The 72,089-nt window shown below is 39.2% G+C and overlaps 4 protein-coding genes across 5 annotated transcripts; 1 reads left to right on the plus strand and 3 right to left on the minus strand.

Moving 5' to 3' along the window:
* Positions 1 to 8,322: 8,322 nt before the first annotated feature.
* On the minus strand, positions 8,323 to 14,075 carry LOC141616885 (protein VTE6, chloroplastic-like). 2 transcript variants are annotated; one of them, XM_074434042.1, is made up of 6 exons: positions 13,497 to 14,075; positions 11,894 to 12,147; positions 11,080 to 11,203; positions 10,669 to 10,773; positions 10,176 to 10,264; positions 8,323 to 8,575 (listed from the first exon to the last, which is right to left on the minus strand). In XM_074434042.1, exons 1-6 carry the CDS (start codon positions 13,938 to 13,940, stop codon positions 8,569 to 8,571), a joined length of 1,023 nt encoding a protein of 340 aa, XP_074290143.1. In that variant the 5' UTR covers positions 13,941 to 14,075; the 3' UTR covers positions 8,323 to 8,568. The 2 variants fall into 2 exon arrangements, with proteins under 2 accessions (XP_074290143.1, XP_074290142.1); XM_074434041.1 differs by lacking the exon at positions 8,323 to 8,575 and adding an exon at positions 9,649 to 9,978.
* Positions 14,076 to 15,588: 1,513 nt separating this feature from the next.
* On the minus strand, positions 15,589 to 22,169 carry LOC141620291 (protein trichome birefringence-like 41). The gene is made up of 5 exons (XM_074437204.1): positions 21,919 to 22,169; positions 17,254 to 17,425; positions 16,653 to 16,828; positions 16,021 to 16,179; positions 15,589 to 15,941 (listed from the first exon to the last, which is right to left on the minus strand). The coding sequence occupies exons 1-5, from the start codon at positions 22,167 to 22,169 to the stop codon at positions 15,641 to 15,643; spliced, it is 1,059 nt and encodes a 352-aa protein (XP_074293305.1). The 3' UTR covers positions 15,589 to 15,640.
* A 2,683-nt stretch (positions 22,170 to 24,852) lies between these two features.
* LOC141620292 (uncharacterized) lies at positions 24,853 to 30,595 on the minus strand. Its single transcript, XM_074437205.1, has 2 exons — positions 30,095 to 30,595; positions 24,853 to 24,894 (listed from the first exon to the last, which is right to left on the minus strand). Exons 1-2 carry the CDS (start codon positions 30,593 to 30,595, stop codon positions 24,853 to 24,855), a joined length of 543 nt encoding a protein of 180 aa, XP_074293306.1.
* A 40,368-nt stretch (positions 30,596 to 70,963) lies between these two features.
* Positions 70,964 to 72,076, plus strand: LOC141620293 (uncharacterized). The gene has a single exon (XM_074437206.1). It carries the CDS (start codon positions 70,964 to 70,966, stop codon positions 72,074 to 72,076), a length of 1,113 nt encoding a protein of 370 aa, XP_074293307.1.
* Positions 72,077 to 72,089: the final 13 nt, after the last annotated feature.

The following is a 72,089-nucleotide window of genomic DNA, read 5'->3' on the forward strand; positions in this document are numbered from 1 at the left end:
TCATCAAATCCATAAACACTGCAGGTGTATTGGATAACCCAAACGGCATCACAACATACTCATAGTGACCATACCTCGATGTAAAAGCTGTCTTCGGTATGTCCTCATCCCGAATCTTCACCTGATGGTAACCCGGCCTCAAATAAATCTTAGAAAAGACTGATGCCCCATTCAACTGGTCAAACAAATCATCTATCCTTGGCAAAAGATATTTATTCTTCACTATAACCTGTTCAGCTCTCTGTAGTCGATGCACAGCCTCAAACTCCCATCTTTCTTCTTCACAAACAGAACTGGTGATCCCCACGGTGATACACTAGGTCTAATGTATCCCTTATCAATCAAATCGTCCAGCTGTTTCTTCAGCTCCTCCAACTCCTTAGGACCCATGCGGTACGAGGCCTTAGAGATTGGTCCCGTCCCTGGTTTCTGCTCCACACTGAAATCTATCTCCCTCTTTGGCGGTAAACCTGGTATCTCCTCTGGAAAAATATCTGGAAACTCTCCCACTACTAGTATCTAATCAACTGTCGAACTCACCATACTATGGTCTTTCACATGGCATAGTATCAAAGGACACCCCTTCCTCAGATAAGACTTCAAGGTCACCGCTGCAATCACTTTAACTTTGGGTTTGACAACAAACCCACGATATGGCACACTAACTCCTTTAGGACCCCTCAAAGATACTCTCTTCTGGTGACAGTCTATTCTAGCTTTGTACTTACCCAACCAACCCATGCCAACTATCATCTCAAAACCATCCATGGGAAACTCTAACAAATCTACCGGAAGTTCAACCTGCCCAACTATCATAGACACACCCTTATACTACCTCCCACAAGTTACAGACTCACCCGACGGTATAAAAACCTCCTCTTTTACAGACTCAAACTTCCCCAAACCCAAAAGCTTAGCATGACTCGACGATACAAAATATTGTGAAGCTCCCGAATCAAACAAAACAAAGGTAAAGACACCATTAACAAGAAAAGTACTCGTGATCACATGAGCATCATCTTCAGCTGCTTTCTTCTCCATCATGAAAAGCTTGTCACTGGTCTTTTGTCCACCTCCCTGGACAGTACTAGCAGAAGTAGACGGCTTGGAAGCCGACCCCTGGTTGTTGTTTGTTGCTGGTGTCTGATATGAATTACCGCCATTGCGGTTAGCCCCATCGTTGTTGTTGTTCTGACCACCCTGATTGTTCCATGACACAGCCGGCCTGTTACTAGCATAACTCTGAGACGGACCCTGAGAGAAACTCACCTGTGATGGTCTCTGGAAGCCCCTACCCACAACACTGGTGCACTCATGTCTCTTATGGCTCATACCGCCACAGTTAAAGCAAGATATCCCCCAGCTGCTACTACCACCACCGCGGCCACGCCCATAGGAAGCTCCACCACTGAACCCCGACCCCGATGAGTAAGCCCTCGCCTGGTTATTGTTGCCCCTCTTGTAACTAGACTGACCACCACCCTCGCTCTCAGCCTTCCTCTTCTTAGAACCTCTCTCCTTATTCTCCTTGGCCATCTCGACCAACCTCTCAGCTCTCCCGACTCGCTCATACACTTCCTTAACATCAGTAAGGACTCCCCCAGGCAACTTCTCCATGATCTTAGGTGTCAAACCCTTCTCAAACCTCAACGCTAAGTTCTCCTGGTTCAACCCCATATCCTCGACATATCTATACTTCTCATTGAACTTGTGGTAATACTCAGCCACAGTCATCTCCGGAGTCATTTTGAAATCATCAAACTCCTCTCTTAGCCTACTATGAACATGCTCAGGTACGAACTCTCGGCGCATAGCTCTCTTGAACTCACTCCAAGGTATAGCCAATATCCCCTATTTCACATATAGGTCTAAGGCACTCTCCCTAACCTTATCCCACCATTCTCCGGCCGCATATCTCAAGTAGAACGCAACTTGTTCCACTCTAAAGTCCTCAGGGTAATGAACCACATTAAGTATATTCTTTATCTCCCTATGCCAATTGTCGAGCAAAATTGGCGCTCCGGTGCCCATGTATTCTTTTGGGTTGAAACGGGCTATGATGACACTAATCTTAGCAAAATACACCCCAGCCTCTTTATCTTTCCCAAACTTCTTTAAGCCTCTGTCAGCACCTCTTGATGCTCAAGCATCTTGGCAACCTCATCAACACTCATCATCTCGGACCTAGCATACAACGCAGATCTCTTTGGCGACATCTTTGAACTATATAAGAGAAGAGGTAAAAATAAACACACATCCCACAACTTAAACACGTATATGACCTGTGCAGAACTTACTCGATCGAGCAACATAACCTACTCGATCGAGTTGAGGCCACTCGATCGACTTGCCCACTTACTCGATCGAGTGCCTCGACTCCAGAACCTGACCAGAAAGCCTCACAAACCTCACTCGATCGAGTTTCAAACTTACTCGGTCGAGTTGACGTCGTACTTACTCGATCGATTTCCCAAAAATAGTACACTGTCCAGAAACGACATACACCCCACTCGATCGAGTCACACCCACTCGATCGAGTCCCTCACCTACTCGATTGAGTGCCCCCCACTCGATCGAGTCATGCTGACTCGTATGCTACCCGCATGCTCAACTCAACTACTTTCCAACCAATTATATATATAACTCGATATACATACGCATATATATAACAAACAACATCCTATTTCACATGTTTCTAATATGCCTCATTAGAAATCAATCATCATGCAATTCCGTTATTCAATCAACACATATACTCATGTTACTTACTCACCTTTCACCACATCATTCTCCATCCTCCACATGCATTCATCCCTCAATTCACACAACGCATTTCTATATAGATATGCAACATACTTAGATAAACACATAACGATCCCAAGACACACCCCATAGTGACCGGTTCAAAGTTGTTGGGCGAGATCGCGACTTTAGGACGTCTCCCAAGCCTTTGCATTAGCTCCTAACAACTCCTACTCGGGTTCATTTTATTTTGACTCCCTAAGTTCATTGGGTTCATTAGTTACAGGTTCCAAAATTGTCGCTCTGGTACCACTTTGTAACACCCCCATACTCCAAGTGCCTTACCAGGACCACTTAAGGCATGTGAATGCTACCATCTCAGTTACCCGAGGCAATGTATATCAAATAGACAATAAAGAAACATACTTTATTAATTAAGTTTAAAGTGATACAAATCCAAAACCAAAACTGATAAAGTAAATACAACTGTTTACCAAAAATGCTAATCCAAATAATGTAAAAGAATTTTTAAGACACAGCGGAAGACTTCTAGACATCTCATGGCAACTCAACCCAGCTATCTCATGCGCATCATCTCATACCTGCTCAATAACTACTCACCATCCCCGAATGGATCATCACAGTTTTCAAAATATTTAAACCGGGGTCAGTTACTATTTACATAAAACAAAACAAAAAAAGCAATACAACGATCGTCCAATCTCCATCATAAATCCACACAGCTCACTACACACTAAACTGTGTAGTCCTGCCAGAACCATCGCAACAAGTATTCCACACCGCCAGTGGGGGACCGCGGTCGTTCCCACCTAAGCCTCGCTCATCTCATCCGAGCGATAACCCATGTTCCTAAATGTGCACATTCCCTCTGTGGCGGGTTCCACAGAGGGAGAATCAAGGGCGTGAAGCCACTCCCGCAAGTGACTTCACTCACCCAAGGACGCACCTCGAGAACGACAGACAAACAATCACAACCAACCACATTATAGCACAACAATTACCAATTACCAATTCCAACATGATATAAATCAACAACAATGATCAACCATCAACTATACTATGTAAACAATAACCGAGTAGGGAAACCCTACCTGGAATAAGCAACCACAAGACCGTCACACGCAGCTACTCAGTAATGTTCCTCTACGAATCCTCCTCCTATAACACATATTCATATAATTATCACCCAATCAACATAATACTCCCAAAACCCCCAAATCTACCCAATTAGGGTTTTAAACAAACTCAACGAAACATTATAAAAATTATACAAGAATCTTACCCTTGACGCGACGAACTCAACGGTGTAAAGAACACGACAATCCGACGATCCTAGCCCTTGGGATTTGCTAATAACGCGATGAATGAAAGCTACGTAACTTCTTTTTCTCTTTGAAAGGTTTTTAGAAAAGTTAAAACTGATTAAGAAGGGTGACAGAACCCTTAAATACCAATCACGCGTTATTAACAAAACCCGGCTAAAATAACTCGTAAGACCAACTTACTTGATCGAGTAAGTCACTTACTCGATCGAGTGACCCTTACTCGATCGAGTACCCATCAGGTAGCCTACTGTTTCGTATAAAAACATACTTACTTAACAGAGTAAGCCCGACTCGATAGAGTACCCATAGACATAGAAAACCGTAGTATTACACCGTGTATATCGAGCAGGGCAAATTCAACTTTAGGGCAGTGATTCTCACGCCACGACATCTTTCTCTTCAAATTCTGTAAGTTTTTTTTCTTTTCATTGTTCGTCTAATAGTCATACCGCCTATAGGATGTACCGAGATTCATGAGCAATTCTATCCATTTCTGGAAAGTTTCCTTGAAAAATGCCTCAAACTAAAGAAGTTGAGTATTCACGGGGAGGCTTCTAATGCCAAAACGCCTGATGAATATCAAATATTGGCCGAAAACGAAATTGGGAACTTTATTACAAAAACAATTTTCCAAACTAATGGCTTACACGAACTGTTAATTACAATGGAGTTTTCTCCTTATCTTGCTTCTACAGTGACTGCTTGGCTTGTTTATGTCAGATAAACTCTAAATAGCTTGTGTATCAGTGTACTTCGTTAGCATTCTTCAGGTCGAATGAGGCCATGTTGACTGAATTTATTGATTGAAGAAGATTTTTTGGGGAAATTGAAACTCTATAAATTATGAAGGAGTTGTTGAAAATGGAGGAAAACAAAGAGTTCTGATTTTTTTAAGGGAACAATGTTGTTATCCAATTTAGGAAGGTAGGAAGAATAATACTACCAACCAAAAACAAATCAAATAAATGCTCTACTCGTACGAAGCTAGAGGAGTATATAAGATTCTTTTTTTCTGTTTCAAATTTATTTTAGATGATTTTTATAAACGGATAGTTAACCACTTTATTGCGGAGTTTGAGGGGAAGCACAAGAAAAAAAATGAGTAACAATCTCCTGGATAATGGCAGGTTGCAAGCTACTTGTGAGAGGGCCAAGATCAGATAATCTGTCTTCAACAATGTTTGACCTTGGTGGTGAAACATTTGATATTTCTTTAGTTACAATCGAATCGTATGAGATTGAAAATGTTCTAGGGTTTCCCAAATTTGTTGAATCAGTAATAGAAGTTGTTTATGTTGATTCTGATTTTGACTTGAAGTTCATGCGGTAGTTCAGCTAATACTCCAAATTATTTATATTTTCTAATTTCTCCGTCCCGCTTCCTCCAAATTATTTGTCTGTTCGTATTTATTATTATTGACATTCAATCTACATGGGGAAACTAATAGGTCATAAGAGTCTTCTGGAACCTACGGTTACGAGACCCTGCCATTGCAGCCGGTAACAATGCTTTTCGAGATGTGCCAAAAACAACGGAAGCAAGTTAATATTTCCACAATTTGCAGCATTTATGTTTATGGAAAACTTGTATCAACTAGAACTTCGGATAAAAGGGTTATTGTCAAACTTAATGCAGCAAAGGAGGCATTGGCAAAACTTGATTACTCAAGTACCTCGAATTATAGTTCACAAATAAAAATAAAGAAATTTCTATTTTGAAAAAATTGAAAACAATAATAATAACAATAATTGTGACAAAGCACTAATAAATGTAACAATATTCGTGACAAAATACTAATAATCCGTAGGAAACATTAGATATCAAAAAAGAAAGAAAAGAAAGGTTATCTTAATTTTCATGATTAATGTTAGCCATAAGATGATGTTTCTAAGCACTATCTATACCACCTGATGTGATTATATAGCCAAATTACCGTAATTTTCTTGTATAAATATCCACTTTTCATACAACATATAAATAGGAATTTCATAAATATCCACTTTTTCGATTTCCCATGGAAAAGGAGCGGGAAAAAACGACATTAAATATAAAAAAGACTGCGTGAAATCTCACGGATAATATACTTAATACTCTGAATGATAACAACAATAACCTCTTGAAGGCTCTTTCTGATGAAGCTCAATGACATGTTGGGTAGGATAACACCCTTTCTAGTGGGTATCATCACTCTTAATCAGGGAACAAGTTGCACACAGCTTCTTCCACTCTTTTATTAGTGTCCAAAAAATCATCCACAGTCTCGTTTCTTTTCTTACCTCACTGTGATGAATAATTTTAGCAAGTAATGAACACTAGCTAGAAACATGAAAATAATGAATCAAAAAAAATGTGCAACGGCGTGCGTGACATACCTTAGTCACGAGATCGAATACTATAATCTCAGTCAACACTTCGTCAATTCTCCTCTCACCTCGACAATTCTCCTCTCAATTTCACTAACCTCCTTCTTATCCAACTCAACATTCTTCTCCTTTGTCACCATTAGCGACAATTACTTATAGTTGTCGGTCAGTTTTGATTAATAATTAAAAAGGTTATTTAATAAGAATACTCTAAACTATTGAGGTGCCTCTCAAAATACTACAAACTATAATTTAACTACCAATATATCAAACTATTACACCCATCATCTTTTAACAGAATTGGTCCATTATTGACCTGTAACAGCAGGTAAAATATAGCGTGGATCCCACTATTTTCCTTATAATCTTATCTTCATCATCTTCCCACTGTTAAAAATGGGCATCCTTCTTAAACCCAAAAAAAAAGGCAGAAAAATAAAAAAAAATCCAAAAAATCTAAATTGACATCCTTCTTCTTCATCAACTTTTCTGTACAAAGCATTAAAACCCAGAAAACCCCTCCTCAAATTACCAAAAAAAACTCAATCAAAAACATCCTTATTCGTCCCAAAACCTCCCTTCTTCTTCCCTAAGCCACCCTTCACTTTATAAAACGCCACCCACAAGTTAAAAGTTAAAACACTACAATTCTTGCCCCAGATAATTGATCTTCTACTGTGTGAGTCTTGCTGTAGTTGACGTCACCTCCATTTTCTTCCCCCTAATCAACCATTCACCATTAAAATACTACAATTCTTCTTCCTCAAATTATGGTCTTAAAACAAAATATCTAGATTAAAACTCAGACCATATTCAATTAGCTTCACAAATAACTACATAAACTTGAAATAACCTAACATAAAATAAAGCCTCCTTCATATAAAAACTCAAGATCTGCGAAAATGATTTAAGAATCATCAAAATTAAAGAGTTGAGTACCAAAATCCAGTTCTACAAAAATGCAGAAACAATAAAAAAAAAACTCCTAGGGGTTTAGAGGGAGAAAAAAAGGAGAATCAATGGTGGAGAGTAATGAGCACCGGATGAGGCATGCCTCAGTGAGCAACTGAGCACGAGCACTAGAGGTCGGTGCCTAGCAGTAGTGGTGGTGTCGTGATGATCGAGGTTGGTGGTACTGTTGGTGGTTGAGATTGGCGGTAAGGCTGGTGGATTGAGGCGGTAGTGAGGTTAATGGTTGTGAGGTTTATTCTGGGATGTTAACGGTGATAATCTAGATGATGGGCTGCGAATCCTGTGATGGTTCATATGTTTATGATGGTGGAATAGGTGATAAGTGAAAATGTGAAATATTGTAAATTAGGAAACAATGACCTGGTATGCAGGTAGTCGGTTACCCTAGTCTAATATAAGAGGGAATGGTTAATAGTTTAGTTTATTCTGGAATTAAATTAAGCTGTGAGTATTTTGAAAAGTCCACCCATAGTTTGGAGTATTCATGTTAAATAACCCTAATTAAAAATTATGATAGTTTGTTAATTAAGCTGTGAGTATTTTGAAAAGTCCACCCATAGTTTGGAGTATTCATGTTAAATAACCCTAATTAAAAATTATGATAGTTTGATAGTTTATTAGAACTTACATGTAACTTTTGTACAAGAGAATTGCTTACAGAAATGTAAAGCCATTTAATAGCGGGACAACTTTGGCTAACATTTACTCCTATAATCTAATAAAACTCATCCACATCATTCAGAACACGGGATGATAAGTCGAGGTTTCCCAGTTTATCCAAAGCTGGAGGCAGCAAGGGCTCCGTACAAAATGCCTCTTAACCAAAAAAATCTTTAAATCGTTGAAGTACTAAAATATAAAATAAAGCTGCAAAGTTAAAGCAGCAAACCTCACCGGCTCATCTTACAAATTTGGCCTTTGAAAACAAGTTTTTAAAGTTTACATGAACTTGCCAAAGACTTGATAAGAACTTGCAAGTAGGTCGAATGAGAGGCTTCATGCCAGTAATGCAAACCAAAAACTGCTAAAACTAGATTTTCGGCATTTCTAACATCAAGTGATAAATACATGCTATCAACAATTAGATGACTAGGATTTGGAAAGTCGATCAATATACGCTCCAAATCAACACAGTTTGTTATTCTCAACCTCTGCAAAAGTGAACAATTCTTAATAAGATGACAGAATGACTTCTCAGTAATTGCGATTTTATCAAGCTCGAGATAAGCCATCTTTCTAAAATCCCCAAAATTATGAGGCTATGGGCTAGGATTATTTATCCCCGTATATATCCTAATTAATTAAATGAACATTTGAATGAACAAAACATAGGTATTACTATAACATGTCTCCATAAGCTATATATTATCCACATAAGCTTAGGATCCATAGCTTAAGAGATATCCCCATAGGCTACTAACAAATAGCTAGTGACAAATAGGGTATCGTATCTACAAGGAGGCGGTAATTATCTAGTTTGCTTTTATCTAAGGTCATGTTTGGTAAACAGCATATTAGGTGAAATTAGTAGATTCCAGCTTAAATAGTAGTTTGACCAATCTACTAATTTTACGTGTTTGGTTAATAGCATATTCGAACAAAGATATTGGCTTTTAGGAATCTCATTTTGTTTTTGAATATGCTGCTAATAGCCGCATATTGTAATAGCATATTGAGTTTATACTTGGAAATGGTAGATTTGTCATATAATCTGCTAGTTACCAAACACGCTTTCTAAATTCTGCTAATTTCATATGATGGTCAAACCTATTTACTAAAATCGCTAACATATTATTCGCTAACGCTACCGCTATCATTAATGCCTCGTAGTTTGCCAAACAGGGCCTAAGTTCGTCTTAAGGTAACAATTTCTGGGGTTTTGAATGTGTGATTTCTAAAACTATTTGCAATTAAATAAAAGATGAAATCAATAAGATTTACACTAAAACTTAGGAGAGACGGTCTCTCTTTAAGTTATTGAGAGATCAATCTTTCATACCCATTTATTTGTTTTTCGTGGCCCTTTTAGTGTTGATCATGATATAGTAAATTCGTACCTATTTATATAATAAATGTACCTATTTGTTCTTTAATCATAATTTGTACCTAGTTCCAAATATAAACACCGTGTTTCTGCAGTGCCGGATAGAAACAACTGTCCGATAGAAACAACGTGTTTCTACAAGTAACCATAGGAACACCTAGATTTGATAGAGAAGAGAACGACATCAAAATTCCCATTTTCCGAATCTAAGTGAGCCTATGTATCTTTAAAGTTAGGGCCAAAATGTTAATTTACAACTAAAAAGCAAATTCACAGAGAAAATGAAAGGTACTCATGAGCCGAATTAGGATTTCAGTATGGAGTTCTGTTACTTCTGTACAGCTGATGAAGAAAAACACGTTCAACACATACTGGACGTGCGTTGTCATGCTAAAATCAGTTTGAAACTCAAAGCCGTTAACACGACTGATCCCCAAGATCCTTTTCGTCAACTGATCCACATATGACATATGGATGACTAGTTCTGACGTTCTCCTCTTTCACACAACTCTGATCAGAAATCAATAAATGTACCCATTTTATCTTGAATCATGATTTGACAATAAAGATCAAAAGATGTCAATTCTGATATTTTCCGATACATTTTACAAGTAACATCAATTGATCATAAAGTAAAATGAGAACAATCAGTGTATGAGATGGAGGTGAGTACAAACAACACCACAGCTCAGATATTAAGTATTTACCTCTGCCAGTTTAGAAGGATTTGCTGCAACAAGATGGCCACAATGCTACCTATGGATATATTGATGATGTTGACAATATCATTGTTAAGCTGCACATGATAAGAGATGGATGGTGAGACCCAAAACGTAGTTAGAGCCTATATTAGTTCAACACTTTCACTTTGGTTGCCTTCTGACAAGACACAACATGACACTTTGACTGTTCATTTTAGGCCAAAAGCATGAAACTTTTCCTCAAAATAGCCGTGTCCAACAATCTGAAACCGTGTTGCGTTCAACAGTTGCAGCTATGTCCAAGTAACATAAGTTAGGGCCCATTAATTCCAAACCATCTCCTCCACCAGATAACAATCACAGCTAAGGTGTAGAAAATCGACTAAGGTCAACAGTAAAATATCAGGCACTCCTAATTTAAGTGAAGAAAGCTTGAGAAGGTTACAAGAAGGCGAAAAACGATCAAAATCTTGAAGACACAGAAACATCAGTAGCCTACCCATTGGAATCCGTCCTTCTCTTGAAACGAAGCACCGATAACACTTTCACCAAAATTAGCAATCTGTGAAGCTAATACACATACCGTTGCTTGCGCCGTATTTATCTGCATCAAATTACACACATTTTAACAACAGGACCTAAGTCATCCATCCCGAAGAGACTATTCACATACACCAGTGTCTTAGTAAATGCAGAGAATCCAGATAAACCAAATATTATTGTTTCATACCACAAGATTTGAAATAACACAACTTCACAAGTCATATATTTTTCGCAAATAATGGACTCCAATCACATGGACATTTATCATCTATCGCCATCCCCTTGCACCCTGTCTCATCTCCTAAACCATGTCAAACTAAAATGTGCGGATGGAATGGAAAGAAAGGCAGAAAGGACAGAAGTGAACCTGGCCAGTAAGACAAGCAACACATGCAAGAAGAATAGATGCTAGAAGCCCAGCAAAGGTTCCTTCAACACTAACAGCGCCTTCTGTTCCCCTTGGAACCACTTTCAATGTTGTGACTAGGTACCTGTTCATAACGTCAAAATCAGGAATTCTTCATATGATTGAAGCAGCATATTATGACTGATGACATAATATTATGGAGTATTTTCACCAAAGTACCGTGAGGTTTGGGCTATTTACCGCAGTGCACTAGTGTACAGTGGGGAGATCATTAGGAGTTAGCAAAGGCTAACCATACCCTGAATCCACTCCCTGCCCGCACAGGCAAAGAAAATAATAATGTTTTGGTTTAAATTTTCAAAACAAAAAATTCCGAGTTAGTCTATTGCATTGCTAATTCGCCCACCTAAAATTCTCGATCTATGTTTATCCCCCTAACGTTGAACCCTAGCTCCGCCACTACTTGTATAGTCTGTATAGCTTACCAATTTGTGACTAGCATGTCCAGTATGCCTGAATACGTCTAGCCTCTATCAGTATGATATTAGGAGATATGTAGCCTATGAATCTAATAATGTCATCAGATGAGTCACATTCTCATATCTAAAGAGTGAAGCCTAAGATCTTCAGGATACAAGCCTATGTGAGTGGGAACACCAATTATTCTCTCAAATACTTTTCATCTCCTAAACCAGTGTTCCAAAAGCAAATGAGGGGAGTATAGAGAAAATTTCCTGGCAGCCAGCAGATAAAGAATGTGCTTGATAAAGTAATCAAATCCAATGTATTGATCAAATCAGAATTGAATAATTACGTTGTTTTCCCATATGCCTTCCCAATTTCACTGGAAACGGTATCACTTAGCTTGGTGCAGAAGCTGGCAACAAATCCAAGTTGCCAAAGCTGATAGAATGCCTTCCCTCCAATTCCATAAATAGAAAGGTATGCGCACACACAGCCAGCTGCGCTAGAACCAATGACACTACCTGGTCCTCTTCTTCCTTTTCTTTTCTCAGCAACCCCTTGAGCCTCCTTCTGTGCCATCTTCACCTTCGTAACCGCCGTTCCCTAAAAGATAAAAAACGGGACAATGCAACGTAAGAGCCACAGGACATAATGAACATTCAGCTTAGGATGGAAGAAGTAATGACATGGAACATCGAATTGTAGTAGGGCAGGCATTGAGACATGAGACGGAAGTCACCTAATTGTGACGCCTTCAAGCTAAACAATGTTAGATTTTCTGTTGACCTTAGCAGTGTAGATACAGAAGGTTTTTATGCTGATCATATTGGCACAAAGACAAGCTGGCGGTCTATTATTCTGCTTTCAGTAATGTCTCCATAGGTTTCCTGATTATGCTTTATAGCCACAGAAGCTCTCTATTGTGATCAATACTCCCGGTGATTCATACTTTCATAGTATCTAGGATTGGAGGACTGGTGGATGCAATGATGCACATTATAGACACGAAAATTTTAAACTTTGTGCGCATTTTGCTCACTTTTTGTGCCTACAAATGTTCAAATTTGTGAACTTTGTTTTAGTAATGTCTATAAAAAAATTCAACGGGACAATCACAAAAATTTAAGGGTCCACGAAGTGCCATTTCAGGCACTCAAACAAAGAAACAAATAAAAGATGGTGCCGATTATTAAACCATCGTACCTACTGGCTAAAATCAGAAGAAGAGAATTAACTAGAGTTTAGTTTCAGCCTTGCCAAATACCTCGTACACACGAGATTAATACTCAAGAATATCCAACTTATTCTGCTACAGAAGTCCTATTACTGATATACTCCCTCCATCCTATTTATATTGTCCCCTTTTCCCTTTTTTTTCCCAAATTAATTGACCTCTTTCTAAATTTTGTAAGGTGAACATCCAATATTGCCCCTAATCATCTAAGTATACTAATGTTTCATCCCAATTACATTTCCTCATTTACTCATAGTCAAAGGGTAAACATGTTATTTCGTCACGTTTTCTTAAAACCAAGAGGATGAAGATTAACAAGGCAGGCAAAAGCACAACTACTAGACCATTTTTCATAGCAAAATCACAGAAAAGACAACAAATTATGAACAATTTCAATTACAACATAACTCCAAACAACTGTAATACACAGCCCTAAACAACAGCCTTGACTGTATCAGTTGATCAAATAAAATTCAGAAATAGAAACAACAATTCTGGAGATTCAATGATAAAAATAATATCCAAAAAGGCTTAAACACCAGCACAAAAAAAGATAAACAGCCGCACAAGGGTAATACGTACATCTGACCCCTTACCCCGCAACTTGCGAGAGCCCTTTAAGCATTACCAATAACAACAATTAAACCAAATAAAACAAGAATTATTAAAATGCAATAATATGATCAAAAACAAATTAGAAAAAGGTAGAAACATTTACAAGAACAAAGTAAGTGGCAACAAGAAGAAAACCAGTGGACCCAAAAGCACGCCATGTGAGAGTACCCAACAAAAAGGCAGTGGCAATGCCAGATAGAGAAAGCCCCGCCATTAAAAGAGGAGTACCCAGAACAAAGATCAATGCATTTGAAACAATGGCGGATTGCCACGTGGCAGGGTTTGATTGGACGATATTGACTAGTGTGTCAGTTGGGGATGCCTTGGTTGTTAAGAAAGATGACATCTTTTTGTTGGGTTTGTTGAAAATTGATGTGGGTAATGATGGGTTTTTGTAGTTATAATTGGGGGATAACTTGGGATTGAAGGAATGATACTGGGTGTGTGAGGATTTGGGGATGAAGGTGTGAAGGAATTTGAGGGTGGTTTGTTGAGGAAAGGAGTTTGATGGAAATGAAAAGAGTGTTGGGAATGTTGAGGAAGCCATGGAGTATGAAGGGGGTTGAAGTTGACTTGGGAAGTTTTTACATTATTTTCATGATTTTACTATGGAGTTCTTCAAGTTTTTTTTTTTTTTTTTTTTTTTTTGAGCACCGCGGAATTGGCAAGATAGAAAGAAGGAAGAATGGTACAAGAATGAAGAAGGGAAGTTCTTCAAGTTTTGGTTCACATGATTTTAAAAAAAAATTCTCTTTCGGACAACGAGGAACCCTGTAATCCATATTTTTTGTGTATGTAACGTACCGATTAAACTCCTAGTATACGGGATAAACCTCCACGAGATTGTACTTGGTAAGTTCATGATTAGAGTATACTCTTTATAGGAGTATAAGTTATTGTAATTAATCAAACTTACAATGTAATCTTATTCTTATGTATATAAATAATCTATGTTTTGGGAGTATTCAATTTGTTTATCTTTAATTTTGACACAAAAACTAAGGGGATTATTTGTGGTTGTACTTTATTGAATGACAAATGAACAATGATGGAGGTGGAAGATCAAAATCCATTAGAAATATTCTTAATATAGAAAGATAAACAAGTGAATGAGATATCTAAACGTCATTTACTCATCCATGTACGAGTTTTACTCTTCCATGTACTTTTTGTCATAACTTTTCCTAATACTACCCTTCTCAATAACAAATCCTCTCTTGTCTCTCTAAACCCCAATCAACTCCTAAATCCAATCTGAATTTGAATGGTGTCTACATAAAATTAAAATTCATCTTAGATAACAAGGATTAAAATTTCAAGTTTACTAAAGCCTTAATTCTAAAAACGATCGGGTTCGAGTATCATTTGATCGATGAATTTCGTTCAGGATTTGCAATAATGAATTTCGATACAGATGTTTAAATAGCAGATTATGTAATTAGCATTTAAAAGTTAGAATTTTTTCTTTCAAATCGATTCGATTTCAGTTGAATCTCGCCCTTACTTACCATCCATACAAGGCTACAAGTACATGTTCTTTGATCCCAGAAAAGATTATAATATTGGGCCAATGATGGTACAACAAAATAGATGGAGAAGTACATACATCTACTGGAAATAAGATTCGAGATTTTGCCTGGAAATAAGAAAGGGGGAGCATGAGTGAGAGACATAGACTGAAGAAATAAGTGTGCGAGAAAAAAGCGTGAGTTGCGAGTTATTGCGTGCGATGGTGAGGGTTGCTGATGTGGGTGGCGACTGCCAGTCACATCCGACGGTGGTGGAGGGAGTCACGGCCGGCGTTGGCGGGTCGCTAATTGGTGTTTTTTTTTTGTAAATTGACTTGGATAAAAGAAATGGTTCACAGTGAATGAGATGCAAAAATTAGAGGGGTAAAAAAGTCATTTACGTCTATAAAAGAGTAAAACCAATCCATGAATGAGACCACCCAATCTAAAATTAGAATAGGTAAACAAATAATCGGGACAGAGGGATTATCATTTTCAACATTGGTACACCCTCATAACCTTCTATGACAACTTGCTTGATTTGGTAGAAAGAGTATACGACCAAGTATTATACCACGATAAAACTCCGCATTAAAAGACCGTTTATAAAAGTTTTGTAAGATATCTCATACATTACATATGATTTCTTCAATTTACTAATTCCAATTTTTATATTCGTCTCGAGTTTCTTTCTATGAATAAAATATATAGGTCGTTTCCTTAGATGTAAGTAAATAGTTTAAAATAGCTCGAAAGCAGCATTCATGAGCAAATTCCAAATATCGGGCACACCCGCGATACACCAATGGAGGCAATCTGCACCCGAGTGTTGCGGATTCACAAAAGACTTGGGATGGGCATCGGGTCTTAGTTGGGTTAACAATGAAATGTCTAGAAAATATGAAGGACTCTTCATCTGGCTCAATATATGCTTCATTATCTCTTCTCCTGGGTTTGGTGGTGATGGGCTTCTCGACCCTAATACAGGTGACATCTCTGCTATGCAATTTCTGTCTCCCGACTTCCCAAAATCCGCTCCACTATCATTTTCGAGTGAAAATATTACAAAGTGAGTATATATATGTATCATAAGGTTCATGGACTGCTTAATGAACTTACTGATAATGTGAGGCAGATATGCCTTGGTAGACCACTTTGGTCCTGGTATGATCAACTGCCGAGTCCACCCATTTAGCCCAAGTTTTCATTGCAATCTCGAATGCTTGTGTTCGGTCCATGTCTTTGATAATCTTACCACTCAATTCGATATAATCCCATCTGCAAATTCACTATATCATCTATAAAACCGTCTTTTAAAAGAATATGCATGTACAATAACATTGACTTCAAAGTTATATCCACAATTTTAAACACAAAGATGCGAGAACAACAATATAATCGACTCACAAAGATAATATTTATAAGACATTTATAATCTCGTCATTTAACAAAATAAATGAGAGTAATTTAGATTGTCGAAGGAAAGAATATGGTGATTTCATTAAAATATTGAGTATTTTTCAATATTGTTTCCTAAGTCCTAACCCTTCAACCTCTAGTCCAAACTTTAAACAAACTACCTACAGAAGAAAAATAATTAACTATGAAAATACTTTGTACTACATAATAATAATAATAATAATAATAATAATAATAATAATAATAATAATAAGAAGAAGAAGGAGAAGAAGAAGAAGAAGAAGAAGAAGAAGAAGAAGAAGAAGAAGAAGAAGAAGAAGAAGAAGAAGTACGGTTGTTGAGGTTTCTTGGAAAACCACCAATACCAACTATCGAAGACCAACAAGTCATATTCCTTCCATGCATCACCACCCTTGATGGACTCTAGCTTCAATACTTTTCCTACCTTTGTCTCATCGACGTCCACTAGAAATTGATGCCATTGCATACTAATCGTCAGTTGATACTCCTGTAAGAACATGCATTTTGAAATGTCCCTAATTATTTCTTAATTGTGGTTAATAACAAAATAACTCGTATACGAAACGTCTTAATATGATATGATGATCTAATGTAAGTTATCTGCACGGCTAAATATCATATATCAAATACAATAATAAGTTCTTCACATTGGTGTAAGACATTTGTATGAACATTTAATTTTAAGACAATCTTATTTGACAATCGCCAAATTATATTGAGATTGGAAGGTTAGTCAAGACCAACCTAGTTAATTTAATGCGAAGTCAATGGATTAACACCTGAAACACTCCTATAATTTAGACGAATCAGTTAATAGTATGATTAGTGTAAGGAGTAAATTATTAGTTACGCATATGTGAGCCATGTCGTATAAAACTGGATATAATTGTACAAACGGGTTGAACAACGTACAGGAAACTCGAAGTGATAAACAGGGAGTCGCTGCAAAATGTTGTACTTAGCCATAGGATTAGCTGCATAAAGCATACAAGTGAGGGATTGCCATTGATTTAGGCTAAGTGAGTCCCCTACAAATATTATCTTCTTTCCTTTTACTTTTGCCAAAAATTCTTTAGCATCGAACCTGTCAATTTCAATAATTTATCTTATTAATTTAATCCCTGAATTGCCTTAATATCACATAACAACAACTTGAATAGACAACTTCAAAAAAGATAATATTTATGGTTCAAATTCCCCAAAACATCAAACAATTTGTGCTAATCAACGAAAGAGTATACGTAATAATTAACATTATAGCTAACGTTTTAATAAGATGTCACACACATTACCACATATTTAGGTTTATAAGTGTTTACACCTAAAAATGACCTTAATTAGGTTAAGTTATTTTTCGGCTAGGTCTTCCTAAATCAACTTCGTTATCTGAGTACACAAATACGAGTAATTGTTTACAACCGTTATAAATGAGAATAATTTACAAGGAGAGTGTAAAACCATCCCAACGAATACTTTTTTTAGGGGTGATGATGCATATCACCATTCGTTGTAACTTACAACGGTTAATAACTCGTATTACATTGGGCTTTGTAATTGAATTTAATTCCAATTTACGAGCTCAGATCTCTTTTAGTTTTGACCAACAATTCTAGTAATATATTCATATTGTGTTGGGTCGCGTAATCGAGTTTAATTTTAATTCATCAACTCGGGTTTTTGAGTTTTCACCAACCAATCAATCAATAAACCGATCAATAAAAAAAAGGCTTTTTTCGAAGCACGTGGTAGTTTCCAACTCTTTTAAAACACTTATATTAATAAATTAATAAATAAAAATCAATATAACTAAAAGATAAATATTGCTTTAACAAAAAATACTAAATAGAATATGGGGTTATTGAAGTGATAAAGTTTCAATTTTAAAATTTATTATTTTAGTCATAAGATGAGTTTATACCCTATTAACTACGTAATTACTACATCCCTGCACTATATATTTGGATTCTTCATTAGAAAAGGCCTACTAATATTTTCGTCCTAATTTTTTCTTTCTACTTCATGTTCTCTTTTTTGTTTTGTTTCTAATTTCTAATTGTTGCATGAGTCAGTACATTGTTCATATATGATACATTGGTAATAATGTTGATGACTATATAAGTGATTACCAATGGAATTTTTTCATGTGATTTGCAGGATAAATGGTTGCGCATGATTATAACTTTTTGGATACAAGCTGCACATGGTTATAGTTTATCAGACAAAAAACTTCAATTTTTATCCGTGTTAGTTAGGGCTTTCTGGGGAAAGAAAGGACGGTGGAGTATGGAAGACACCGAAGTTTTGATTGGATTTATTAATCAAAGTCTCTACTTAAATAATTCCCTCCTTTTCTGGTACATCGATTACACGACCTATGTTATAATGATGAATGTTTACTTTCTAACGGAGTTTTACGAAGTGTCATATTTTGAGATATTTGACATGTATTCATGTGAAAGTGTAATGATGTACATAATAATTTAATAATTTAGAGAGACGATCTTTCGCTAATTTAACGTTCTTTACCTTCAATTAGAAAATAAATAAGCAAACAAAGAAGAACAAATTACACTTCATATATAAGAAGGGTGGTTTTTCATTAGAGGACATCTAAATTTGTCGAAGTTCATTTGCAAATAATGAGCTAATATGATACTAGTGTTAATCCCGCGCAAAAGCGCGGTATTTTTAGATATAAATGTTAAAAGAATTTGACAATAATAATATTTATTCCATCTTGAAAGGGTAGAGAATATGATTTGTTCATGTAAAAGGCTACTAAAAGCTAAACAACAATTTATGAAAAAATTGTGAGCATAATTACCATTAATTTTTTTGATATATGAGTAATTAGAAGGTAAATATTGTATAAGACTAATTATAGATAGTGAGATCTAATAATTAGAAGACATTTTATAGTAGAGTATCACATGGACGCAAAAACTAAGTTGAAAACTTTGGAGATTTGTTAATCTTTTGGGATTATTTATGCATTTTAAATCGACAATTCATTTATTTTTCATGTTTCTCATCATTGTATTTTGATTTAAGAAACTAAAATTAAAATTGTAAGAAGTCACGAAATGAGTATTTTAATAAAAATTTTTCTTTTTTTCGAGAAATTAATGATGTTATTTTATAATTTTTTACCAAGAATATATTTTTTTAGCCGCAACTTTTTATCATAAAAAAGTCAAAGAATTTGTATTGTAAAATTTTTTCATAATGAATAATGTTGAATGATAAATATTTAAATCTAAAAGATCATGCTCATTTATAACCCAATCTCTATAGTATATGTTAAAAATAGGGTACTCATAAATTCACGGGAACAATAGACTAATCCACGGGATTTATGCATAATATACCGAGGCTACCCTTTTAAATGGGGTGCAAGATTCTTTGATGGGACCCACAACACAACTAGTAAGGGTATGATGCTTAGAATTCCCGTGGCCCAATTGATTTGCTCCGTGAATTTGTGGCTACCCTAAAAATATTAAGCTCAATTTTAGGAAATATTTTTAGGCGGCGAAATTTGGAGCTTCTCCTATTCTTTTAGTAGATAGAGAATGAAATAAATTATCATTAGTTTCTGTTTTTAAGTTAACACACAATCATCATAATTACCTTATTTAAATAAGTACTCTTTGGCGGAAAAATATTTTAGAACTCCTATTCATTTAGTATATAGAGGATATACCAAGGCTACCCTTTTAAATGGGCTGCAAGATTCTTTGATGGGACCCACAACACAACTAGTAAGGGTATGATGCTTAGAATTCCCGTGGCCCAGTTGATTTGCTCCGTGAATTTGTGGCTACTCTAAAAATATTAAGCTCAATTTTAGGAAATATTTTTAGGCGGCGAAATTTGGAGCTTCTCCTATTCTTTTAGTAGATAGAGAATGAAATAAATTATCATTAGTTTCCGTTTTTAAGTTAACACACAATCATCATAATTACCTTATTTAAATAAGTACTCTTTGGCGGGAATATATTTTAGAACTCCTATTCATTTAGTATATAGTGGATATACCAAGGCTACCCTTTTAAATGGGCTGCAAGATTCTTTGATGGGACCCACAACACAACTAGTAAGGGTATGATGCTTAGAATCCCCGTGGCCCAGTTGATTTGCTCCGTGAATTTGTGGCTACCCTAAAAATATTAAACTCAATTTTAGGAAATATTTTTTGGCGGCGAAATTTGGAGCTTCTCCTATTCTTTTAATGAAATAAATTATCATTAGTTTCCGTTTTTAAGTTAACACACAATCATCATAATTACCTTATTTAAATAAGTACTCTTTGGCGGAAAAATATTTTAGAACTCCTATTCATTTAGTATATAGAGGATATACCAAGGCTACCCTTTTAAATAGGCTGCAAGATTCTTTGATGGGACCCACAACACAACTAGTAAGGATATGATGCTTAGAATTCCCGTGGCCCAGTTGATTTGCTCCGTGAATTTGTAGCTACCCTAAAAATATTAAGCTCAATTTTAGGAAATATTTTTAGGCGGCGAAATTTGGAGCTTCTCCTATTCTTTTAGTAGATAATAAAGAATGAAATAAATTATTAGTTTCCGTTTTTAAGTTAACACACAATCATCATAATTACCTTATTTAAATAATTACTCTTTGGCGGGAAAATATTTTAGAACTTCTATTCATTTAGTATATAGAGGATTGGTTACACTTATAGTGGAATAAAAAAAAACCTAACCTTAACTATAAGATTAACTATTGACTAACAATAAGAAAGTCGAGTTTTATTAAAAAATGAATTCTAAAATTTTGATCGACAACCAATTACATACGAGATTTGTTAGTCAAACATGTTTTTCAAATTTGCTGATATACTGTTCAAGTTATCTACTATTTAAAATGTGATTCTGCTAATTGTCAAACAGGGCTTAGAACATAGTCTTACAAAAGACTAACTGAAATTAAGGCTAAGTGAAATTAAATTCCTAAAAAAATCATTAGATTAGCTTTTAAACTCGTAAGTTACTTAACGATGACCAAACATATATTTTTCACCTGCAAGGACTAACATCTTTCACAAGCTTATTTAAAAATAGAACACTCTTTAGAGCATGATTGACCTAACTTGTTGAAAATGAGTTATTATTTTTCAAGCTTAATTTTCTAAAAGTACTTTTCAAAAGCAGAAGTATCAAATTGCTGTTTCTATTTTTATGGGCAAAAAGATGGTTTTTTGGCTTTTGAGAAATTTTATTAGCTTTTAAATAATAATATGTTTAGTAAAAAAGTGTTTTTAAATCCAAAAACACTTTTAAAAGTTAGGCCAAACACACTTTTAAGTCCGAGTACATACTACTATAACCTATAACTTACGAACTAAAATATATAATTCTATTGAACCTAAAATAAAACCCTAGAACTAGAACATATATATGACGCGTAAGGTTTATACGTCACAAAATTATAATCTACATACGACAGGCACCAAAACAAATCTAAGTCACACAATCCAATAAACACAACAAACAACTACTTATTGTTTTTTAAGTTAAGTTATTAAGTTAAATGTCAGATCAATTTCGTTACCTTGGAAGACTGCAGCCAGTAGGCTGCCATCGATACTTAAGGTAATCCATATCCGACCTACCGTTCTTTTGGCAATCAAATTGAGGTCTCAAGAACGGACACACACTAGAATTATATAAGGGATAACTTTCATCACGAACCCAACTTCCTTCAAATACGTTACAATTCCTTACTAGTTCCTCTTCTCCATTTGATTGATGAAGCAATACTGGTGAGACTATTGCTACAAGCACCAAAATAATTGGGGCCATGTGTTTTCTCCAAATTTTCATTATTTGTTTACTATTTTAATTATGATTTTGAATTTGATATGAAAATTGCTAAAGTGGTTGATTTTATATACTATTACTACAATTATGTATGTGCTTGCATATGTTAATGTTAACTAGGAATTTAGCCATTTATGGAAGGTGTATCAGGTAGATATTTTACAATTAAGTAATTACGTATCTAGCTTTAGTAAATCTATCTAATTAGACAAGAAATTACGTATCTAACTAATTATTGGCATAGAATTTGAGTACGTGAAAATCATGATAAAAATTACGATTTTGTCTTATACGTAGTACTTTATTTTTCTTTTCCTTTTTTGTAGGATTGTCTAATTGTGTAATTTGTTCTAATAATGTTTTTGGATACATTTGGGAGTAAATCATCTAATCTAATCCTCCATGCATTTAATCTTGATGGATTGTCTGGGACATTCAGTACGTAAAAATCCCGATTAATATTATGATTTGTCTCATATGGAGCATATTTTGTTTCCTTTTGTTTTTGACGAATTGTCTAATATTTTTCTTATTAAGTTTATTGGGCATTTGGAAATTAATAGTCTAATACTCTAATCTAGGGGTGATAATGAGACGAGAGAGCTCGCAAGCAGTTTGAGTTCTCCTCGCTCAATGCTTATCCAAAGCTCGACAACTTAACGATTCAAGCCGAGCTAACATTGGATCGGCTCGAAAAGCTCGCGTGCGACAAGAACATGTGTGATAAGATAATATCTTGGTCTTATTTTGTAAAAATATTTATCATGATTATATCTTTATATAACAATATCAATATCAAATATTTTCATTGATTTGCCCAATAACTTTATATATAACCCCGGAATTATTTTATTGAAAATATTGAAAGGATAAAAAAACAATAATAAATTAACAATTATATATGGGCTCGAACTAAGCTCAAGTTCGGGTAAGCTCAAGACCTCAAACTCGAGTTTTGTTTCATGAGCACAAGGCGAGGAAGGCCAAGCTCGGACTCGATTAGTTACCCCTAGTCTAATCTAATGTATTTAATATTTTAATACTTTCCTCATTTAGTTGTTAAAAAAATATTTTTTAATACTATATAAATCGAAAATAGAGCATGCACCTCAAGGAATGTCTTTAAAACATAGAAATTCATAATATCACTAGTTCACTTCGGAAAACAAGTGAGTAAGCGACGAACATTTTCGTTGCAAATATGATAGTTTTGCTTTAAGTTCCGGCTTTTCGTCGCAAATACTTTGCTACGGAATTTTGCGACAAAATGGCGACGGATTGCTTGTTTGACTTATTTAAAATAGTCAATATTTGCTACGGATATTGCAGGATCGGCATAAAAACCAACTTATTTGCAGCTCCTCAAAATGTCAAACTAATTTAATTTAATAAAAACACCTGAAAATAAAGACAGAGCTATGCCCATCCCAAATGGGCCATGACCTGCGGGTTCTAGAAGAATAGTTAGGAAACAAGTAGTTAAAAAGCAATTCGTATGTGCTTCACATAGTGGTAAATTTTACGAAGTAGTGTGTAACGCAAGAGTGTAGTACTCGTTGGGGATACGTGTCCAAACCTAGAAGAGTTCATTGAGTGGTTTCTGTATAATAAATTTTTTTACTATTTTGTCGTCTCATTTTAAATAAACTATTGTTTAACCATCTTGTAGGAGGTTTACTTATTTCTAAATTTTTCCTTCACATAAACTATTGTTAAAATACTTTATAAAATACGGGTTTTTGAAGAAAACAATGTACTCGTATAATTAATTAAGTATTTAATTGTGTGTTTAATATAATAATCTAAAACCAAAACTCAGTCGTTATAATCATTTATTTATCTTAATAAAATACGTCTCGAAAATAATACTCGTATAAAATATTGTCAAATAATTGGGAAGTAGGGAGTAACAAATATCAACAATGTTAATAATGGTGCGAGGTCTATGATAAATGAGTGTAGTTTTCGACGAAATAGATCAAGTCGGCTTCGATCATAATTTTGTCTTAACTTCGTCCTTGCCTGCAAACAACGAAAGGTATCCACAACAACATATAGCCACAATCGACAACGACACACAACAACTGCATTGAATAAAGAGATTTCGTATATATCTCAAATTTAAAGTCTACATGAGTTTCAATATACAACTTAAAAGTTCAATTAAACACACAAACTTAGTAGTTTAGCTAAATAGTTCAATTAAAAACATAACTTGATCAAGTACATGGTTTTAAGGGTACAAACTTAGTAGTATAGCTAAATAGCTCAATTAAAAACATAACTTGATCAAGTACATGGTTTTAAGGGATGCAAGGGGTAGATGCATTGTCTCCACTGTCACCATTAAGTTTTTTTAACTTTGATTTTGACATCCATGGTTATAATTTGGGGTAAAATTCATCCTAAATTGCTGGCTCAGGTACTCGTCCATCACCAAAAGCTTTTGAGAATGCTCTGTGGCCACTTGTTTACGCTGATCATTCTCGACTACCACCCTACTAACCAGGCCTAAGGTATTAGTCCGCAAGCCGCTACTAGTCGAGAATCAAAGTCGTTCGAATTAAGTGTTTTACTGCTAATCTAATAATGCCATATAACCTCCCCTTCCTATCATATCCCCTAAAAGCTTCAAGTACATTTCATTATCATTAATTTTCTTCACTCATTGACTTGGAAGCTCAGATTTCTTCAAGCCGATTTTCTCCTACAACGGAAGCAAATAAGTTATTAATAGAATTATGATTTCATCCTAATTGAAATAACAACTTAACGTAATATAAAGTGTGAAAATCTAAAATAAATAAACAATTAAGAACTTATAAAAATGCGGAAGCTTTTTTTGTTAGCTAATCGCGCGCGTTTGCTATATTTATTTGTCTTCTTCAGCATTTCAATGACGGTAAAATATCAACCTCTAGCTCGACTTGCAAGAAATTACTTGTTAGAAAATATTTTTTTTGTGTGGAAATGTTAGAATTGTATTAATCATGTAAAGTCAAGCACCAACACAACCAGTTGACATACTACCTAACACTTACTACAACATAGCCATACGAAAAATAAAACACTAGATTACATCAACTTATGCTAGATACATTATTCCAAATCTCGTTGCTTCAACTGCCCATCAAACACAACATGTAATCGCAATTTGATTTTACTCCTGACTTCTTCAAGCAATTTTTGAGGTCTTATTATGTAGCTATTGATTCTGTAGATATTACGTGCCATCCAGATATGATAATACAGTCCCACAATGACAACACTCTGTTGCATTCTGATCAGTAATGACTGCCTTCTATTTTTCAATATCATCACCCCACTTTGCAGACTTTTTACTTCAACTTCTATCCAATCATTAAGTTATTTGCAACATGTCTTAGTATAAATACATTCTTCAAACAGATGCCTATGAGATACGGGTTGACTGCCTATAATACCTGGATATTGTGGGACCTGTACAAGAACCTCGAGGTGCATGAGAGGGCCATCGGACTTGATGAGAGACTACTTGGGAGTAAAGTATAACAACACACTAGACCAAGTAGGACCTAGACTAGACCTAGTGAGACTGCAGTAGACCGAGTAGAGCGTTCAGTTGATCGAGTGGCTGGCACTCGACCGAGTACGTCGAGTAATCGATCGAGTGAGTGGCACTCAGCCGAGTGAACTCGGCACTCGACCGAGTGCAGCTGAATAGTATGCGATAAAGTCTATTTCGGGATCTTATCCTAAATCATTTTATCCTTCTTCCTTATCACTCCAAATTCTCCCTCTTCTCTCTAAAATCCTCTTAAACACCTTCCTATGGGATTCAGCTTGGATTAGAAGATTGCTCACCTTACCCTCCCTTCCTTCCACCTTATAAGTTGAGATCTATCTTTTTTCAATTAGTATGAACCCTAACTTTTTGAGTTTTTTTTTGTTATGGGTAATTAATTAGTAATTATTATGTGTAATATGGGTAATAATAAGGGGTTTTATTGTATAATAGTGTAGGATGTATTGTGATAGTATTGTGTGACTTGTATAGGATGTGACGGTTTCATGAGATGGAATCGTGTCGGATTCGAGTAGCTTATGGAGATGGCTAAAAGGTAGGTTTGTCCTACTCGGTTTTGATAATGTGTATACTTGCTAATGTGTCTTTTGTCATTTTTTTACTTAGCATGAGTAATATTGCATCAAATGAGAGTATTTGAGGATGGTTGTGAATCTCATGTAGTGTCGGAAATGCATTATAACATGATATTGAGTTATGGCAACTCTATGAGTCGAGATAATGGAGGATTTGATGTTCATAGAATATTTGGGAACGTGTCTTATGATGATTCATGTACTTGGCATGAAATATTGCTTATTACCTATTGTGGTTATTGTGTATGTCGGAGGTTGGTGCTGATACTTGGTTGTTGAGGAGATGTACTTGGGTCGCCTCTTGGATCTTCCCACTCCAAGAGGGATGTGCACATTATTGACTTGAGTATGGAGGGACGCGTGTGGTTGAGGCACGACGTCTAGCAGGGGATCCGGTTAGCTTCCGGGCCTGGTAACACGGGTGTGTCCCAGATACCTTATTACGGACCGAGGTCCGGCTGTTTGGTGGGCGGTGCTGCGGTGCCGTCACCGGGTCGTGGGTACGTCTGGGTATGTCCCGGTACCGGTTTGGTGATTCCATAATCGTATCTGGTGTATGTTATTGCCATGTTGCATATTTACATATCGTCTAATGTCTTATATCTTTATTTATCGAAACTGATGTATTTTGGTTGTATGTAATTGTCACCTATTTTCGGTGTGGCCCGTGTTGGTACATATGATCATATTTTCGATCATATGGGGAGCAGTTTGAGTACATATTTTGCTTGTTGACGCGATCGGGGTTCGGGCCGTGCTTTGGACTTGGAGTCGAGTTGCATAGTTGGATGACATAGATTGTAGTCGAGTTGTATATGGTATAATTTACATTTGTTATTCATTTGTTAGTCATGTAATTCACTAAACTTGTCATTTATATATAATGTTTCTTAATTATAATTCTGATTTCACTGCCTCGGGAAACCGAGACGGTAACATCCTCCGATTACCTTGGCGGGGTAAGAAAGGGGTGTTACAAAGTGGTATCAGAGCGACAATTTTGGAACCTAAACCAATGAACTAAAATTAACCTAAAAGAGTCTAATAAAATGAACATGACATGAGTACAATAGGAGGTCGGCTTTGGATGGGTAGGCATCCTCATCTCAAAACTAGATCCTATTGTCTCGATTGGTCACTATGTGGGTAGTTACAAGTACGGGTGGACGATATGAGACATGTTATGCGATTACATGTGTGTTATGATTGTTGATAGACTTTTTACATGTTATAATCTTTTATGTGATGTATGATGAGATGTGGAAGTTGGATGAGTGAATTTAGGTATGTTTAATGTTTTGAAAGTGGTTAATACGTGTTGGTATGAGGTACAATAATCCCGCTCTTTGACTTTTATATTGTATGCATGCTTTAGATTTACTAGTGTTATCATTAGAATACGATTAGTGATGATTGTTGATAGAGCAGTCGCGAGTATGAAGGTACTGTGCCAAAGGCGGTAAGTAGGATGACGTATGAGATAACTCGGGAGGAGTCACTGATAGTCGGTGTGTAACACCCTCAAACACCGGGAAGCCTTTACTAGGACTTCCCAACACTTGGGAACGTTACATGTCTTGGTTGCCCAAGGAAATGGGAACAATACAAGGTAAATGTAACACATTCATTGCATAAATAAGTTTATAGGTAAAGCGGTATAGTTAAGTGTCATAATTAAGCTGTACAAACCAAAGTGTTGCCTTAAGGCCCAATACAAATTCACAACCAAAGTATTCAAAGTCTTAAACTAACATAAATAAAAAGTGAGACTCGCTAGGTGAAACGCGCCCCCAAGCCTTCATGCATCATAACAACTAAGCACACTTGTCAAACACCTGCTCCCCACATGACCGGAAATATCATGTAGTTCACCACAGTTTTGGAAAACATAAAAGGTCAGTTTCAACATTACAATTGATTACATCAAAGCCCAAATAGAAAATCATCACTCAACAATCCACTATATAATCCATCATATGTCAAGGCTTGCCTACACGACTCTATCAGTCACTCCGCCATCCACACACTCGATGATGGCATCGCAACACCGTCATCACCCCGCTGGATCGCAACTCGAGGTAACCACATCGCAACACGGAATACTCAGTTCTCATTGCAACACGAACCCATTAACCCGGACCATTAATGTGCACATCCTCCTTGGGGGTAGGTACCTCCAAGGAGCGATCTCAAGGCGCAAGGTCGATGTCCCACAACATCTCCTTGCTAAGTCAACACCACTCCATCACCTTCAACTTCACCAAATTCAACAACACATAACCACCATAATTATCCTCACAATTATAATGAACAATTAAGTAACCTCAATCATACCTTAATTATGATTAGCACCAATAATTGTAACATCCATCAAAACACATGCAAGCAACTATAAGATTGAAACAGAGAAGGAAAATTCTACCTCTAGCAAAGTCTCCACAAAAGCAAGCAAGAACAAGCAAGGAAATCAAAACTCCTCCTCTATGAAGTCTCCACCTACAGTTTGTGGGGGTATAATCTATTATAACATGTACTAATATAATAGGGTTATTTCATAACAATAATCCATCCTATTGGTGGTCTTCAATAATCACTCCATCCTATCAATAATCCCAATTAAATCTAACCTAAGCACCATACCTACTAATAACGAACCAACTGATATGTTTTTAAGTTTATGTTGGAATATTTGATAGTTTTTGGACAACCTAGCTGGTATATGTGATGTTTATGTGTAATATTTTCAAGTGATGAATCAAGTACTTAGTTTATTTAATACACATAAACATAAAAAAATATCAGTTGGTTCGTTATTAGAAAGTATGGTGCTTAGGTTGGATTTAATTGAGATTATTGATAGGATGGAGTGATTATTGCATACCACCAATAGGATGGATTATTGTTATGAAATAACCCAATATAATAAATTATAGTTGGATTAATTACTACTATCATTAAATGATATTAAGTAGCATTAATTACCCATAAACCTACCCAATTACCAAAACTCCGAAAATGTAAGGTTTGGGTGTCTTAAATGAAGGTATGGGAAAGACAAAAGTAAAAGCATGAGGTTACTCACCAAGTAATGAGGAACAAGAATATGTAAATACTTTTCTAAGATTCCTCTAAACAAAGTGTAGATCTAAGATTTGAGGATGAAGGATTGTAGAGAGAAGTGGGAGAGGTTTAGAGAGATGTTTTTAGGGTTTAGAAATGAAGGAAATACCGTTCATAGGTCTTATATATCAAGCCTAACACGGAATTATAGGCCCGCGTAGAAAAACTGGGCTGAACCCGGTTCACTCGTTCGAGTGGCCAGGGCACTCGATCGAGTGGATCGCACTCGGTCGAGTGTACACCTCACTCGACCAAGTGTGATTACCTCAGTCTCGGATTGATCAGCTCACTTGGTCAGCCTACTCGATCGAGCTGTAGGGCACTCGATCGAGTGTTCCCTCACGCTTGGTCGAGTGTATCACTTAGAAGGGAGGGGTATTACAATCTTCCCTCCTTAAAAAGAACTTCGTCCCCGAAGTTCACACTCATTCATCGTACTTCTCCTCTCGCCCAACTCTCCACAACGAAACTTACCCCTAAGGGTTTTCCCCCGACATATGGTACTCAAACGACAAAGATGGCAACTAGTGACCTAATCCCCAACCATAAGAGGAAATGAAAGACTCACTAGGCCAAAAGACTCTTAATTGCATGCGATGCTCAACCCTCCTAAAAAGAAGGTTACGACCTCGTTACCGGACTCATACCTGTTCAAAGAGATTAGGATAGCTTTCTTTTATGCTTTCCTCGGTCTCCCATATTGCTTCCTCCACCTTGTGATTTGACCAAAGGACCTTCACTAGCACGATTTCTCTGTTCCTTGTCTTTCTTATTTTACAATCAAGTATTTCCTTAGGAGTCTCGACATATGATAACGCATCATCCAACTCAATATGCTCCACCTCTAGTACATGAGTCGGGTCGCTCACGTACTTCTGTAGTTGTTTTACATGGAAAACATTGTGCACCCTCTCAAGTATCAGTGGTAGAGCCAACCGATACGCCACCTCTCCCAGTCTATCCAAGATTTCGTAGGGACCTATGTACTTTTGGCGTAGCTTGCCCTTCTTGCCAATTCTTATAACTCCCATAATAGGTGATACTTTTAACAACACTTTTTCACCCACCTCAAAGGAAATGTCTCGGTGATGTAGATCCGCATAGCTCTTTTGTCGGTCTTGTACGGCTCTCATCCTTTGTCGGATCATGTTAACTTATTCAATGGTGTCTTGGATCATTTGTGGTCCTAGTACTACCACCTCAGCACCGTCATCCCAACACACGGGACTCCTACACTTCCTTTCATATAGAGCTGCAAAAGGTGACATGCCGATGCTTGCGTGGTAACTATTGTTATATGAAAACTTGATTAATCTAGCTTCTCTTCCCAAGTGCCTCCAAAGCCCATAACGCAAGCTCTCAACATGTCTTCTAGAGTTTGTATTGTCCTTTCCGTTTGTCCATTGGTGTAACAACCCCTTCTTACCCGACCATGGTAATTGGGAGGTGTTACCATCTCGGTTTCCCGAGGCGGTGAAACCGAAGTTGCAATTAAGAAACTATTAATATAATAAATAAAGTGTTTAGTGGATTACATAACCATAAAAGAATAAGTATAATAATACAACTCGTGACCACTACACTATTCTAGCCAACTATGCTCGACTCGGATGTCATCAAGGCTCGTCCCGTCTCCCACGTGCTACCAAAGCTAACCTGTACAAAACCTGCTCCCCATATGATCGGAAATATCATATGGATCGACATAGGCCACCCCGGAAATAGGTGACAATTACACAGACACACAACACGTCTGTTTCAATAAATTAATATAACACGGCATGATAAGTAAATATGCAACATGGCAAATATATGAATGAGACACGAATATACTATCATCACGCCGGTACCAGGACACGCCCAGACGTACCCATAACCACCGGTGCCAGGGACACGCCCATGACACCATAACTCACCGCATAGGTACCGGGGCACGCCCAGATGTACCGGGTCCAGAATCCAACCGGATCCCCTGCCAGACGTCGTGTCTCAACCACACGAGTCCCTCCGTACTTAAGCCATTAATGTGCACATTCCTCTTGGAGTGGGAAGCTTCAAGAGGCTACTCAAGCGTAAGAGGGTTTCCCAACCGTCTTACGTCTTCTCAACAACCAAGTACTACCATCAAAGACCTTCGACATATGAAACCATGACCACATGTGACAAATGAAGAACAACACAAGCTTATGACTAATTTATGAAGTTAATCCCAACATGTTATAAATCACCATCCCTCAAATACCAACATGATACACCAACCGACTCACAAATTGATAGGATTGTTGCAACCTAATCAAAGATAAATTTTCCTAGACACAAATGAATGTAGTAATAGGGGTCGAACACAAGGAGACGGGAGTTGCTATATAAGTTGTGATGGGGTGAATTCTATCTAGGTCCGTTATCAAATGATTATATGATTGGGTTTGTAAACAATAACAATAAAGGAAGAGTCTAGGGAGGTCGGGTCACACATGCAAATTATGTGAATGCTCAAATTCAATATAGGAGTTAATAATATCGTTAAATGTTTAGGCTTAAAGACAACCACCTCTCGGCCTTATTGTCAACCATAGATCGGGTCCTAGAGAACTCTCGTTATGACTAGATCGTTCTACTAACACATGTTTAGTCTAATTCAATTTTGTGCCTCTCAATTTATAAAAGTGAATTAACAAATTTAATCTAAGATAGTGATGATTTATCAAAGACTAACAATACAAAGCAAAGATGTAAAAGAAACAATGAAACGATATTATAACATCCTAATTCAACAATTGCAAGAACTATTTTTGCATGATTTCTCTTATTCCCTAGACAATTTTAACTACTCTTGCATAATATAAATTAGACTCATGACAAATGATAAAATGATCATAATTAGTAAATGGAAATGGCAAAGGAATAAGAAGTCGTACAAGAAATGAGATTACCTTTATAATGGAAATAGAACTTGAGTATAGAAGAAAAAATACTTGAAATGGAAATTGCAAATGAACTTGAAATGTTTAAAGGAAATTACAATAAAGAAATGCTTTAAGGGAAATCTAATCTAGCTACCTAAACTAAGAACTGAAATGAGAGTATAAAAGTGGTGTAGAAGGTGTGTAAGAAGTGTCGGATCAACCCCCTTACATAGGAATAAGGGGGTGTAACGTAAACAATTCAAGGAAATGCAGCCCCGATCGGGGACACCCCACCCCGATCGGGGTCGTGGTGATTTCGGTTAATTCTCTTCAATTCTTGCTTTAAGGGGTAATGTTATCCAATTTTATGTGTTAATGCTCCTAAATTCTCCGGTTGAATGCTTCAAATGGGATCCTAACCTTAGCATTCTCCACATGAACTTGGACTTCTCTTTTGAGCTTTATTTTGTATGATCATTTTGCATATCAGCCCAAGCTTCATACTTCTTACTCGGGCTTGGAAATTACCATAATACCCTTCTTAGGTCGTGCTTAGTCTTTTTAGCCTCGTGAACTCATGTGCTTGCTACTTTGACGGGAAAAAGCTACTAAAAGCTTAACTTCCTACAAAACACAATGAAAACATGCAAACACAACTAGAACACGGAATTAGCTCACAAACACTAACATTAGTGCAAATGACATGTAAAATAGAGCTAATATAAGGGGTTAAAATGTATATAAAATAGACTTATCAAATTCCCCCAAGCTAAATCCTTGCTTGTCCTCATGCAAGCACACAATACAATGTATGATAAGGACAAGGGTACGAGTAAAAATCATCCCTTCCAAATTCAATTCCCGTCAAGTAACTTTAGAGCACAATGAATCAAATCCCGAAACAACATGGGCATAGGGAAAATGCAACAACATGGATGAGATTTACATGACGGCGTAGCACAAAGACTTCACATGAACTTTTCGGCCCTTGCATGATCTTTTTGACTTTAGACTCTCACGATTCAATTGTTACTCATTTATATGTGAAAGGATTGTTGTGTAAGTAGCACTCACCTATCCTCGACTCATGAGAGTGTGTCCGCAATCTAATATGGTAGTCATTTCAAATCACAAGTAAAAAAACAATCAAAATGCAAGCATGTAAAAGAAGCCAATTTTGTAATGGGTAAGAAAGGGGAACATATGAATTATGGTTATGTGGAGCTAAGTAAGCTAGCAACAACCAAATGAAAGGATGCTCAATCCCAAAACTAAACCCAATATTTCAATGCAAACCATAAGAAAATTCTCCAAAAGATGATAATAGAACATGAGAATTTTTCTTAATTCCACTTCTTCTTCTTTTTCTTAATACAATTCATGCTTCTTTTTTCTTCTTTTTCATTCTTTTTTTTCACATTTTTTCTTTCTTTCTTTCTTTCATCATTTTTTTCTTTTCTTTTTTCACAACTCCTTTTCCACCTCTTTTTTCATTAACCAATTCCAAAAAATAGCAAATCCGGCATAACCAAGCTCACAAAGACAAAAAATTAAACATATCCCAAATGAGCACCCTAACACCAATGATATAGCAACTAGCTTAACAAGGTAGGCAAGTATAATGTAGCTAGATAAGATGTAAACATGTGTAAGGAGGGGCTAGAAATGGGCAACAAGGTGTATGTGAATGGCTTCAAATGCAAGCATATAATGAAAGTAATGCTCATAAAATATGAAATAAAAACCATACTTGTGCTTTATTGATATAAGACACACCATAAGGAGACCTACACTCACCTAAGTGAGACCGGAAATAGATGAACCGGTCCAAGGAGGCTCTACCTTACCATCTTGTGGCTTGCCAAAAGTCAAGATCAAGCCTATTTGGTTCAAATTTCATCTTCCACCTACTATGTCAAGACATCCCCATGAATGCAATTATCCATCAATAAAGCTTGATTCATTAGCTTTAAAAAGCTACAATATGGGAAATGCAAGGAGGAATGACATTATGCATAAGACAAAAGGGTGGACACAACAAACACTTTTTATGAATTTTTTTCAATTTTTCAATTTTTTTGGATTTTTAAAATATATGAAAGCAATTAAATAACAAGACACACTAAATCCCTCCTCAAAGCTTGAACAACACATCGTCCTCAATGTGTAAAATAAAGAAGAACACCCAACAAGGGGAGATGAGATGACACATGCGAAAATAAAGGAAGAAAAGATAGCGTCCTAAAGTGTAGAAGCCTCTCCCAAGCTAGCTTGAAAACGGAGTAGTCCAATTCAAGTAGCAAAGTACCTGCAAATGACAAGCTGCTATAAACTAAAGCAAGCTAAATGTCTTATTGTCCTAACTATTACATCAAAACCAAATGGAAATTCCAATGTCCCAAAAACTATAAATTATCTTAAAAAGCGTAAATAAAATAAAATTTCCGAAATGAATATCCATAGCCCTCTAAAAAGCATGTCAACACCCTTAGAAGTTGATCATATTCCTGCGCATGAGCAATACACAAGCATATGTAAGCAATTGATAAGATATAAGCATGAAAGACCAAAGGCAAAAAAGGATAAATTTTATCAAAATGCCCATGAGAGATTTCAAATAGAACCACTGAAGTACTTCACTCGTCAGCAAGATATGGAGCATCATGCTTAAGACCATAAAATAAACCGTTAGTGAAAATATTATAATCATGAATGGTCTCAAATTGGTAGTATGAAAACTCTAAGTGGTAGGACTCATCAAAAATGGGGGATTCATCCCACTTACCCTCTAAATTAGCATCACTAAGTCCTCCATCAACTTCGAATGGGTCAATTACATCCCATGTGAAAGGAGTTTCAAAGGTTTCAAATGACTCGGGTAAAACCTTATCCTTTTCATGATAATCGGCCCCAACATCATCCATGGCACGTGTGTCAACTACCTCCTCCACGAAATGGTTAATTGGAATGACAATAGGGGGAATTTCAAACAAGAAAGTCGGTCTATCGTCATCGTCATCCAATAATTCAAAATTGTTATAGGGAAAAGACTCACATTGGGAGGTTGGGAGAGCATAAGCTCACATTGGTTGGCTTCCTTTTGAGAAAGTTGTTCCAAACGAGCATGAAGCACTTTGAGCTCCTCTTGGATATGTAATACATTGTATTGGCGTGCTACCTCCCATAATTGACTTTGGCTAGCCATGAAATCTAATAAATTTCAAAGTTCCGGTCCTATCATGTAGTAGACACCCCCATTACTCAAGTTTAGAGCCATTTCTCGGGTCTCAAAATCCATGCTATTAAGCACGAAATGACCCAAGTAATCCCCATCAAGAACATATCCAAGGGAGATGAGACCATCACAAAAATAGTAGAACCGAGCAAGATAGTCATGAAAAGGCTCATCTTTGAGTCGTGGGCCGAATCCGTCATTCATTATGAAAGGCCAAACTTTATTACCTATAAAATAGGCACTAAAAATATAAAGAAACCGTGAGAATATCCCAAGGAACAAGTGTTCCCCGAGACAAAATAAAATAAGATAAAAATTCAACAACTAATTAGCAAACAAAACTGTGCTCCCCGGCAATGGCGCCAAAATTTGATAGGATTGTATAGATACCTCTTTTCTGCACCTCCCGCAAACCACCCGGTATGACTGGGCCGCATGTTTGGTATACGAAACGATTTGTGACAGTTCGTAAGTTTATCGCCAAGTGGTCGCTCAAACACTTGTGTCTACCTCTTAATTGTCATCTACGTGCCAATACGGTCGCTTTGACAGTAATTAGAGTACATTTGGAGTCCGGGTCAAAAAACCGTCTTCATTTTCTAAAACCGAGTCAGAATGTTTTGGAATGTTCCGTATATTTCTATTCCATATTTTCCAATCTTTTAATCTTTGGTAAAATATCTCCCTTAATATTCACACAAAATATTAAGGAAACGAGATTAATCCGTTATTCCATAATAGAAACGCGGAAATCTTTCTTCCGCAGGAGGAAACCACCGAGGAAAGGACGCAGCAGGTGCTGCGCCTCTTCCAAGGGACGCAGCAACTGTTGCGCCTCTTCCTCAGTCCTTTTCTGCGTATTTTCCGTACCTTTTCGAGATTCACATCCAAAATTTCTCCGAAAACCCTATTTCCTCCGTGTGATTAGTATAAATAGAGACCTTCGGTCTCACATATTTCTCACGCGAGTGTCCGCCCTTCTCTTCTCCCATTGCATTCTAGACCACGTTCTTACTATTTGGCGTCTACGTGCTTGAACTTTCGACCACGTAAGCTCGGATCCTTCTGAGTACCAGCCTTGTTTTGCAAGACCGACCAATTTGACCAACTCCACATCAATCAGCCTTAATCAATCTTATTCGTTTTCCTCCTAGAGGGCACTTTCGTCGTACATTCGAGTCGAACATCACTAAACGTTAACTTAGTTCATCTCGTTTCGTCAAACATGTAAGTCTGAGGGTGTAAATCCTTCTTTTTATTATTGTTATTTATTTTTGTAATTACAATTGTAAGATTTACGTCGAAAATATGCTTAAAACCGATTTGTAAAACCTTATTTCAAACCCCTTTTTACGGATAATCAGGAGACAAACGTCGAGAAAGGACGCAGCAACTGCTGCGCCTCTCCGAAGGGACGCAGTACCTACTGCGCCTCTTCGTGAGGCTGCCGTAGTTCCTGCTTCCTTTCTTCTTCCTTCGTCTTTTAATAATTCGATTGTTTTGCTTTTACTTTCAATTGTTCATTGTTTCGTTAACATAACAATTTGAATACGATAATTTTGACCTGTAAATTATTAATAATTTATATTTAATTAATTATTAAAATTCCCGTCTTAAATCCCTTATAATCCATATTTGCGGGTTTTCGTCATTAAAATCAATTCGGGTTTTAGAGATTCGATTTACCCATATTGAATCTCTGGAATTCATCTTTGATAAATTTTTATATGTTATTCATCCGTCACCATCATTAATTCGTCATTAATTATCTGTTTAATATAATTAATTTGTTTAGTTTGTTAATTTGTAATTAATAATCCTTTAATCTTGTAAATATTCGTTTTAACTAGTTTCATCCATGTTTCATCGTTTTTATGACCTCATTCACATGTAAATAAAATGTTAATCACTTTCATCCGAGTCAATTATTCATAATCAATCATTAAATTCACCAATTAACACTAACGATTTGCGGTTCCGGCTTCACAACCAGAACTCAACCCAGGAACAGATGCAGTGACTGCTGCGCCTCTTCCAAGGGACGCAGCTCTGCTGCGCCTGTTCCCGGTAGATTTCTGTCCCAGAACTCCCGTTTCTGCTTTGACCTAGTTATTAGTTTACGTATTAATTAACTATTATTCGTATTATCACCCCTAATTTCTGTTCGTTAATTTATTTATTCTTTCTTTTCTAAAACATCCATTTTAAATGTATTTTCGACATGAATCATTTAATCCGATGTAATTATTGTAATTTTCCTTTATCGTATTTTTATTGTATTTCTTTTATTGTATTATGCCTTCACATGTAATCAACCTAAATTCCTACCTCGACATCATTGTATACTAATTTACGTGTTAACCGACTTAGTATTAATTCTCACATGCTAGGATTAAAACGTTGGATGTTGCATTGCATGCATATAATCGACAACATATCAAGCATAAATAACTTCCCTAATCATTAGTAGAGTCCGCTATCGAGGCGGGCGGGATTAGGTGTTCGATCAAAAGAGCTTCCTAATACGTACCCTCACCCCTTACTCCAGATCTCTGTGAACATCCGTGTTCATTGACATCCACGAGAGTCATTCTAGACATAGAATGCTAAGGGTAACGAGTGCTTAGTGCTCATATCATTACTTTGTGTCTTGACATGACACGAGGTATTCGAACGGTTTCCAATTTTCCACAATAAATTGGTGGCGACTCCACAAATACAAATAAACCAAAGAGTGAAAAGCTTGCTTCGCTTTTCTCCCCCGTGGGCCCGCGTCCACAGTTGGGCGACTCCGCTGGGGATAATACACTTACATGTAGCCAAAAAGGGTTAAACTTGAACAAGGTTAGGGAATAGTTTGTACAAGATAATTGTCGGTTTTCATAACTCGGTCTTCCTAGATCGTTTCATTCGGCCTTCCTAGGCCCAACCCAACCCATTCAACCAATCGTCCCGTCTAAGCGGTCCTATTTCTTATTTGGGCCTAAGGATGGATAGCGATTGACGTCATCCATACCATGGTACTTACTCTTGTTTGTATCAAGGACTTTCACTACTTGAGGAAATGAACTAGGAATCGGTCTTACTCTTGTTTGGTACGAGCCTCTCCACAGACCTCGGGTTTGATTGTTCGGTATGACAACCCACCCTTTAAACGAAAACCCTTCTAAATGCACTCATCATCCGGTTATTATGCTTGTATAATGTTTGTGCCATATATGATCACCATTTCTAAACAAAACCATGACGGTTTTTTGTAAAATCAAAATCCTTTTTTAAAATGTAAAAATTTCGAAACTTAGGCCTAACATTAGCGCAAAACCACTCGAAACTCTGTCCAATTGTCGAGTCAAAATTCGGGCCTTAAAACCCATTTCAAAACCTCACTTCGAGTCCACTCTTACAACTACACTAAAGTTGACTAGGACCAACATTTTCAAACTTCGTCATTTCCTCAAAACTCACTTGACACAAGTGGCACACTCCCACTTCACAAGTCAAAACATTTCTTTTTAAGTAAGTGTGCTAGAATGGTCGATCGTGTTTTAATTCATCGTCGGTCTCTTATCCAGTTTCCAAGATGCCTGAAACAAGCGACGTGAACTTCAACCAACTCCAGAATGGTTATGATCAAATCCTAGCTGCGCTAGCTCGTCTCCAAGTCACTCAAGACCAAGTGTATGATCGCCTTGACACAATCGAGGGCCGAATATATGCCGTGGAAACAAGGATGCCTCCTCGAGAGAGTGAAGTGTCTGATGAATTTGTGAATAACTTCGGGGACGAAAACCCTCCCATAGGTATGACTACAGCTGAGAAACGACTCCAATACTTGGAAGAACAATTGATGTATCTCAAAGGGGATGACATTTATAGGGAAAATAATCGCAAATATGAAGCCGTGAGTTCCAAGTTGCCAACCAACTTCAACATGACAGATATCCCTAAATTCAAGGGGCATGAAAACCCTTTGAACCATATCCGTGCTTTCAAGGATTACATGTCTATCAAAGGCATTAAACCCGAGATGTTCCTAAGGATCTTTCCTTCATCTCTTGACACCATCCCAAAACAATGGTTCTATTCTCTAGAACATAAGAAGATCGCTACCTGGGATGATGCCGCAATTGAGTTTGCCAAACAATACGCGGATAATGCTGAAATCCAAGTCAACATGCGCACTTTAGAGGTTCTTACCCAAAATGACAAAGAAGGTTTCACCAACGCTCTGAAAAGGTTGATGAAACTGGGTAAACTTCAACCCATAGGCCCTACACCCGAACCAGAAAAGAAATCCAAGTTCTGGGATGAGAATTCTTACTGCGAATACCATAGAGGCAAGAGACATGATACAGAAAAATGCTACAAACTGAAAAATGTACTCCAAGATATGATTGAAGACGGTCGCCTACCAATACCGCCTGGAGGTAAGCCTAACAACACTCAGAATCCTCTTGGAATTCTAGTGATTACAAGTGAAGAATCTACCATAGATTGTTCACACCTCATTTCTCCAGTCGAAGATGAAATTCATGCAATAGAGAATGAAGGGAACTACTCTACAATTTCTCCAACCATTACCGATTTCATTGCATGGGCAAAAAGTATGAATAGGCAAGTCATGGAAATAGAGAATGCAGTGGCAACCCTACATGATCCCAACGCCACACCTAAAGAACGTGCACCACTAGTCTTCCCTCAAAACACTACAATACAAGAAGTAGTAGCCATGGTCGATGAACTAGTCAACCAAATTATCCAATTGAAGGCTGAAATCATGAGAATGAGGTAACTTGCTGCCATCAATGGGATATGGGCCGATGATGATGAAGATGAGTATCTCACTGAACACTACCTAGTCAAAATCAGTGAGCAAATAGACCAAAATTGTGAAGATCAAGATGTAGACCACCTTACTCGTTCGGGACGCCCATACCAAAACACTTCTCAAAACGACCCCATAGCAAACGGTCCAACCAATGTGGTCACACCAAATGATAATGAAGATGGCTCTACTGACCATTTGCTAAAGCAACTACATAAGACAAAGGCTGATCTTTTAGTCTGGCAACTAGTGGCAAGCTCATTCCCACATCGCCAAGCTTTACTGCAAGCCTTGGCCAACCTAAATGTGGCACATAACTCCACACCCGACGACGTGGTCAACTTGGTCTTCCAAGAATCACCAAAGCTAAGTAATCCTATTACTTTCTCGGATGAAGATTTGCCACCCTTTGGTGCTAGTCATAACTTAGCTCTTTATATCACTGTCATTTGCCTAAAGAAGAATGTGCCAATGACTTTGGTAGATGATGGCTCCGCAGTCAATGTCATACCCTTGAAAACGGCATACAAATTGGGCATGAAAGAGTCAGATTGGACCCCTACCAACCAAGGTGTTCGCGCATATGATGGTACACGACGAAAGGTAGTAGGACTTGTTAACCTAACCATAGCCACAAGGCTAATTGAGCGAAAGGTTAACTTCCAAATAGTGGACATTGAGGCATCCTTTAACATACTTCTGGGAAGACCCTGGATTCACGCTTCCAAAGCAGTAACATCCACCCTCCACCAGAAAATCAAAATCCCATTAAATGGTAAGGTGGTGACGATCACTTCGTCACCCATCAAGGCAATAATCGAAAAGAAGTCAAGTAATCAAGTCCTTGCGGATCCAGTACATGAACTTGGGGGCTTCCATAGCATATGCGTCATAGAAAGCGAGTTGGCACCTTTGTACTTCAATCCCTACTCTAATTTAGTGGTCAACCACATACTCAAATCCCAGGGATACTTCCCGGAAATGCCTTTGAATCCTATCCGAAGAAACACCTTTGCACCCTACAAAGAGGGTAACTCACAAAGAATACCCCTTGGACTAGGATACAAACCCACTAAAGAGGAAGTTCTCGAGATGCTCGCTCAAGTTCAAAACCGTAAGAATGTGGGAATGCAAATACGACCCTACCTCCCTACCCTAAATGGATACTTCGTTAGGGAAGGAAGTCAAGATATCTTTCACGGATTTCCCGAGCCTTGGCACTATCTCGAAAGGAAGCTAGCCGGAATCGAGATCTTTCACGATTGCTACTTCATTCCTCCAGAAACGGTTCCTACCGTCAAGACTCGTCAAGCACCTTGCTTACACGAACAAGCTGTGAGTCTACTATTTGGAGAAGACCGATTTGTTAGAGCCGCGCAGGATGAGATCATTACCATGATACTTCAAGATGATCACTTCAACCCTACCGTGTTAATCACAGAAACTAACACCAATCAGCAGAAAGGATGGAGAAAATCGATCAAGTGGACAAACAATCAAGGAAGACTCTTCAAGCTCACCACTGAGAAAGGAGAGATGTTCAAAGGAGAACCAGAAGACGATGAATTCGAGTCAGAGTCAGAGTCGGAGTCTAGAGAAGCTCCTAGAGAGTCTCCTCCTGTCGTCATTCCCACTCCCCTTGTTTCTCCTAGCTTAGTGTCAAGTAGTAACAGTAGTTCGGGAAATGTCCCAACGGCTGTCCCTTTATCGCCACTGACTACAGATCAGATGGCTTCTTTGTTTCAACTTTTCTCAAATTTTAATATGAATAAATCAGGTTCTGCTACTCTTCGTGTTATCTTGAATGCAATTCTGTTTACGATGATAATGAGGATGACCCAGACCCAGACTCAATCGAAATACCTCCCTACATAGCCACAGAAATACTACAAGAGGGGGAAGGGGGACCAGTGATAGAAAATACTGAACCCATCAACGTAGGAACTGAACTAGAACCCCAAGAACTTATGATAGGGACGACCTTGAGCCCTACCAAAATGGCCAATTTCATAAACCTCCTGCACGAGTTCAAAGACGTTTTTGCCTGGTCCTACAAAGACATGCCAGGGATCGACAGGGACATCACAGAGCATAGAATCCCAATCAAACCAGGTTTCAAACCCGTGAAACAGAAGCTTCGTCGAATGAGGACATAATGGGCTCTCAAGATAAAAGAAGAAGTCGATAAACAATTCAAAGCCGCGTTCATCAAAGTTTCCGAGTACTCAGACTGGGTAGCTAACATAGTACCCGTACCCAAAAAGGATGGGAGAATCCGTGTTTGTGTTGACTTTGGAGAATTAAACAAAGCAAGTCCTAAGGATTACTTTCCTCTACCCCATATCGACATATTGGTGGATAATACAGCAGATCACACGTTACTATCCTTCATGGATGGATACGCAGGATATAACCAGATCAAGATGGCCATAGAAGATATGCATAAGACCGCCTTCGTCACTCAATGGGGAACCTATTGCTACACGGTTATGCCGTTTGGGTTAATCAACGCCGGAGCTACATACCAACGCACCGCAACTACGCTCTTACATGACATGATGCATAAAGAAGTTGAGGTATACGTAGATGACATGATTGTCAAGTCCAAGGAAAGAGAGGGGCACATCGCGAACCTTCGCAAGTTCTTCTCAAGGCTACGGAAGTACAACATGAGACTCAATCCTAAAAAATGCTCATTCGGAGTAATATCTCGCAAACTCCTGGGATACGTCGTTAGCCAACGAGGAATAGAAATAGACCCTTCTAAGATCAAAGCTCTAATTGAAATGCCGCAACCTCAAACGGAGAAAGAAGTTAGAGGATTCCTAGGCAAGGTGCAATACATAAGTCGATTCATATCGAAACTCACCATGATCTGCGAACCTATCTTCAAGAAGTTGAAGAAAACAGATCACACCATGTGGGATGATGACTGTCAGAAGGCTTTCGACCGAATCAAGGAAATACTAGCCAAACCACCAGTGCTCATGCCACCTCAACGAGATCAACCTCTTGGTTTATATCTCACGGTAATTGAAACGACCATGGGCGCCATGCTAGCTCAAACCGTAGGAAAAGAAGAAAGAGCTATCTACTACCTTAGTAAGAAGTTCTTAGAGTACGAGTGCACATACACGCCACTCGAGAAGATATGCCTCGCTCTTGTGTGGGCAACGAAGAAGCTACGCCATTACATGCTTAGCTACTCAGTCAAAATATTCTCCAAAATGGATCCTGTCAAATACCTCTTCGAGAAACCCGTTCTCAATGGACGTTTAGCAAGATGGACTTTGATGCTCTCAGAGTTCGATCTCAAGTATGTACCTTTGAAAGTTATAAAGGGGCGCGCCGTTGCCGAATTCTTCGCAGAAAATTCCATTAATGATACACAAACGATAGACACTTGGTCGTTTCCGGATGAGGATATACTCCAAACGGATGTAGACTCCTGGGACCTCTATTTTGATGGAGCATCGAACTTAAGAGGATTTGGAATAGGAGTGTTGCTCATTTCTCCTGAAGGCGAGCATACACCAATCTCTGTCAAACTCGACTTCGAGGTGACAAATAACGCTACAGAATACGAGGCTTGTCTAATTGGATTGTAAGCAGCAGTAGGTTTAGGCATCAAGAATCTTTGAGTGCATGGGGATTCATCTTTGATCATCAACCAAATTACGGGATCTTGGAGAATCCGAAGTGAAAGCTTAGCGCCTTATCAAGCCAGAATATACCAAGTTGCCCAATTCTTCGATCAAGTAACCTACCTACACCTACCTCGAGAGGAGAATCAATTTGAAGATGCTCTTGCAAAACTTGCATCTTTGATTAATATGCCGGATAGCATGGTAGAAATGCCTTTATGCATCGAACGACGATCAAAGCCAGCTTATGTGCACCAAATCACCGATGAGGAGGAAATCACAGAGGAACCTTGGTTCCAAGCGATCTTAAACTTCAAACTCAATGGCCCCTATCCACAAAAAATGGACAAAAGGGGACAACGCGCTATCTGCTTACTAGCTTCCCAATACGTTCTCATACAAGGAGAATTATACAAAAGAACACCTCTTGGTATAATCCTACACTGTCTTGATCATTCACAGGCACAAAAAGTGATGGAAGAAGTCCATGATGGAGAATGTGGCCCTCACATGAGTGGACCCATCATGGCAAAGAAAATCACACGTTTGGGGTATTATTGGACCACGATGGAATCCGATTGCATCAAATATGTAAGACATTGCCATAATTGCCAAATCTTCGGGAATGTACAACATGCCCCTCTTTCATTGCTTTACACCATGACATCTTCCTGGCCATTTTCTGCTTGGGGAATTGACATCATTGGCAAGATCACTCCAGCCGGAACGGGAGGTCACTGTTTCATCCTAGTAGCAATCGATTACTTCACTAAGTGGGTAGAAGCGGCTTCCTACACCAGTCTTACAGCCAAGAACGTGGCAAAGTTCATAAAAACCAGCATTATCTGTCGATATGGTTGCCCACATGAGATCATCAGTGACAATGGATCATATTTCCAAGCTGAGACTGAACAATTGATAGCCAAGTACAAAATTAAGCATCACCACTCCTCCCCATATAGACCACAAACCAATGGCGCGATAGAGGTGGCAAATAAAAACGTTGTCACGATTCTCAAGAAAATGATTGACAACTATAGAGATTGGCCAAGCAAGATACCCTTCGCTTTATGGGGATACCGTACATCTGTTAGGACGCCCACTGGGGCCACCCCTTTCTATTTGACCTACGGCATGGAAGCTGTACAACCAGTCGAGCTAGAAGTACCATCCTTGCGTATTTTACTCGAAAGTCAAATCCCAGAAGCTGAGTGGAAGAAGGATAGATATGAAGAACTCATCCTCCTGGATGAACGAAGGTTACGTGCATTACATAATGTTCAAACATACCAAGCACGTATAAAATGAGCTTTCAACAAAAGGGTTAAGCCAAGGAATATAAAAGAAGGAGACTTGGTCCTCAAATCAATTAGAGCTCTTTTACCTGTCGATCCAAGAGGAAAATTCAAACCCGATTGGGCCGGGCCATTTCTAGTCAGGTCCATACTTCCAGGGGGTGCAGTTAGAATCACAGACCTAGATGGGAATGAATTTGCCAACCCGACAAACCTCGACCAACTGAAACGTTACTATGCCTAGAATAGGAGCAAAAAAAAAAAACGCGCCTCGCGTAGCCTCACGTGTCGCTCTTGCGGCACGAAATAAATGGCCCCTGGCCAAGATGAATTAAGCTAATGTCATCTTGCTCTTGCATTTTGACAATTTGTCATCCTCATGTCATCAAATAAACTGGAATGCATTTTAGGAGTAAGTAAAAGCTCATGCTTATTTTCTAAGTTCATTACAGGCTCTTGCTTAGAACAATTATTCTTTTACATTTACTTGAACTTCGCGCAATGGTTTGATTTCAATATTTAATGAATACGTAAGCAATCCTTCACAGGATACAACCCATTAATTATTTTAAATGTAAATAGAAGGACATTTGCGAATGCATTTGGAATTCGACAAGAATAATCATAGAAAATCATAACGGTTTCATAACCAATCAACCTCTTTTATTTTCATAATAATACGCTACATAATAAAGGATTTAAAAATAAAAATAGGCTAGGATTCTAAAAACCCCACCTTCTTATTACAATAATAATAATAAATAATAATAAAGACTTAGGCTATTCTTCCATTTTACCTTTGCCTTTGTCATTTTTATCACACTTCTTGTCTCGACCTCGAGTCGGACGCTCTTGCGCCACTTCCGACCTAATCACCAATGGTCTCTCTCGTGGTCTAGCCTTGCCATTCTTGTCAACCACCATCTCGATGGCAGGAGAAGTCTTCGGTTTCTTCGAAGGATGAACAACTCGAAACCCGACTTCTTTCTCTCCCTCGGTCAGATGCTTCTCTTTCTCCTTTTCTACATCACGAACCTTGTAGTCAACAAGTTCACGTTTCCTCAGTCTCCCGCGCTCCTCTGGAGTAGTAGTTTTCCTCCACCGCAGATAGGAATCCGACACCCATAGAGCACTAACAGAAGAGTTCAAGAACCATATGTTCCTTTGAGCCCATTTGATGGCCCATTCTCTTCGACTCTCAGTAGTAAGCGCCACGACAGTCTGCGGGACAGTGTCATGCTTCGGGATCATCTGCTTCAACCCAACCTGCCTCATCAACCTCTCTTGGAAGATGCATATCATAAACTCCAAGCTAGGGATACGCACGGACCGGGTAGGGTCCAAGGATGATACTCCAGTGATAGATTTAAGATGCCACCATGGTACGATCCATCTAATCAAGGGGCCATATTCACTCTTCAATTTGTTTTCCCAGTAGTTGCAGACTCGAGTGAAGTCCACCATGTAGAGCCTGGTCCTCATTGCAATTGAGCGAGCATGATAAGCATGAACATTAATCGGGAGCTCGATCAATCGAAGACGCTCCATAAGCCAGACCTACCAAAAGCAGGTATTAAAAAAAAAAAAAAAAAGAAAAAGAAAAAGAGAAAATTCTTTTACCTGCAAAATAATGGGACTCCCTAGATAAGGAAGCTCATGATTGGCTTTCCTGTTATCTAACCCCAACAGGATCTCTCCTAAACATAGGCAAGCTGGGCTCCTGCGCAGCTCCATTTGCTCAATCAAGCTCAAATAACGAGGGTCGCCCCTCAAATCCTCATCAACATGCCCTTGAAGGACATATACATGTAATAGGCAAAACCCGAATGCCCTTCGCCTCGCAACATAAGAGATAGTGGGATCTACCCTATTGATGAATTGATCGATGAAATCCAACATTCGCACTCCTTTAGAAGTCACAAGACGGTCCACATCATCTCTTGCCAACCCGAGCAAGTCCCTAAACTTGTTCTTATACCCTTGAGAAGTGGAGGGAATAGCAGGCAAATGTTCCGGGTCCCAACCACCAATCGCAGCAATTTCTTCGGGAAATGGGCAAATGTCGCCTCCGGGGAAGGCAAATACGTGATAATTCGGGTCCCAGTAATCAAGACAAGCATCTAGGAACGGTTTGACCACCTTGATTAACTTCAAGCTCAAAAGCGATCCAAAGTTATAAGCACCCATGTCGTGTTTCTCCACATTAGAGAACTCATTTGCCCATTCTTTTAGATGAATTTCGAGAGTATTCATGATGTATGCTTATTTTGAGACCTTTATGTAATAAGACGAAAGAAAGACGGAAGAATTATGTGAATAAAACCTCCCTCGAAGTTTCTATTTATACTAAAAGCTGTTTTCCTAAAATCCGTCAGGACGGATACACTGGGGAACAGGCGCAGCACCTGCTGCGCCTCTTCAAAGGGACGCAGCTCTTGTTGCGCCTTTTCCTCAGCCTTGTTTCTGTGATTTTCCGCGTTGGATCTTTCATAATTCCTCAAATAATAATTTCCTATTCATACAGGTTATTATTTTGGGTAAAATCGTCAAATTGCCATGTTTCGTGTTTCCTAATTCCACGGGCACACATTTCGAGGCGATATCGACATTTTCATCATCTTGGCACACTTATACATTTCTTCTTTTTTTTTTCTTTTGGGGAATCATTTCACCAATTTAATTCATTCATTTTCAAACTTATACGTTTCTTTTTTTAAAAACAAATTTTCTTTTGGGGAATCATTTCACTCCCGTTCCACATTACATTTCAAGCTTATAGGTTTCTCTTTTTTTCTTTTTTTAGGGGGTAACCCTCACTACCGTTCGGTCATTTCCGGCAATTTTTTGCATTTTTGCATTTGTTTTGCGCTAATTTAGGCCATGTTTACAAATGTATGTTCTATGTGATTTCTGTGTAAATTTCGGCAGCATGACGGCGCAAACCGTCATCTACCAAACCTGTTCAAAGCTAACCTGCAGGTACAAACAAAGCAACCCAGCAGCAAAGGCACTCAGGCCATCATATATACAATCAAGAGGGGATATGTACACCAAACTGGGAGCTCGAGCCCCAAAACAAAGTCCGAATGTCCAAAATGTGGGTCCTAAAAATGTACAAAATACAGCCAAAAAAACAAAAGCAACAAACAAGCTACTGCTGGTCGCCGTCTAGCTCAGCAACTCTCGCCTCGAGAGCAACAATCTCGGCGTCGCGGACCTCGAGCTCCCTCAGCAGGCGATCTGTCTCCTCCCGAGAGTGGGCAAGCTCTCGCTCCAGCTCACGCTCCCTCTTCAAACAACAAGAATTGGCTTATGTCAATCATTTTAAACATAAGGAAAGTTAGAAAAGTCGAAAATAAAGTAAATAGAAGGTTCGTACCTGACGTCCTCGGCCGCCAGCAAGTGCCTCGACGGCAGTAGCCTGCAGCCGGTTGGCTACCCTCCACAAAGCCACAAACCGGGATGGCGCAACCTACATTTCAAAAGAAGCGATTCTTAACGATTTGATAAACTCAAGCAAATGTGTTCTTACACAAAATTATACTCCCTCCCATCCACTCTTTTCTTCCTCTTTGAGGTGGGCACGGAGATTAAGGGTGAGGAGTATAATATTGATAAAGATATGAGTGAGGTTTGGTAATTGGAGAGAGGTATGAATAATTTGGATTAAATATTAATAAAGGAGATGAGTGGGGTTTGTTTATTGGAGAGAGGTAGAAATAATTAGAATTAAATATTAATAAAGGATATGGTGGGGTTTGATGAGTGGAGAGAGGTATGAGTATAATATTAATAAAAACTTTTTCAAAAAGGAAAGGGGAAGAAAACCTAAATAATCCGTTTTAGGAAATAGGGAAGAAAAAAGTGGATGGGAGGGAGTACAATTTAGGAGACTCACCCTCCGAATCAGATGCTGCCACTCGTCCAAGCTAGCATCTCTCACCGCCGCATCAAAGTCGCGCAGCTCGGAGATCGTCGTCATCCCCGTCGCGTCAGTGTACTCAAGGGTCTCGGGGTACTCTGGGGCTCGATGTCCGCCGCCTCGACCTCCTGCAAAGTCAAGTGATTTCCATTAACCGATGATCATTCATTGTGTTCTCAAAATAATCAAAAAGAAAGAGTAAAACACTTACCACGACCGGCCAGTATGCCAACCTCCCGTTGAGGAACGCCGAGTAATCCTCGCCAGGAAGAAGGAGGGCGTCACCACCGACGCCAGCCAGGTCAGCCTCCCTCGTAGCCTCAGAAGCCTACCTAAACATCGTCCGAGGAGGATCGATGGGAACCATCAAGACATCCCGAGAGCACTGACGAGCCAAACGCTCGCCCAAGTACCACACATGACCCATCGACGTCCTCAGCAGCAATCGGCTCTAGTTCCTAGGTCGAAGGACCTCAGCCACAAAAGGAGGAGCGCCAGCGTAGTCCGTCCAAGGCCTGGGTACCCACTAAGAAATGCAAACGAAGGGTCATTCTTATGATCAGTTCTAAAAATAAAGAAGAAAGACAAACAACGCAAGGTGAAGTACTCACGCCGTCCAACTGAAGAGCGTTCACCTCCCGTCAACAGACTTCGTGGAAGGAACGCCGGCTCCTCGTACAACACATCACCCAATCCCTCACAACAGGATAGGCCTTCTCCACCGGCTTCGTCCTCTTGGGCGCGAGGCCCGGAAAGTAGGAGTACACCCACGCCTGTAAAACAAGATAGTCAACAACGATCTTTCGTGATTCGATAAGAAAAGGAAATGATCTTTCATGAAATGAAATGAAGGTTCGTACCTCCAACAACAACCCAGGGCCGACAGCAGCCGGAGAAGTCCCCTTTTTCATCAACTCCGGACGAACCATGGCCCTCATAAAGCGAATGAGGACCGCAAAATCAGCAGTGACCCAGTCCCAACGGCCTAGGTCGCTCAGGTCAGAAAGAAAGGGAAGGAGCTTCGTCGAAAGCCTCTCTCCCTTGTCTCCAAGGTAGATCGAAGACAGAAACCACCAGAGCCACAAACGGACTCTCTGCTCTGAAGTACAGGGAGGAGGAGCCGTCTCCCTCCCCTCGATCACCACCGACGCCGGGATCTTCCCCGCAAAATAGTCCCTGACGTAAGAACTAGGCACCAATCCAGGCACCGCAGCATCTTTCGGCATCAGGTTCCAGCCGATCAACCTCCTAGCCTCAGTCTGTCTCCGGCAACTCCACCACCTCAGTCCCACACGACAAACCAGAAATCATGCCGTAATCCTCCAACGTGACCCCCATCTCACGAAAAGGCATGTGAAATGTGGAGGTCGTGTCCCAAAACCGGTCCAAGAAAGCTCGGACGAGACTGAGGTTAGCCCGAAGCTTCCTCCTCATGATATCCCTCCAAGCCTGCACCAAAGCACGGAACTCTCCCCGCTCGATGATGGCTCGCTCCTCCGCTGACAGCCTCTCGTAGTACCCCATCGCCGCCGTGTAGCCCGAGAACGATCTGATGTTCCCGGCCTCCTATTTGGATTCGAAACAAAAGCTATCTTTAGCTCGAATGATGAGGAAAAGGAATAACAAATAGAAATAAAAGAAGATGAATGAAGAGTGATGAATTCGATTTATCAAGCTCTTCACCGTCTTGTAGGACAGGTGACCCTTTGCAGCTCAAAGAAGGTGCCTACTGTCCTAAGTCTCAGCCCACGCAGGTTCTCCCCTAAGCTGGCGACCACCCTGTCCAACTTTGGCCCGTCTCGGGGCCTCCTCCTCCTCAACCACCTCCTCCTCAAGGACCTCGTCCTCAGCAACCGTCACCGCGGCAGTAAAAGCCTGCTCTAACGCCTCCTCAAGCAAACGAGAAGGGTCAATAGTAGTGTCCACGTCCATGGGACCTTTCCCTGACATAGAAGCCTCATCAGCTACAAAATTAAAGTGAATTTAGGCCGCGTCAAGTGACGACAAGCCTTAAGTAGGGGATTTTCGAGTTTTCGGAGCTCCGAAATCGCTCTTTTCTCGCCATCTTTGGCAATTTTTCCACAAAACCGTCCGCTCATGTGGTAATTTGGGTCAAGTCAAGCCTAAGTTGAAGCCTAGTCATGGGTTCGAGTCCGAATTTCGACAACATTTCGTTATAACGACGATTATTTCCTAGAAAAGTGTCCTGGAAAAGCCGTCACAAATCAAAATTCCGAGATGATAGGAAGTTTACCTATCATACAAGGATTCCAAATATCAAGTTTCGTCACAAATGGGAAATCCTAAGGCTATTTTCGAAGCGATTTACGGTTTCGTTGTGAAACCGTCTCAATTTCACCCAAATGCTTAAAACTCAACGAAAATTCGAAACAAATACATGGTTATGATCCCTATACTACCAATTAGCCATTTACAAGGCAAAATCATTTGGGGGAAAAGCCCCAAATTTTCGACATAATTAGGGTTGAAATCCTGATTTTGTCGGTCTAATTCAATCAAATATAGAATATTAATGCAAGATTAATACACATACCTCGATTAGACATGGCAAATACGGGTTTTTGATCAAATTTTGATGAAATTTGGTTTGAATTTGAGAGAGAAATTAGAGAATTATGTTTCGAAATTATGAAACACAAACCCCTGTTTCATCGGGTTTTTACCCAGAAATGCCGCACTCAGGAAAAGACGCAGCAGGTGCTGCGCCTGTTCCAAGGGACGCAGCTCTTGCTGCGCCTCTTCCTCAGTTTCCCTCCATATGAATTTTCGAAGATTCGTTATTAGTTCGTTATTTTGTGGGCCCATCTTTGGTGCGCCTCTTCCTCGATGTCATATCGCGTATTTGGTCCGTTTGACATTTATTCTTCGCCCGGACCCGTATTTCCAAGCCAACAGCAAACTGTTGCCATGTTTTTTTGCCAAGACCTTACTTGTCATAACGAGCGGTTCTTCTTTGACAGGTGTTTCGACACGCCTTTATTATGTTCCCTCAGCGAGAGCACACGGATAGACAGTCCCTCTCGAGACATGGAGATCAGTTCCCGATAATGTTCCCCCAGCGAGAGTACACGGATAAACATTCCTTCTCGAGACATGGAGATTAGTTCCCCCAGCGAGAGTACGCGGATAGACATTCCCTCTCGAGACATGGAGATCAACATCGACCCCAAGCTCTTCCGAAGTTTGTTCGAAGCCGACCCAAGCAGATTTCTCCCAGCAGTTCCTGACTATGTCCTGCTGCCTTCTCCTAATATCGTGTTTTGTTTCCCCTGGAGTTTCAAGGAATTTCAGGTATGGTCTCTTCTTATGGCTGGCGAGCCTCCTCACGTAGTCTAATGGACTTTAAATGACCCTCCCCGATAGTCGACAGACTCTAAAATGTTCCCGACGACAGGCCCTTGGCTCAGACCCCTTGAGCCGCCTTGCGTCGCCATAGTCGTCAGGTTGTAATCTTCGATTGTCCTAATGGCTATACTTTTACTTTCACCTTGTCCAAGCCTCAGTCAAAGTGGGGGCTTTGTAGATACCTCATTTCTGCACCTCCCGCAAACCACCCGGTGATGATTGGGCCGCATGTTTGGTATATGGAACGATTTGTGACAGTTCGTAAGTTTATCATCAAGAGGTCGCTCAAACACTTGTGTCTACCTCTTAATTGTCATCTACGTGCCGATACGGTCGTTTTGACAGTAATTAGAGTACATTTGGAGTCCGGGTCAAAAAACCGTCTTCATTCTCTAAAATCGAGTCAGAATGTTCTGGAATGTTCCGGATATTCATATTCCATATTTTCCAATCTTTTAATCTTTGGTAAAATATCCCCCGTAATATTCACACAAAATATTAAGGAAACGAGATTAATCCGTTATTCCATATTAGAAACGCGGAAATCTTTCTTCCGTAGGAGGAAACCACCGAGGAAAGGACGCAGCAGGTGCTGCGCCTCTTCCAAGGGACGCAGCGACTGCTGCGCCTCTTCCTCAGTCCTTTTCTGCGTATTTTCCGTATCTTTTTGAGATTCACTTCCAAAGTTTCTCCGAAAACCCTATTTCCTCCGTGTGATTAGTATAAATAGAGACCTTCGGTCTCACATATTTCTCACGCGAGTGTCCGCCCTTCTCTTCTCCTTTTGCATTCTAGACCTCGTTCCTACTTTTTGGCGTCTACATGCTTGAACTTTCGACCACGTAAGCTCGGATCCTTCTGAGTACCAGCCTCGTTTTGCATGACCGACCAATTTGACCAACTCCACATCAATCAACCTTAATCAATCTTATTCGTTTTCCTCCTAGAGGGCACTTTCGTCGTACATTCGAGTCGAGCATCACTAAACATTAACTTAGTTCATCTCGTTTCGTCAAACATGTAAGTCTGAGGGTGTAAATCCTTCTTTTTATTATTGTTATTTATTTTTGTAATCACAATTGTAAGATTTACGTCGAAAATATGCTTAAAACCGATTTGTAAAACCTTATTTAAAACCCCTTTTTACGGATAATCAGGAGACAAACGTCGAGAAAGGACGCAGTAACTGCTGCGCCTCTCCGAAGGGACGTAGTACTTGCTGCGCCTCTTCGTGAGGCTGCTGCAGTTCCTGCTTCCTTTCTTCTTCCTTCGTCTTTTAATAATTCGATTGTTTTGCTTTTGCTTTCAATTGTTCATTGTTTCGTTAACATAACAATTTGAATACGATAATTTTGACTTGTAAATTATTAATAATTCATATTTAATTAATCATTAAAATTCTCGACTTAAATCCCTTATAATCCATATTTGTGGGTTTTCGTCATTAAAATCAATTCGGGTTTTAGAGATTCGATTTACCCATATTGAATCTCTGGAATTTATCTTTGATAAATTTGTATCTGTTATTCATCCGTCACCATCATTAATTCGTCATTAATAATCTGTTTAATATAATTAATTTGTTTAGTTTGTTAATTTGTAATTAATAATCCTTTAATCTTGTAAATATTCGTTCTAACTAGTTTCATCCATGTTTCATCGTTTTTATGACCTCATTCACATGTAAATAACATGTTAATCACTTTCATCCGATTCAATTATTCATAATCAATCATTAAATTCACCAATTAACACTAACGAGTTGCGGTTCCGGCTTCACAGCCAGAACTCAACCCAGGAACAGACGCAACGACTGCTGCGCCTCTTCCAAGGGACGCAGCTCTGCTGCGCCTGTTCCCGGTTGATTTCTATCCCCGAACTCCCGTTTCTGCTTTGACCTAGTTATTAGTTTACGTATTAATTAACTATTATTCGTATTATCACCCCTAATTTCTGTTCGTTAATTTATTTATTCTTTCTTTTCTAAAACATCCATTTTAAATGTATTTTCGACATGAATCATTAAATCCGATGTAATTATTGTAATTTTCCTTTATCGTATTTTTATTGTATTTCTTTTATTGTATTATGCCTTCACATGTAATTAACCTAAATTCCTACCTCGACATCATTGTATGCTAATTTACGTGTTAACCGACTTAGTATTAATTCTCACATGCTAGGATTAAAACGTTGGATGTTGCATTGCATGCATATAATCGACAACATATCAAGTATGAATAACTTCCCTAATCATTAGTAGAGGCCGCTATCGAGGCAGGCGGGATTAGGTGTTCGATCAAAAGAGCTTCCTAATATGTACCCTCACCCCTTACTCCAGATCTTTGTGAACATCCGTGTTCATTGGCATCCACGAGAGTCATTCTAGACATAGAATGCTAAGGGTAACGAGTGCTTAGTGTTCATGTCATTACTTTGTGTCTTGACATGACACGAGGTATTCGAACGGTTTCCAATTTTCCACAATAAATTGGTGGCGACTCCACAAATGCAAATAAACCAAAGAGTGAAAATCTTGCTTCGCTTTTCGCCCCCGTGGGCCCGCGTCCACAGATTGTCGCAACCTAATCAAAGATAAATTTCCCTAGACACAAATGAATGTAGTAATAGGGGTCGAACACAAGAAGACGAGAGTTTCTATATAAGTTGTTATGGGGTTAATTCTATCTAGGTTAGTTATCGAATGATTATATGATTGGGTTTGTAAACAATAACAATAAAGGAAGAGTCTAGGGAGGTCGGGTCACACATGCAAATTATGTGAATGATCAAATTAAATATATGAGTTGATAATATCGTTAAATGTGTAGCCTTAAAGACAACCACCTCTCGGCCTTATTGTCAACCATAGATCTGGTCCTAGAGAACTCTCGTTATGCCTCGTGCCTCTCGACTTATAAAAGTGAATTAACAAATTTAATCTAAGATAGTGATCATTTATCAAAAACTAACAATACAAAGTAAACATGTGAAAAAAACATTGAAACAATATTATAACATTCTAATTCAACAATTGCAAGAACAACTTATACATGGGTTCCCTTATTCCCTAGACAATTTTAACTACTCTTGCATAATGTAAATTAGACTAATGACAAATGATAAAGTGATCATATTTAGTAAATGGAAATGATAAAGAAATAACAAAGTAGTACTAGAAGAGATTACCTTTATAATGGAAATAGAACTTGAATATAGAAGAACAAATACTTAAAATGGAAATTGCAAATGAACTTGAAATGTTTAAAGGAAATTACAATAAAGAAATACTTAAGGGAAATATAATCTAACCTAAACTAATTAAGAACTGAAATGAGAGTATAAAAGTAGTTTAGAAGGTGTGTAAGAAGTGTCGGATCAACCCCTTTATATAGGAATAAGGGGGTGTAACGTAAACAATTCAAGGAAAGGCAGCCCCGATCGAGGCCACTCCACCCTGATCGGGGTCGTGGTGATTTCGGTTAATTCTCTTCAATTATTTCTTTAAATGGTAATGGCATCCAATGTTATGTGTTAATGCTCCTAAATTCTCCGGTTGAATGCTTCAAATGGGATCCTACGCTTACCATTCTCAACATGAACTTGGACTTCTCTTTTGGGCTTTATTTTGTATGATCATTTTGCATATCAACCCAAGGTTCATACTTCTTACTTGGGCTTGGAAATTACCAAAATACCCTTCTGAGGTCATGCTTAGTCTTTTTAGCCTCGTGAACTCATGTGCTTGCTACTTTGACGGGAAAAAACTGCTAAGCTTAATTTCCTACAAAATACAATGAAAACAAACAAACACAACTAGAACACGGAATTAGCTCATAAGCACTCACATTAGTGCAAATGACATGTAAAATAGAGCTAATATAGGGGTTAAAATGTATATAAAATGGATTTATCACAAATGTAATAGTGACGAAAGACACCTCAAATATGCATACAAAATATTGAAACCGAGTAGGATAACCTACATTTTTGCATTCTTCACAAGCTACTCAATCCCGACTCGATTCCGTCTCATAAAATCATCTCATAAGATCGTCTCATCCTAATCAATTCATACAATACTATCACAATGCATTCTACACTACCATAATATGAAACCCTTTATTATTAGTCACTAATTACTCATATTACATAAGCTAAATACTAATTAATCTCCCTTAGTAAAACCCTAAGTCGAGATTAACATAAGACAAAGGAGGAAGGTGAGATTTCGACTTACAAAGGTAAATCAGGGATTAGGAGGGATGTTCCATCATCAATCCAAGCTTTAAGGCCAAGGGGAAGGTTTAGGGAGCATTTAGAGAGAGGGGAGAGTGTTTTGGAGTAAGAAGGAAGGAGAAGAAGAATGAAGAGGATAAGAGGTTTGGATAAGATGAAATCCCGACATATTAGTTCTCGGGTATTGCACAGTGTCACTCAACCGAGTGACCGGTTCACTTGACCAAGTTCCACTCACTCGGTCGAGTATACTCCTTACTCGACCGAGTGTCAGTCACTTGATCCGCTAGAGGTTCTACTCGGTCCACTGGAAGTTTCCTAGGTCTAGTTTAGGTCTTACTTGGTATAGTGGAAGGGTCATCCTTTACTTACGAGTATACGTGGGTCCCCTCACGTGTCCCTTGGTTATTTGTGGGTCCCAAATTATCAGAGTATTACAATCTTCCCTCCTTAAAATGAACTTCATCCCCGAAGTTCGCCACTCACACTCTTTTCCAATTATTCCTCGGTCTTCTCTCAAGTCTCATTCCCAGTTCTCGTGTACTCTCTTGGTATTATACTCTATCATAAAGTCCGTTGAAGTTCTTGTTATCATTATCACTCTTATTAACCACACATATTTATCGTACTTATGCCAAGGCTCTTTGCTCAATTCTCATTACTTCCTTACATGTCGTGTTCTTTCTTTTCTAAATTTTTGAGTTGTTACATTCACTCCCACTAAAAGAGAACTTCACCCCGAAGTTCACCACTAGTCTCACATGACACTCCCCTAATAATCTACTCTTATATCAACTGTTGTCTTCACAAAGGATCCCGACTCGCTTCACTATATCCGTATGTTATTCATGACAAATAAGTCTATATCTCTTTGGTGAGGTTTTTGATATGTATGTGATTAATATATCTATATATATATGGATACACTTCATGACTAGGCCCAAACACTCTTTATACTCATCATATCATTCACATATCGTATCGAACCGCTATCGCTCGTACTAGTGTTAAATACTTGCCATGTGACATGTACTTGTCATTATTGTTTACTTATCCACTACTATCACGGAGTGCATACATGTCGTCATATACTCTATGCTATTACATAATCACTTGTAACTTGATTACCCTTGCATACTACTCAAACAAGTGACAAAATCAAATATAAATAATTCATGAAAGTCCACCGTTTAGTTCCTATGGTCGCTCAACTCTTAGGAGGTCAGTATAATCCAAAATCAAAGTCAAATACGTCATAGGCGGTCAAAAGTTGCTAGAAATGGTCAAATTCCATATTACTCGGTCTAGTTTGGAAGCTATTCAGTCGAGTAACATTCACTCAGTCGAGTGAGGGTGTCACTCGGTCGAGTGCGGGTATTTACATGAGGTTTCCAGGGTCTGTATTTGGCTTACTCAATCGAGTGAAGGGGGTGTGGACATGGCCCACCTGCGATGCCCAGCCGATCTGTGGACATGGCATTGGTCTTTTTGAAAGCCACGCTCGACGGCGTAAAAATTCTTTCGACCGGATCGTTTTAGATCGGTCGGTTTCGTCTCGGCAAGGGTCTCTAAAAGATGCAAGAGATGTTCGGAGTCGCCACTAAGCATTTGCGAGATGTTTGGAACCGGTTCGAATCCACTTTATACCTAGGTCAACCAAGGCAAAAAGCGGTGTTTGACATAGGTACTAAAGATAAGGAATCGTTCCTCTTAAGCATCCTATTTCTAGAATGACTCTCGTACGCCCTGGATAAGGTCGTCCACTATCCAAAGTTTCTGAGTAAGAGGTGAAGGTACATATTGGGAAGCCCTTTATTCGGACACCCAATCCCGCCAGCGGTAACGGCCTCTACTGATCGATCTTGGTTGGTTAAATGCAAAAGTTGATAAAATGGGTAAATACATGAATGCGCATCCACAAGTTTGGACCTAACATATGAGCTTTCTACGTCGGTTGTTTAATCCAAGTATCAAGTATTTGATGTCGAGTTGGATTCAATGTTGATTTGCATGCAAGTCAAAAATTAAACATCCATTTACCGAGTTAGGTTTATGGTGCATAACGTGATCCATTTGTCTTAGTAAGGCGTTTTGCAAATACAATGTAAAATGAGCAGATTTGTCATTTGATCCGTCCTGTATTCGGGTTAATCGAAGTCGGGATCGTCCTAGATGAGTGCTGCAAGGAAACAGGGTCGGCATCAGGTAGCCTATATAGGCGCGAGCCATCAGGCGATGCAAACAGGCCTGTCCTGATTTGAAAATTGGAAAATGAGTGGCCTGTTCAGGCGCGGGTCAACAGACGATTGAAGAGATATCTTCTGACCATTAAAAAGGTTTGTAAAATGGTTTGAAAAGAGGGTGTTTGAACCCATCTTGATTTGAAAAGGTCGTTTAGACCGCTTTTGTGTTGATGTGAAGAACGACACTTAAATAATTATCATTATTTTGACAATATTCGATGTCGGGTTCGGTTTTGCAAGCTTGACATGAATAGTTTTGAAAAATAACTATGAACTAATTGTTTTAAGTTCATTTGTTTGTGATTAGTCAATGTTTATCATCGTACTCGGGTTAAAATCCGACATGGTATGTAGAACCAAGGATGATTTTATATTTATGACTAATATACTTGTTTTGAAAATGTAAAGAAATGAAACAAAAGGTTTTAAAATACCTTTTAAAATGTTTTTAACCAAATATTACCACCGAAACACGGATTAAACCGTCATGGTATTAGGAACCAAGGGTGAAAAATGTTTTATGGTCAAAAGTTTGTCATGAAAATGATTTGAAGTATTTGAAATGGTAAAAACCGATTAAAAATATGAAATGAAAATAAAGGGGAATAAGAGACCAAACACGGTTGGATTAAGGCCTGAGAGGGGCTTTAGGCGCGAGCCTGTCTGCTATACAAGCAGCCCCTGTCTCGGCCAAAAATCCGGTTTTGGCTCATTTATCCCATATGTGGACCATGTTATGCATGTTTTATCATGTTATAGTCATAAAACAAATGAAAAACATGATAGAAAAGGATTTTTACACCCTCATACTTACATCCTAGGCTTGAGACGAGAAATCGACGAAAGTGTATCAACTTGTTTGGTCGGAAAACTCGGTTTGAAAACCGTTTTAGCAATGTAAAAAGAGTGTTTTAAGTTTAGTGATGGTGTAGTTGGTCGAGATAGTCGGTCAAGTGATTTAATGCACGATGACGGTACCAAATAATGTGTAAGGCTTGTTTTTTCGATCGGTAGGTCGAAAACACGTGTCGGTTTGTGACTTGAGAAGTCGAGTCTAAAATTTTAAGGGAGAAATGAGGGGGCAGACATGTGTAAGGTGTTATGGTGTGTGAAGGTGGGTATTTATAGAGAAATGGGTAGTTGTGTGCGTTTTGAGCGACGTGGCCGCATGGGCTGCTCGAAGAGGCGCGAGCCATTTCGTGGGTCTTCGAGGTGTCTTGTCACTATCACGCAATTGTAATCATGATTTGTTCTATCCTATGTTTTGGATGACATGATTTATACTTGATCATGAAGCATTCCGGAAAATACTTAACATGGAAGTCTTGAAAAGTTTTGTTTTTTGTGTTTGACTCGGTTTGACTCGTTGTTGGAGTCAGGATTTGAATTTTGAGTCCGTTTTTGGTCCGGTGTCGGTTTTGAATCTAGTTAGTGTCATTGTGACCCCGTCGTCATGCATTAAACACTCCAGGTACATTTGAAAAGTTTTGAAATGTTTTGTTTTCGAAATCATTTTAAGTTTTCCTACGTATAGTTGTACAAAACTGTCGATTAAACGCTGCGATTTCTAAGCATGTTGTAGTCCGATAATCATCGGATGTTTGTTGGAGACTCGACAGATACTAGGTATCTACAGTAGGTCACTCAGTCGAGTGAAAATGGCACTCGACCGAGTGTCACTGGGTAGTCTAGATTTCGGCAATTAATGGCCTCCAAGTTCTCCTATGGTCGAGCATACATGCAATGGAGTCCAAATGGTGATCGCCACACCATTCTACCATACAAGGTCTACTAGTTTTGGCCTTATGGCCGGGTTTACAACACAAGAATTAAATTGTTCAAAGTTCAAACGATAAAGAAATGTCTCAAGAAATCCCGAATGATAAGGTCGCCACTACTCGGAGGGCTTCCTCTTCTTGCCAATGCCTGTCATCCATTTCGCCCACCCGGAACGTTTCTTCACCATCTTGCTTCCTCATTCCGCTTGCCCTTCTTCCTTGTCCTCCTCCTCTTCCTCATATTCATTCTCCCCTCCCCTTAGTCTACGTGCCACCTCCTCCCACACACCATCAAGGTCTATGCCTTCCGCCGCTGCGGATGTTTCCGCCTCACTTCCACCTCCTTGGTAGACATTGCCAAAATAGATCCTGGCATCACCCACATATGGGTCACGTAAGTGTCCCACACCAAAAGGGATGCTGTTAACCAATCTGATGGTTGGATACCATAGGCTTTAAAAACCCCGATGGTGTCTCCATCTTCAGACTAAAAGCTAGGATGGTGGGCGGGTCGTACTCCTTGGTAATAAGTCGCTTCATGCATGTCTCTCAACACAAGGTCGGTGTTCACTTGGTGGATGGATGAGGTACGACATGGGATAGTTGGAGTCAAAGGTGGGTTGGTTTTGGCCAAAGTTTCCGGCATAAGGTGGGGGCATCATTGATGTAGGCATAGTATGCGGAAAGGAGGTGAAAGCTTGTTCGACAGGTTTACGAGGTGGGGAAGGTAGTTGTAACACCCCCATATTCTGAGGAGCCTTAACTAGGCCTTCCTTAGCATATAAGGGCGTTATCATCTCGGTTGCCCGAGGTAAGTAATCATCAAAAGTCGATAAAAGAACAATTATCGTTACATTTACAAGCGTTACAACCAACTAACAAAATAAAGATACAACTCATCAACTACACACTATCTCTACTAGTACTCGTTACGACTCATTCCCGCCAGGACTCCAGCTATCAACCACATCAACACCTGCTAAGACTGACTGCTCACCATAAGGGATCACGGCAGACACATAAACAAACAAGACAACCACACAAGGTCAGTAACTGAGGCAAGACTCAACATAAACCAACAACAATTGCCAACACAATACAAACACAACCAAACACACACAATCACACCCACTCCAATCAATCTCCGTCACCGACTGTCCACTGGAGCAACCCTGCCAGTGGGGGACCACAGCCATTCCCACCTAAGCCCCGCTCATCATACTGAGCAATAACCCTGTCACATTAATGTGCACATCCCCTCCCGTGGCGGGTTTCACGGAGGGCAAAACTAGGGCGTGAAGCCACTCCCGCAAGTGACTCAACTCAGTCGAGGACGCACCTCGAGAACCAAAGACAATCAATCACAGACAGCTGCAATACAACAACAACCAACAAACTGTATACATCAACCGGTTACCGCATATACGCTACCACACAACATAACAACAACACAACAACCACGACACAACAACCGACACACTAGACCATCCACAGGAACTGAGTAGGCGAACCTACCTTTAAGTGACTGGAACGATTCCATGCCCGCACACGCAAGACCCAGCAATCAAACAACACCTATACATACAATACAATCATCTATTACTACCATTCTAATCCCAACTGAAACCACAAGACACAGATGATGATGACGACATACCTACATGAGGAAAACTTGGCAAAGGACCGCTACCCGACTCAAGCTACGCACTCCTAAGGCATAAGGACCTTCAAGGGCTTCCATGGAGGACATATAGTGAAGGGAAGAGGAAAGGGCGACATCTAGGTTTAGGAGAAAGAGGCGGAAATGATATGCGGATTTAACAAAAAGCGATTATAAACCTTCGCTGAAAAGACGCTACTCGATCGAGTGGCCCACCTACTCGATCGAGTGGCCCCTACTCGATCGAGTACCCAAGCTACTCGATCGAGTAGCCTCTACTCTATCGAGTACCACCCCTAACTCACAACACAAGATAACTCTGGTACGCACTTCTAAGGACCATCACTTCTCCCAAGGTCGGTCAAAGCTGGTCAACGGTTCTCTAAAAAGGGCGGGTATTACAGTCTTCCCCTCTTAAAAAGAATTTCGTCCCCGAAGTTCAACTCACCTAACCCAAGGCACGATATACGTAAACAAAACGACACCACTACTCTTCACCACTACGCTTCCTACATAGGTCATCACTCCCCGGGAATACTATCCCCCCCCCCATGTCATCATCATCAACTGTCTAACACTCCATATAGATCTACTCCTACAAGCTAATACTTGAAATACTGACCTCACCACATGGACCAACACAACCAACGACTACCCTACTGCTCACAACTCTTAGCCACGCACTACGAGATAACACTTTCACTAATACCAACCATCAACACGAAGCATGTCACCTATCAACATGAAGCATGCCAACACCACCATGTTACTCAACGATACGATTCTATTCCAATACACGACATCATAACTATCTTTCTATGACCGTATTTTAAAGCACACTATCAACTTTTACTTCAACACACAATTACTCACGAACACGTGAAAACAATTATAGTTTCGTGCAAGAAATATAACCGAAATAATAGAAAACATTATTAACAAACAACCAAAAGATTGCAATGTCGGCCTTTTTATTTCGCGACATTACTCTTCCCCTCTAAAAGGAACTTCGTCCCCGAAGTTCACCACCAAATTACTACACATACTATTTAAAACTTACTTATTGTCATAAAACCAACACATATGATTCATTATAGACATTACTCATTACTCATACAACCATTTATTCATGAAGGCATATGCACTATATTTGAATAACTAGCCACCGTCAAGAATGCATGTAAATACCCTTTGTAATTGTATATGGAAGGACACAACTCCGGTGAAATATAATTAGTGGACATTAAGGATGTAAAATGATTGCAATAAGAAACAACTACTACTCCACTATTCGTTATGAATACGCATCCAAAACCCAAACACGACTTTTATTCATATGAAATAAACGGTTCAAACATGTTACTAAACATCAACAACCATATTAAACACCAAAACATGTACTAATATAACCATTAAAACAATTGTAATTAACGAAAAGTTCCTGTAACAGTGCTACTTGATCGAGTATATAGGGTACTCGATGCTGCTGCTGCTCATCCATCATCTCATCTCCACCACCACCCCCTCCCGAGGTGCCTGCTTCCAATGACCCAAGACCCGCATCAACCCCTGCCCCAGCTCCAGGACTCACATACCATGGGGTCAAACCACCAAAAGCAAAGGACTGTGGTGTCCCCCAGGCTGACTGATCCACCCCGTAAGAGTGAAAAACCCCACTATAGTCCTTAACTCCGCTCCACCACACTGGACGTGGTCCCTCGGTCCCAATCCCCTGAGCATACGCCATCTCATGCATGTTCCGGAGTGTCAAAGTAGATGGCACTCTCTCTGCCAAGTAGCTCGAACGCGTCTCCGGGGTATCGAGGTAGGGGTAACAAGGAAAAGGTTGCTGCTGTGGTGCTGCTGGCCGTGGTCTGGTCTCAGCTGTCCTCTCCCTCACCCGACGAGGTCCTCTCCCCAACCTGGGTCTCTCCTCCACTGCTGCCACGTTCTCCCCCTTCTTCGGCTCGGGCATCACCTGAAGGATCGTGTCATCAATGAGGTATGTCTGCAACTGCCGAGGTACATCATCATCCTCCTCCTCCTTATCGGAGTCAACAACTATCACCACTGGGTCTAACGGGTCTGTCGGTGGGAGATGCTCAGGAGCCGGGATCCTCATCCAACTCATACCCCACACCCTCCAATCTAGGCTACCATCAGCTAAAGTTCTCAACCATTTCAGGTCGAGGTAATAGTCTCTGTCCATGGTAGGCACCGGTGTGGATAGGGGAACATACTCAGAAGAAGCCTCAAAGGAGGCTAGCTTTTCAGCTAGCCGAGTGGCGATAGCACCACAACTCAAGTACCGAGTGGTAGAAGTAGCCATCAAGGCAAGGCTAGCACAGACCATGGCAGGTGCGTTGAAGACTACCCTCTCGGTCCGCTCCGGGTTAAGATAAGACATCAAAAGCAACAGTTCAAGATTGTTCAGCTTACTCATATCCGGCCTCTCATAAAGAAGGTTTGAGATAGAACGAAGGAAGATCCTCAAAGTAACATGTTGAACATCGTTAATCAACATGTTGCTGGAGGTGGGAGCTGACTTTCCGGAAAGACAAGGCATAAGGCGGCAGACACCGAACTCAGATGGAATCTCACTGATGGAATCCTTGGGAGGCTTGGCCAACCCAAGGTGAGAAGCAAAGAGGTCCATGGTCAACACGAAACTCGTGTTCATAAGACGGAACTCAACAGTTTGTGCAGCTGGCTCGTAATTAAACGTGCTCATAAACTCCAAAGTCAGAAAAGGATAGGAATGCTTCCTCAACCGATACAACGCCGTGAACCCCAAAGTCTCAAAGATATGACGGACATCCGTCTCAATTCCCAAGTCATCAAGAAGTGTGGTATCCACACAACGGGCATGTCTCATCTTGCGTTTCTGTAACGCCACAAATCTCTCCCTTTGTTTAAAGTCCACAAATACTACTGAAGGGTACTCGGGTACGGACGGTACAACTGGTCCGCTACCCTCCCCAATTTCGGGCTGTGAAGCCCTCCCCCTCTTACTCTGACGGGTCCCTATGTTTAGTCTCGGCATCTGTTTCAGCATACAATTTAAACATACTAGCATAGGTACTTAAAGCATGTAATTTACACAAATTGAACATTGAATAACCATCTAGGTACACACTTTCACCAACAAATTCCCAATTTGATATATGAATTTAGTTTATAGTAACTCAGACGATCTCTATAGATGTGAAAATTTTAGCATGAATGAATACGATTTACCGGACTACTACGATTATCCAAAACATGGATCAAACTCTACTCCATATATATATATATATATATATATATATATATATATATATATATATATATATATACTTGATAACATGTGAAACATTCATATATGTTCATAGAAAGGCAACTTAATACATGTCATCACCAACGTTCATCATCATGAGCAAATCTCTCAATTAAACTAGTCAGACGGTCTCTACAGCTGTAACGATTTTGGCACATTCATCAAGAATTAACATCACCATTACTATATTAAAAGTTTAACTCTTGCATATACATTCATATCCAACACAAAATCTCAATTATAGAAAACGAATTTCAATTTGGGGCACTTTTAAGACGGAGTTTTAAGGTAAGTTTTAAGGTGAAAATCACAAAATCCAACTTCCAACATGTTATATGCAACATATAGCACTCAATTTCGTCATCCAACATGTAGAAAATAACCAAAATCAATTTTGATTTTGCAAACCCTAGAAAAATTCGTCCCCAATATTGCAATTTCCATTCTATTCTTAGCACAATTAACATCAACAATTATGAAAGGGAAGCATGTGAATCATATTACAACAATTACAAGCAATTTTTCGTCCATAGGAATCGAAATTTCAGATTATTCTATCATTCTAATAGATTCAAAGTGATAAAAACATGTAAATAAGGAAGAAATTCATACCTTGATCAGATAGGAAGTGAAAGAACGAAATTAAACAAAGAAAACAACCCAAATTAATCACCACAACCACAAAGATAGGAGAGTTTTGAGAGATTTAGAAGCTTAGGGTTTCGAATAAGGAAGAAAGAATAAGAAGAATGAGAAAGAATAAGGGTTTTAAGAAACCCGTAAAAGTCACTGTACTGTAGCCTACTCGATCGAGTGCCTAGGGTACTGGATCGAGTGCCCTCTACTCGATCGAGTAGGTGCTATTTCGTCGATTATCCGCAGAAAATTCCCACATTTCAACGTTATAGCTTCCTAACTAGATCGAGTGAGGTCTACTCGGTCTAGTAAGCACTCGCACTCGGTCAAGTAAGGTTGAGTACTCGGTCAGAATTATAAGACTAACTGAGGATTCCTGTAAAACAATATCACGTGCCGATTCCAAACCAAGTTCGGAAATCGTCACTGGTTATCGTACTTACTCATATATCACATTACTATTCAAATATATCACACCGTCTCATCAGATAAGAGTCATATTACATTACGCTACAACAAACTTCACACAACACGGTTTACCTGTTTCTGAGTCATCCATACATGCAATTATATCATTGTATCATGTCTAAACTCGTATTACCACATTGCTAGCAATTTATACTTACGTTAATTAAAACATATAATTAACGATGAATTTTCCACATATCATCCAAGTGTATTACTATCATGCTCAAGCTTCAACATAAACAAATTATTGTACACAAATTAATCACCACACAACGGAAACTTTCAATCATTAAGCATTGCATATACCCATTACTAGTTACCAATTCTCGTATTATAACTCAACACTCCTTTAACTATCATCATTGTAACTACGGTAGGACTTATAAACTCATATAGGATCACCATCACTAACAACTTGAAGTAAACACCAACACGACTACTTTTTCATATTACAGCATACACTCCTACACTTATCACGCATTACTATTAAATAAAACCTTTTACGTTTCTCATTATCATCACATATACTCACTAATTCTACCAAACTTCATCATACACGATCCAGATGCAACTATCATGCCTATATCAACTTCAACAAAGACTCAACTACAGACAGTTCCAACGTAATCCACATACACGTTAAGCACATACTCACGGACTCCATATTCCCATACCCAGTGACTGGCTTAAGTACAATGGGGCCAGGATTTTGAAATGAGGACGCCTACTCACCCAAAATCTAGCATCAGCTGGGGCTCCCATCACATATACACCAGGTTCATTTTATTAGACTCACTACATTCATTAGGTTCATTTGTTACAGGTTCCAAAATCGTCGCTCTAATACCACTTTATAACACCCCCATATTCCGAGGAGCCTTAACTAAGCCTTCCTTAGCATATTAGGGCGTTATCATCTCGGTTGCCCAAGGTAAGTAATCATCAAAAGTCGATAAAAGAACAATTATGGTTACATTTACAAGCGTTACAACCAACTAACAAAATAAAGATACAATTCATCAACTACACACTATCTCTACCAGTACTCATGATGACTCATTCCCGCCAGGACTCCAGCTATCAACCATATCAACACCTGCTAAGACTGACTGCTCACCATAAGGGATCACGGCAAACACATAAACAAACAAGACAACCATACAAGGTCAGTAACTGAGGCAAGACTCAACATAAACCAACAACAATTGCCAACACAATACAAACATAACCAAACACACACAATCACACCCACTCCAATTAATCTCCGTCACCGACTGTCCACTGGACCAGCCCTGCCAGTGGGAGACCGCAGCTGTTCCCACCTAAGGCCCGCTCATCATACTGAGCGATAACCCTGTCCCATTAATGTGCACATCCCCTCCCGTGGCGGGTTCCACGGAGGGCAAAACTAGGGCGTGAAGCCACTCCCGCAAGTGACTCCACTCAGCCGAGGACGCACCTCGAGAACCAGAGACAATCAATCACAGACAGTTGCAATACAACAACAACCAACAAACTGTATACATCAACCGGTTACCGCATATACGCTACCACACAACATAACAATAACACAACAACCACGACACAACAACCAACACACTAGACCATCCACAGGAACTGAGTAGGCGAACCTACCTTTAAGCGACTGCAACGATTCCATGCCCGTACACGCAAGATCCAGCAATCAAACAACGCTATACACACAATACAATCATCTATTACTACCATTCTAATACCAACTGAAACCACAAGACACAGATGATGATGACGACATACCTACTTAAGGAAAACTTGGCAAAGGACCGCTACCCGACTCAAGTTACGCACTCCTAAGGCATAAGAACCTTCAAGGGCTTCCATGGAGGACATATGGTGAAGGGAAGAGGAAAGGGCGACATCTAGGTTTAGGTGAAAGAGGCGGAAATGATTTGCGGATTTAACAAAACGCGATTATAAACCTTCGCTGAAAAGACGCTACTCGATCGAGTGGCCCCTATTCGATCGAGTACCCAAGCTACTCGATCGAGTAGCCTCTTATCTATCGAGTACCACCCCTAACTCACAACACAAGATAACTCTGGTACGCACTTCTAAGGACCATCACTGCTCCCAAGGTCGATCAAAGTTGGTCAACGGGTCTCTAAAAAGGGTGGGTATTACAGTAGTGGAGGGGTCTCCCGTTCCATGGTAGCATCCTCAAGATCAAAAGTAAGGTTACCAGGAATGGTGTACCATTGGGCCTCGGGGAGGGGTGATCCCTCCTTCTCCAAGGGGGAAGTCGGAGGTAGTCTTTCACCGGTGGGGAGTTTCATGTGCCATCAACTCTTCAAGAATAGGTATCATTCTCCGCCCCATCCACAACCCAATACTTACCCTTCAACCACGCAAGATCAAAATAAATAACTCCCCTAGACATGGGTGCATCCACCGCCCCCGGTTCATAAGCTAGCAAGTTCTTGGCTAACCGAGTTACCAAGGCCCCACAATCTAATCAGCACTTGTCCGACTCAGTCATTCTCTCAGGGGCATGACACACCATAGATATAACATCATAGTAGAAATGCTATTCACGGCGGGGGTTAAGGTAAGAACTCAAGATCAACACCTCCGTGGAGTCGAGTTTGCTCGGGTCTTTCCACCCATAAAGGATGTTGGTCAAGGAGCGCAAGGAAATATTTAGAACAGGGTGTTCGATGTCACTAGTCTTCATGTTACTCACACCGATCTTTCCCTTAATCGTGTAGAGAAGAAAATACCTCGAAGCCTTCATGTCCTTCTCAACCTTATCATGGTGACCCTCGACTTTCTTAATCACTCCCAAATGGTCGGCAAAGGCATCACTACCTAGTTTGAAAGTGGTATTCTTGAGCCTAATACTCACATCATGGGTTTTCTTATCGTAGGTGAAAGAGCTTAAAAACTCAAGGGTGAAGTTATGATAGCTTATCTCCTCTTGGTTGTACAATCCCTCCAACCCAAGAACCGTAAAGATGTCATGTACCTCCCTCTCTATTCCCAAGGCCTCCAAGGTACTTACCGACGTGCACTTTGTTGGGGCCATTATTCTAGTGGCTAGGACCTCAAAGTTACTCCGGTGATCGTCACTCTCAAAGGCTATCGTCGGGAAGTCCGGAAGGGTGATAGCGGGCGGTTCCTCTTGTTGTGGTTGGCGGGCATTCCTTCCACGACCGGTCATAGTGTTCCTTGACATGCTACAAGAGAAAATCACACACAAGATATGGAATGGGATAGGTAAGAATTTGAAGTCAATTTTGAATATGGATAAGAATTTTCTCTACTCCTCAAATTGGTGGATGACAAATAAAAAGGTAAATCCCAATATAGTTCTATTGTATTTTGACCAACCTTCCAAAATATCCAAATGTTATAAATTCTTTTTCCGGAAGTTGAAATTCTTGTGGTAATATGGTTTAAACATAACTTTAATCACATGTATTACTCTTGTTTTGTTGGAGCTTGTGTCCTCCACAAATTATTGTGATAACATTTGTAAATCTCTTACAGGTTCACAAGGGTATACTTCGTATTTTAATCAGTTGATTAACGATTACCTAATAAAGGTTGGCTTGCTAGAAAGTTTGACGTTATTATCATACAGATGGCGGTGATCAACTGGTCCCTAAAGGTCACACCTATAGGATGTGTTTGAGAGATGTGGTTATAGAAATATAATCACATTGATGCGTTATATGACTAAACAGTTAGTCAATGTGTTGATGAGATAATTATTTAATGAAGATTAAATAATATTAGTTGAGACGAATTAACTGTAAATTCGTAAATTGAATATAATAAGTTATATTTAATTAAATGTATGTAATGCTAGCTTGGACGAATTAATCTGTTAATTCGTAATTAAATATAACCGGTTATATTTAATATCAACAAGATGAATGTGTTATAGTGGTAATAGTGAGGGTACTCAAACCAAGAGGTTCTTACATCTGGAAAATCAGTTTGGAATGAGGAGAGGGACAGTCCCTTTTAAGTATCTGGGGGTTAATGTGTCCCCTAAGAGACTTTCTATTATGGACTGTGATTGTTTAGTTGAAAAGATTGTGGAGAAAATCAGAGGTTTTGGAGCTAGAAAACTTTCTTATGCTGGTAGGTTGGTGTTGATTAAAGCTGTTCTTAGTAATCTTCATAGTTATTGGGCTAGAATCTTCATTCTCCCCAAAATTGTCATTAAGAAAATTGAAGGGGTGTGTAGGAGCTACCTTTGGCATGGGACTGAGAACAAGGAAAACCCTGCACTGGTTTCTTGGGACCAGATCTGCCACAAGAAGAAGCATGGGGGCCTGGGGCTAAGGGATCTTCATGCGTGGAATGTGGCTGCCATAGGAAAGTATGTGTGGTGGGTAGCCATGAAGGCTGATCATTTGTGGGTAAGATGGGTGCATGCCATTTACATTAAATCAAATTCTTGGGAAGACTATCAACCTACAATTGGTTCTAGTTGGGCATGGAAAAAAATTTGCCAAGTAAAAAATATTTATAAGACTAAGTTATACTCTTCCAACAATGTGGAGCATTATTCAATCAAAGAGGGGTATGAGTGGCTTAGACCTGCTAGGCCTATAGTCAGCTGGTATCCTTGGATGCTAAATAGATGGATAGTACCTAAGCATAGTTTCATGGTGTGGCTTGTTGCTCAGCAGAGACTTCTAACTCAGGACAGGCTTATCAAGATGAATATTACAACTGTCAACTATTGTTACTTGTGTGGTGATGCTCACAAGCATCTGTTTTTTGAATGCTATTACAGTAGAAGTTGCTTGCAAGTAATTTCAGATTGGTGTTTACTGCAACTACCTGTCACTGAATGCATCCACTGGTGGGTAAAGTGGAGGACGCCTGAACTCAGCAGGAAGCAGATCATAGCTATGATTTTAGCAAGCATTCTGGCTCATGTATGGTTCAGCAGAAACAAATGCAGGATAGATGGGTATGTCATCAGGCCTACAGTTCTTTGTAGGATGATTAAAATGGAGGTGCAGCATAAACTAAACAACTGTGTAATTCAGTCTCAGAATAGACGAGTCTTAGACTGGGTGCAGTACCTGCAGACTGCCTAGGTTACTGATAGCT

The sequence above is a fragment of the Silene latifolia genome, chromosome X (genome assembly GCF_048544455.1).
Source record: "Silene latifolia isolate original U9 population chromosome X, ASM4854445v1, whole genome shotgun sequence".
Lineage (NCBI taxonomy): Eukaryota > Viridiplantae > Streptophyta > Magnoliopsida > Caryophyllales > Caryophyllaceae > Silene > Silene latifolia.

What these genes read in the sequence shown, in the direction of transcription:
- LOC141620293 (XM_074437206.1), top strand. Translation starts at nt 70,964, where the DNA reads ATGAGGAGAGGGACAGTCCCTTTTAAGTATCTGGGGGTTAATGTGTCC.
- LOC141620292 (XM_074437205.1), bottom strand. Translation starts at nt 30,595, where the DNA reads ATGATCCGACAAAGGATGAGAGCCGTACAAGACCGACAAAAGAGCTAT. An exon ending in ATCCTAATCTCTTTGAACAG is followed by an intron (nt 24,895 to 30,094) that starts GTATGAGTCCGG and finishes CTTCCGTTGTAG; the next exon opens with GAGAAAATCGGCTTGAAGAA.
- LOC141620291 (XM_074437204.1), bottom strand. Translation starts at nt 22,169, where the DNA reads ATGGCCCCAATTATTTTGGTGCTTGTAGCAATAGTCTCACCAGTATTG. An exon ending in ACTGGCTGCAGTCTTCCAAG is followed by an intron (nt 17,426 to 21,918) that starts GTAACGAAATTG and finishes TGAAATTGACAG; the next exon opens with GTTCGATGCTAAAGAATTTT. An exon ending in ATATCTGCCTCACATTATCA is followed by an intron (nt 15,942 to 16,020) that starts GTAAGTTCATTA and finishes CGAAAATGATAG; the next exon opens with TGGAGCGGATTTTGGGAAGT.
- LOC141616885 (XM_074434041.1), bottom strand. Translation starts at nt 13,940, where the DNA reads ATGGCTTCCTCAACATTCCCAACACTCTTTTCATTTCCATCAAACTCC. An exon ending in TTGCTTGTCTTACTGGCCAG is followed by an intron (nt 10,774 to 11,079) that starts GTTCACTTCTGT and finishes AATTTGATGCAG; the next exon opens with ATAAATACGGCGCAAGCAAC. An exon ending in AGAAGGACGGATTCCAATGG is followed by an intron (nt 10,265 to 10,668) that starts GTAGGCTACTGA and finishes TATCATGTGCAG; the next exon opens with CTTAACAATGATATTGTCAA.